General features: G+C 37.7%; 1 pseudogene; it reads left to right on the top strand.

Moving 5' to 3' along the window:
- The first annotated feature begins 35449 nt into the window (after positions 1 to 35449).
- Positions 35450 to 66021, top strand: LOC137217313 (tRNA pseudouridine(38/39) synthase pseudogene; annotated as a pseudogene).
- Positions 66022 to 72089: the final 6068 nt, after the last annotated feature.

Below are 72089 nucleotides of genomic sequence, written 5' to 3'. Positions count from 1 at the left end.
GGGATAAATTTGGTAGAAAGTACATTTTTCTTCTGGAAAATTAGAATAACATAAGTCTAGAAACTTTCAATATCTCATTTTCCTTGATTATTCAAATATCGCCTACAATAATTAGGCTAACTCATGTATATGTTCTTTCAGTCCCTTGAGATATGATTTGATTAGGCCAAGAGATGCCTTAAGAATAACTCTGTACCATCTTACAATCTTTTTAATCATCTTTAATTATTTTTCCAGAACAAGCAACACTTACCTCAATAGAGAATACAAAATTAAAATAGAAAGTGTTGTGTTTCTACTTCTAGTTGCCTTCCATGAGAACAGTACCATCAGCTCCAAGCAAAGGCGTCTTCCTTATTTGGCAAATGAGGTTGTCCCAGTAAATTGTAGAGAGCAAGATTAAAACAAAGGTCAATGCCTTGGGAATATCATTGTTTAAGAAATGGATGAAAAGTCCACAAATAGGATGTAGAAACAAATGAGAGGTAGCAGGGACTGAGAAAGCTGTTGACTTTTTGTCATCAGGGGTCAGAAAATTTTTTTTTCTGTACAGGGCCAGATGGTAAATACTTTACCCTTTGCAGGCCCATATGGTCTCTGCCACAACTATTCAACTTGGCCATTGTAGCCCAAACAAAGTCATGTACAATACCGGAAGAATGGGTATGGCTGTGGGAATAAAACTTCACATACAGGTTGAATTTGGCCCCTGGGCTATCGTTTGCTGACCTCTAAGGTAGACCGTGAATTTGTAGTGATATTAGAGAAAATCCTAGTTGTCTCTGAATGTCTCTTTTCACTTTCTTTAGTAGTAGAAACCCTGATTTTTATTTGGCCATGTAGATATCCAGAATAAATACTACATTTTAGACTACTTTGCACTTAGGTTTGGACATATTACTAAGTTTTTGCCAACAGGGTGTAAGTAGAAATGTGATGAGCAGCTTTCTAGACATGTTCTTAAACGGAGAAGGCACAACCTATTTGCCCAACCTTCTTCCTGCTGGCTGAACTGCAGACATAATGGCTAGAGCTTAAGTAGCCATCTTGAATCACAAGGTTGAATTTATGGGTTTAGATTAGGAATGATTACCTCTAGATTTCATTTATATGAGACAAAGATAAACTTGCTTAAGCCACCTTGTTGTTGTCTGGGTCACCTGAAGCTGAACCTAAACCAAACAAAATCAAGAACTATTCACTATAATTGCATTTTTCTCATAATGCTCAGTATAATGCATTATAAATAGAGAGGGTAAATAGTTGGCTTGTTCCAAGGTTTGGCATGTGTAAAGCAGGCACAGGGGGAGTGTAACAGCACAAGGGAGTTAAAGAGGATATCTTTGTGTGTGTATATGTATGTACATATATATGCATATTTACATATACATATATATATGTATGCTGCAAGTCAGAAAAATTTTCTTACATTGTGTTCTTCTTCACAATTTTAACCAACCTTCTTTTTTGCTTCTCAAGTCATTCATTTCTATTTTATCTTGATATTAGCTGACATTTTTCTTTTCTAGCTTCCTCTTTCTCTTGTGTATAAGGACCTATAGGACTAGTTTTTGTTCTATAGGCATCCCCCACAGAATGTCTTCCTGTTAAGGTTTTTCCATAGAATACTGTTTGGCTTTTAATACCCAAACTGCATGGACTGTACATATTTCTCAATTCAATGTTTCCCCCCCACCCCCGGCCACTACTTTTATCGGAAAATCTTGTATTTAGGTCACACAAACTCTTTACAATATTTTTAACATCTTTTGAATTGCATTCCAGACATAATTTGTAGAATGTCAGAGTCACATGTCAAAATCTTTAACACTACACCAAGTGTCAACAAAGGGGATGTGAGTCATGAAAGTTCTTTGTGCAAAGAGAGGCCATGTAACAGTATATACAGCAGCTATTTAAAACCGTTTTAATTGTTTGGTAATCAGCAAGTCAGGTTTTAAGCATTTCACACACCACATGATAACAGATATTTATGTTTTACCGTTTTTAATCACTTTGAAGGAAGTTGGTTAGGAGCTTGGGGTTGATATGAAATAGATTATATTGTTTTCCATTTGAAATGATGGAAAATAGTTCCTGGTTAGCGTTTTCAGGCCAAATTATTTTTAAGAATAGATTACTGGCATAAAGTAAGAGATGTCTGTACTTGAAACCTCTTCATATCACAATGGTCCCTTGAACTGGGATTTAGTCTAATCAGTGTTGGATCTCCTTATCCTTCCATTTGCAAACTCACCCATTATTTCCGGATTTTGTGGTTGAAGTTCCAGTAAATCTCTGTCTTGCTACTATAGATATAGTATTATTTCACCTGAAATTGTCTTTGTCTACACAATGTCCATAAAAACAGTTGAAATGTAGCGAGTTCAGTCAGGCTTCAGTGTGTTGTTGATTACTTGCTAAATAGCTGGTTGACTTTATTTACTTGCTTTTCACTGAAATGAGTATGTGTATAAAACCTAAAATATTGACAGTGCTGCCAGTGAAACCCATCTTTAATCTGAGGTGTGGTGTAATGCAGCCAATAACTTCTTGTGAACAAGACAGGAATGGAGGAGATGCTGCTAATATGTCTACTGTCAGAGCATATGAAACACCACAGTACTGCTACTCAAAGTTCTTGTTTGTGTGAATTACATGAGACAATGCTAGAAACGGACTCAACTCCCAGTGAAGAATAAAATGAGAAAAAAAAATCTTTCCATTCAATTCTTAGTTCTCTTTGTGTTGGATATCAGATATATAATAAACTATAATAAATCTACTAAGGAGAAAATGGCCCTCAAAGTACTATTTTTGTTTTAGCTAAAAAAAGTCTTTCACTTTCTTAGTTCCTTCACACTAGGATCAAATACAAAATGAAAATCCTGGTGTCTTAGGTGACTTTGAAGGCAAAAAGAAAATGCTGGTTCCTAAAAATAATTCAGAGAAATGCAAAAGCATAGAATCAGCAATTAATACATTATTTAAAGATGATCCTGTCTCACTATTATGAATATGAGACATAAGTTATCAGTTTTTGTGCAGAGACTCCTTGTATCACTAGTTTAGTTCTATAACTACTTGAACACTGTTTCCTTTAAAAAAATTACAATAATTTCTAAAGCCCAGGTCAGTGTGCAGGCTACTCCAAAACATACAAATTAAATCATTAGAGAAATTCTTATCTGAGAGTCAGGAAATAATTTCAAACTCCCACATGGAGAGCACAGTATACTTACTGTAGATTTCAATGGCATTCTCCTTTTTCCAGGTGAGATTAATAGAACTTAATTTCTGTCTTTAAAGGTGTTGCGGTTGTTGTTATTATTATTATTGAATATGAAGCTACAGCAATTCTTTTTTATCGTTATAACATTTATTCTTTCCCCAGGGAGTGGAAAAATGTCCATGAAGATTTACATATGCTTTTATTTCTATTTTTGTTCCTTTGAGAATCTGGCAGTCTCTAAGGGAATCTTTAGTAGAAAGCCAGAATGTTGTTTAAAATCTTACTATAAAAAAAGATCATTGTTATTGGGTTGGTATGTAAATATCTACATAATATCACATCTTATCTTTATGAGGGTTTTTCCTCAGACACTTTGTTTTATATTTTCTTAGGTTAGAAAAATGGTAGGCCAAATAATTCAAAATATTTTAGTCAGATTGGTGGACATCCTGAGCATAAACAACCAGTGTCATGAAGTACACCTATTAATAGCCCCAAGAAGAAGTCTAAGGAAGCCAGGTAAATTTCTGATCAAGGAGTCAGTGATGTTGATTTAAAAATGTCCCTTCTCTATTCCAACAGATTTTTGGCATTACTGTCTATTGACTTAATATGAAAGGTTAGAGTGGAGGTTAAGAAAGTCAAGAACCCAAGATGACTCCTAGAATACCTCAGGATATTACTTAAGGAAAAAAAAATCCATCAGAGCTTATTCTCTGGCTGTGCACACCCTCTCCATTGTTAACACCCTGACTGTGGTCTGTAGTCCATTTTGAATCAGTTTGTGTATATGGTGTGAGGTAGGGTTTGAGGTTTTTTTTTTTTTTTAATCTTTTGCTATACAGATACCCAGAGGATCGAGCACTACTTACTGAAAAGGCTTCCCTTTCTCCATTGAATTACCTTGGCAACTTTATTAAAATATTTGCATGTACATGGCTGGTTCTAGCTTTGTAACCTCTATTCTGATTCAGTGATTTTTTTTTTATTTTCCTCTCTCTCTGGACATCACTAACACATTGTCTTGGTTACTGCAGTTTGATAGTAAGTCTTCAAGCTGTATAAGTCCTCCAACTCTTCTTTTTCAAGAATTCTAGGTTATTTTACCTGAATTTCATTCTAACAAAATTTTAGAAGCAACTTGTCAATTTCTATAAAGCTTCTGGATTTTTGGGGGATGGTGGTGGTGTTGAATCTATAGATTAATTTGGGGAGAATTGATCTCTGATTATTTTGAGTTTCCAATGCATGGACACATTGTACCTTTTCCAATTACTTAACTCTTCTTTCTATCTGGTATCAGTTTCAAGGACGGTTAAAGTACTTTTTAGTGCAGGTCTGCTGGTGGTATTTTTTTCAGCTATTGCTTATCTGAAAGTGTCTTTAGTCTCAAACATTTTTGGATGATATTTTTTGCTATGTATACAATATGGATTAACACCGTTTTAGTGTTTTTTATTGAAATATAGTTGATTTACAGTATTGTGTTAGTTTCATGTACAGTATAGTCATTCAATCTCGATACTTTCGCAGATAATATTTCATTATAGTTCATTACAAGATAATGGGTATATTTCCTTGTGCTATACAGTAAATCCTTGTTGCTTACCTATTTTATAGATAGTAGTTTCTAATAATTACATACCTCTGATTTGTCCCTCTTCCCTTTGGTAACCACAAGTTTGTTTTCTATGTCCATGAGGCTGTTTCTGTTTTGTATATACTTCTGTAATTTTTAGATTCCACATATAAGTAATAGCATATAGTATTTGTCTTTGTCTGACTTATTTCTCTAAGCATAATATCCTCTAGGTCCATCCACATTGCTGCAAATGGCAGGATATCATTTTTTATGGCTGAGTAATATTTCATTGTATATATACCATATCTTAATCCAATCATCTGTTGATGGGCACTTAGGTTGCTTCCATGTCTTGGCTATTGTAAATAGTGCTGCTATGAACATTAGGGTACATGTAAAACTGTTACTATTTGCAGATGACATGATACTATATAGAGAGAACCCTAAAGTCTCCACCCCAAAACTATTAGAACTAATAAATGAATTCAGCAAGGTTGCAGAATACAAGATTAACATACAGAAACTTGTTGCATTTCTATACACTAATAAAGAAATATCAGAAAGAGAAAGTAAAAAATCCATTTAAAATTGTATCAAGAAAATAAAATGCCTAGGAATAAACTTAAACAAGGAGGGGAAAGAGCTATACTCTGAAAACTACAAAACGTTGAAGGAAATTGAAGATACTTCAAAGAAATGGAAAGATATCCCATGTTCTTGGATTGGAAAATTAGTATTGTTAAAAAGGGCTATACCACTCAAATCAATCTATAGATTTAATACAATCCCTATCAAAATACCCAGGACATTTTTTATAGAGCTAGAACAAATAATCCTAAAATTTATATGGAGACACAAAGACCTGAATTGCCAAAGCAATCCTGAGAAAAGAGAAAAAAGCTGGAGGTATGGCTCTTCCAGACTTCAGACACTATTACAAAGCTACAGCAATCAAAACAGTGTGATACTGGCACAAAAGCAGACACATAGAAAAATGGAACAGAATAGAGAGCCCAGAAATAAACCCGTGCACTTATGGTCAATTAATCTACAACAAAGGAGGCAAGAATGTACAAAGGAGAAAAGACAGTCTCTTCAAGTGGTGCTGGTAAACTGGACAGCAACATGTAAAAAAAAAAATTAGAACATTCTCTCACACCATATTAAAAAAAAAACAAAACAAAACTCAAAGTGGTTTAAAAACCTAAATGTAAGACCTGAAACCATAAAATTCCTAGAAGAGAACATAGGCACAACACTCTTTGACATAAATTGTAGCATGCTTTCTTCAATCTGTATCCTAAGGCAAAAGAAATAAAAGCAAAAATAGGACCTCTGGTGGGGGGGGTGAATTGGGAGATGGGGATTGACATATATGCACTATTGATACTATGTATAAAATAGGTAACTAGGGCTTCCCTGGTGGTGCAGTGGTTGAGAGTCCGCCTGCTGATGCAGGGGACACGGGTTCGTGCCTCGGTCTGGGAAGATCCCACATGGCGCAGAGCGGCTGGACCCGTGGGCCATGGCTGCTGAGCCTGCACGTCCGGAGCCTGTGCTCCACAATGGGAGAGGCCACAACAGTGAGAGGCCCATGTACCGCAGAAAAGAAAAAAAAAAAGGTAACTAATGAAAACCTACTGTATAGCACAGGGAACTCTATTCAATGCTCTGTGGTGACTTAAATGGGAAGAAAATCCAAAAAAGAGGGGATATATGTATATGTATAGCTGATTCACTTTGCTGTACAGTAGAAACTAACACAACATTGTAAAGCAACTATACTCCAATAAAAAAAATAAAAAAAAATTATTAATAACAATTAAATTAAAAAATTGAACCTAATTAAACTTAAGTTTTTGCACAACAAAGGAAACCACCAACAAAATGAAAAGACAACCTATGGAATGGGAGAGAATATTTGAAAATGATGCGACTGACAAGGTGTTAATATCCAAAATATACAAACAGTTCATACAACTCAATATCAAAAACAAAACAAAACAACCCAATAAAAAATGGGCAGAAGCCTTGAATAGACATTTTTCCAAAGAAGACAAACAGATGGCTAACAGGTACATGAAAAGATGTTCAACATCTCTAGTTATTAGAGAAATGCAAATTAAAACTACAATGAAATATCACCTCATACCTGTCAGGGTGCCTATCATCAAAAAGTCTACAAATAACAAATGTTGGTGAGGATGTAGAGAAAAGGGAACCCTTGTAGACTGTTGGTGGGATTGCAGATTGGTGCAGCCACTATGGAAAACAGTATGGAGGTTCCTCAAGAAACTAAAAATAGAACTACCATATGATCCAGCAATTCCACTCCTGGGCATATATCCAGAAAAAAAGAAACTACTAACTCAAAAATATAAATACCCTTTTACTTGTAGTATTTAGATATGTCCTTTCTTTTTCCTTTGATATCCTTTATTATGAATGATGATTGAGATGTAATTTATACTTTTGTTCCCTGAATGTCTTTTTTCCCTCTGATTGTCTTCAAGTTTTTGTCTTTTACTTTGGTTTTTATCAGTTTGACTGCAGTGTGCTTAGGTGTGGTTTTCTTTGTATTTATCTTGGTTAAATTTCAGCGAACGTCTTGCATCTGAAAGTAGTTTGATTTTTACCAAATTGTGAATTTTCAACCATTATTTCTTCCAGTAATTTTTCTCCCCTTTTTCTCTTCTTCTGAGTTTACAATGACATGTGTTACACTGCTTAATATTTTGTGTACAGTTCATAGACTGTCTTTCTTTGCTGTTGCTTTTCTTCAAATTTGACAAATTCTGTGGCTTTGTACTCAAGCTACTGACTGTCATTAATACACTTTTAAAACTTGCTCAATTATCTTTTTAATATTTCAGATATTGAACTTTTCCATTCTAGAATTTATATTTGGCAGTTTTTAAACTGAAGTATAGGTAATTTATAATATATTAGTTTGAGGTGTACAGCATAGTGACTCAATATTTTTGCAGATTATATTACATGTAAAGTAATTATAAAATATTGATTGTATTCCCTGTGCTGTACAATATATCCTTATGTCTTTTTTATACATAATATTTTGTACCTCTTAATCCCCTACTCCCATCTTGCTCTTCCCTCAGCTAGTAACCACTAGTTTCTCTATATCTGTGAGTCTGTTTCTCATTTGTTATATTTGTTCATTTGTTTCATTTTTTAGATTTTACATGTGAGTGATAACATACAGTATTTGTCTTTCTCTTTCTGACTTATTTCACTAAGCATAATACTCTTATACCTTTAAAATCTCAATCTGCATTGCATCTGTTTAGTAGAGGCTGCTATTGCCTCTCACATTGACAACTGCAAAGACTATCTGGTCTCCTTGATCTCGTTCTCTCCACTTTCCCATGCTGTATTCCTTGCATAGTGCGCAATAGCCTTTATCATACCCTAGCTTACAAACTTTCAATGGTTTGTTAGCGATCTTAAAATTTCATATGCCTTATCTTGGTTTACAAAGCCCTGGACAAATTGTGAGTCTCCAACTTTCCCCTGTACTCATGGTCTATCCACATTGGCTTTTTAAAGAAATACTTTAGCACAGTTCCAATTTTTGCTTCAGAACTATCTGAAGACTCAGACAGAAACACACTGTTGGTGTCATTGTTTCTTTTACTTTTTCTCTTGAAAAATGTCAAACTTGCAGTAAGGTTTTAAGTCTAGTACAAAGAACTCTCGTATATTAGTTGTCCAGAGACCTTATTCAACTTTTACCATCTGTCCCAATGGTATCATTTATAGGAAAAGGATTCTAAGATCATGAGTTTCATCCAGTTGTTATGGCTTTTTGGTTTCTTTAAATCTAGAACAGCTTATTTCTGAATCTTCCCTTGAGTTTGATCACCTTGATACTTTTAAGGAGTACAGGCCACTCATTTTGTAGTATGTCTCTCAGATTGGATTTTCCCACTGTTTTCTTATTCTTAGATTTAGGTTATGCATATTTGGCCAGGGTCTCTGTCATAAAGTTTCTTCTTATTGCAAATAAAGTGGCAAATATCTATTTGTCTTATTATTGGTGGTGTTAACTTTTATCATTTGATTAGTCACATCATTAAGATGGAGGATGCCAGTTTTCTCCACTGTAGAGTTAGCTTTCAGTATTTTATGGGTAGATACTTCCAGACCATATAAAATCTCACTTTTTATTAAAATTTTACCCAGTAATTTGAACATTTATTGCTATTTTATGCTTGAATTATTACTATAATTGTTGCCAGATGTTCATTTTGTAATCCCATTGTTCCTTTTACATTTACTAGTTGTTCACATTGTACTATAAGGAAGAGCTTTTTTCGTCTCCATTTCTGTATTCACTTACATTTTTTATCTGTGGACTCATGAATTCTATGGGTTATAATTCATTATTATCACTATTTATTATCACTATCACTATAGATCGTAGATTTAGCCCGTCTCTCTTTAAGCTGGCTTTTGACTTGCCTTTTTGAAATGCCCATATCTCCAATGGCAGCTGTCTGAGAATACCCAAGAGATGACCCCCTGGATTCTACATCTAGTTGGTCATAACCCCCAGTAGTATGCCAACTCATTCTACTCTGTACAAGCTGAGAGATTCTCCTCCCTACAGGTTTCCTACCATGTGAGAGTATATATGTGTTTCATTTTCCTATTCTTTGGGGGATATAACAGTGCTGTAAACATGCTCAAATGCACATCTAGAGCATGCTCAAACACTGTCCCATTTTGGTCTTCATTGCAACTGGAACACTTTTCACTCCATTCTTTTTTTTTAATATTAGTCATTCTCTGTATTTACATTTTATAATTTCTATATATCAACACTTTTATTAAAGTTTTATTACTTTACTCAACATACTACTTGGCATACAAAAAAAGAGTTTGAGAAGAGAGGAATTATGCTGTGTAATAAACAGTTCCGAGGACTAAAATTCTTCCTTGATTCTTTTCCGGTAAAAACTTTAATATGTGTATGTGTGTGTTTTAGAATCCAGTTAGTCACTGAATTACACATGAATAATTACTATTTGAATACAAGTTATATTAAAACATTAACTCCCTAATAAATGCACGATTGATGAGGCCTATTAGTTCTCCCACCCATGTTTTTTGGTCTGTTCCATTATCCAAAGAAGTTACTACTAACCACCAATTGCTATGGTACAGTAGTGATGTTATTGGTGCTTTCCTAGTAAAGAAATTTGTATTGATTCTTCCAGTGCAGAACAAACACTACATATGCTAGAAGACTGTCAAGGTGAAGGGTCTGTTTGTGACATTTGCTCCATTCTTGGCAAGATTATATTATACCCATCTGCCACCTGAGATTTGTCAAAGGATTCCTTGAACCCTACATTTAAAAATAGTCCTTGAGGGCTTCCCTGGTGGCACAGTGGTTGAGAATCTGCCTGCTAATGCAGGGGACACAGGTTCGAGCCCTGGTCTGGGAGGATCCCACATGCCGCGGAGCAACTAGGCCCGTGAGCCACAGCTACTGCGCCTGCGTGTCTGGGGCCTGTGCTCCGCAACAAGAGAGGCTGCGACAGTGAGAGGCCCGTGCACCGCGATGAAGAGTGGCCCCCGCTTGCCACACTAGAGAAAGCCCTCGCACAGAAACCAAGACCCAACACAGCAAAAAGAAATAAATTAATTAATAAACTCCTATCCCCAACATCTAGGAAAAAAATAGTCCTTGATATCATACTTATATTAGCAACTTCATTTATTTTATGACCTCAGCACAAATTTTAATTGTAACTTATGTGCTTGTTTATTTTCTATTTCCCTCACTATACTGTATATTTGGTAGAATTAATTACTGAATTGGCTGTGTATTCATTTCTGTATCTCTACCAACTAGCATAGTATCTAAACACATAGGAGGCTCTCAATAAATATCTATTAAATGAATAAAATTGTAAATTGAGGAAAATAACCCTCAGTTTAATGGGTTGCATAACTAGCAAGTTCATTTAATTTGTTTTATATTCCCATTTATCCTTGGTATCTACTCTGTTACATTACCTAGTAAAAACTCAGTTAAATATTATTTGACATAGCTTGCATGTCCTTAGAATTGCCACTATTTCAGTTTTAGAACCTCTGTAATAAGACTAAGGTAATCTATAAAGAACCACATTATGTCCATGTTAAAGACACCATATTCAAAACTCAAATGTTTTGTTTCTACAGCTGTATTAGTTTGTTAGGGCTGCCATAAGAAAATACCACAAATAGGTGGTTTAGATGCCAGAAATTTCTCACAGTTCTGCAGGCTGGAAATCCAAGACCAAGGTGTTGGCAGGTTTGCTTTCTCTTGAGGCCTCTCTCCTTGGTTTGTGGACAGCCACCTCCTCGTTGCATCCTCACATGGACTTTTCTCTGCGTGCACGCATCCCCAATATCTCTTCCTCTTCTCATATGGGCCCAAGTTACGTTGGATTACACCCCCACTCTTATGACCTCATTTAACCTTAATTATTTCTATAAAGGTCCTATCTCCAAATACAGCCGCATTGGGGATTAGGGCTTCAGCATATGAATTCTTTGGGACACAATTTAGTCCTTAACAGTGGCTGCTTTTGTTTTATGACGTTTTCAATATCATGCCTATGCAGAAAATCATATTGATTTTTCCCAGTTCTTTGGTCAGATGAACAAAAAAAACCTCCATAACACTCAGGTGGAGATGAAGGAACATTTAAATTGTTTTCAGTATTTTACATTTGGTTGGTGGTTCTTCCTGTTGCTGAGTGCAAGGAGAGTCTTCTACCACATCCTCAGTTTTTTCAAACATCCCTAAATATAATTAAGGATTTTTTTTCTGTTTAGTTTATTCATTAAAAAAATTCTGACAAAAGTTCACAGATAATGTTAGCTAGTATTATGACTTTTCTCCTAAGCTGGCCAGATTACTTAAAAAATTACTAAGCCGGGCTTCCCTGGTGGCGCAGTGGTTGAGAGTCCGCCTGCCGATGCAGGGGACACGGGTTCGTGCCATGGTCCGGGAAGATCCCACGTGCCATGGAGCAGCTGTGCCCGTGAGCCATGGCCGCTGAGCCTGCGCGTCCGGAGCCTGTGCTCTGCAACGGGAGAGGCCACAGCAGTGAGAGGCCCGCATACCGCAAAAAAAAAAAAAAAAAAATTACTAAGCCAGTAGGCTCAGCTATTTATTTGAATGACATGCATTAAGAAAATAATTATACACTTTGAGTCTTTGCAAGATGTTTTGGCAGGAAATACTTGAGTGACTACTAATGTGTACAGGATTTCCTTTTGTGTTGGTGAAAATGTTCTAAACTTAGGTTTTGGTAATGGTTGCACAACTTTGTGAATATAGTAAAAACCACTGAATTGCACTTTAAAGGGGTAAATTTGATGGTGTGAATTATCTCAGTAAATATGTTTAAAGGGCAATACCTAAATTAACCTATTTGTTATCATTGTCAACTAGTGACATTTATCTAATATACTGATTCAGATTAGACTTATCTCATTTTATGGAATTATTTTTCCATGTTTTAGATCTTAAGTTTCTCACTTATTCTATATCCAGTCCTCACCCCTTTGTGAACAGAATCTAAAAAGTTTTTAAAAAATTTCCATTTACTTTAATTGGGAAAATTAAAATACAGATCAGTTATCACATCAGAATTTGGAATGCTAGTCATAATTGAAAATCCAGAGGAAAAGAAAAGCTAACATATGAAGGAGTCTCCAACTTTTTGAAACTAAGAAAACTGATTTTCTTGGCTGAAAAGATATAGACCAAATCCCTAAAGTTCAACCATAACATCTAAAAACATCTTTTTCTGTCAGCTATCCCATGTCAGAAAATGTGCTATGAAAAAGAAGTAACTTTTTATAATAAGCATATCTTCTAGTACTATCCCTAAATCTATAAGGGATTTTAAATGAGTAACCATTGCTCACTGCTCATGTTTATAATTCAGTGTGTGCGTCTCGATCAGGCTTTTTCTATGACAAAAATAATGCTCTTAACTCATGGTGAGATTTAAGCACTAAAATTCAGAGAACAATGAGTTTCAAGTCTGTTTTCTAGAATTTCGTTCACTACTTTACTTGCTTTGTCCTGGTCAAGTAAAACATGTTCTGACATAAGTATTGCACTTTAATATCAAGCTGTGTTTAAATTTTTAGTTGTAAATGATCTTTGAAAGAAGCATTTTAAATAAAACTAATAGCAACTGATGTTTACCAATAGTCAAAGTTGCCTAAATTGTCTCTTTATAGTAATGGCGGAAAACCCTAAATCTGGAAGTTACAGCTCTGTCTTCCTCTTGAGCAAAGTAGTAAATGCAGCTCGTGTGTACTCTCTGAATCCAATAGGTTGATTTTTTTTAATGTTTAACAATTTTCTCAGTAACTTATTTATTCCAAAATATCTACATTTCCTTCTCTTGCCTCATGCAAACAGAGTCTATGATTTCCTATCCAAGTAAGGTTTGGCTATTTTGAATGAACTTTTTTTCACAAACTTGAATTGTAGTCTATTCCTCTTTGTTTTCTCTCTGAATGATACATAAGCTTGGGAAAATGTTGCTGGATTTCTCTGAGCATAAAATGCAGAGATTCCCAGAGTTCTCAGAGCTTGGTAACAATGCCTACTTCAGTCTGGCAGTGTGCCTGAGGGGCTAAGGGCCCAAGGCTGCCTTTGAAAGGAAAGACCTAGAGAAGCCAAGGAAGAAGAGAATCAGTCTATAGTTTAAATGGGGTTCCAGTTTGATCAGTTATGCTAGCCTACTGTGTCTACATGTGGTCACAGAATCTACTGAAAAGCTGATTAATCTAAAATAATAATCAGTTTTTGTCTGGCCAATCACATTAGCCATGAAATAGATCTCATTAAGTCACTATTAAAATGCATCTAATTCAGACCCACTGCAGGTTATCGTGAGGAAAATGGCATTTGAAAAAAAGGTTCTTCAAGCTGCTGTGTGAAGGATGGATGGGAGGGGAGAGTGAGGGAGTCTTCTTTTTCCATGGCTGGCCCCATCAGTGAATAGCCTTCTCAAGCTACTTTCTGCAGATGTACTGTTTCACATTCTTCTTTTTTCTACCACAACTAATTAATTATTAATGCAAGTAATAGCTTCACCTCTCAATTCAGCCCCTTAGAGAACCCAGCCTCATGGTCCTGAATATGCAGGGCTCCTTGGTAGGAAATCATATTAATGCCGATTTAGGGCTTGCAGCTTGGAGGATAAATCAGATCCTCTTTGGATTTGTTCACTCCACTTGGGCCAATAGCCTGCCTCCTCTCTTGACTGGTAACAATTCCCTGATTTGTGTTTAAAGTTTGCTACTCTACTCTAACATAAAGATATTTCTGAAAGTTCAGAAACAGGGTTTCCTTTTTGTTGCATCTGAAGTGCCATTTCCTTTAGCAAATCACAGAATGTTAGGACTGGAAGGAAATCTGAGAAATCACCTATTCCTGCACTGTACAGAAAAAATAAATCTTCAGAGAGAAGGATGGAAAGTTAGGTGCATCAAGATACGAAGGTCTTGTTTTGTTCATACTCAACAGTTTGTACTTTGTCCTGAAAGTAATCAAAGGTGATTGAGTGTTATAGTGTTTGTTTTGGCGGGGAGTAGGTCAGAGCTCAGAAAGATCATTCTGGCAGGAGTTTCAAGGGTATTTATTGGGAGAGGGTAAAACTAGAGGCTGAGGGGAGCAGTTAAGTGTCTGTTATACTATTCCTGGTGAAAAATAATGAAGGACTGAGCTAGGTCTGAGTGTCAGTATGAAGACCAGAACATAGATAAGAGCTATTGAAAAGAGAGAATTGGCAGGGTCTTGTGAATGATCGAATGTGGTGGGTGTGGGAGAAAGAGAAGCTGAATGTTATTGATTGATGGGCAAGCTGAGTAGTCATATGAGCCATTCAGTGTGATAAGGACTTACAGGCTGGAGACTTATGAACATGTTTGGCAATGTGGGTAATAATATTAACAGTAATGCTAGTAATGCTAATACCATTGGAAAATGTCTAATAGATGTGGAATTAACAGAGTTCATCAATAACAGATATGTTTGATTTATCCTCTGATCCTATAAATTATCAAATACGTTTGTCTTCTCTGTATGTTCTTCCAATGTGTTTTAAGAGACAGCAGTATTAGGGGCTTCCCTGATGGCGCAGTGGTTGAGAGTCTGCCTGCCAATGCAGGGGACACAGGTTCGAGCCCTGGTCTGGGAAGATTCCACATGCCGTGGAGCAACTAAGTACATGCGCCACAACTACCGAGTCTGTGCTCTAGAGCCTGTGAGCCACAACTGCTGAGCCTGCACTCTACAGCTTGTGAGCCACAACTACTGAGCCCACACACCACAACTACTGGAGCCCATACTCCACAACAAGAGAAGCCACCACAGTGAGAAGCCTGTGCACCACAATGAAGAGTAGCCCCTGCTCACCACAGCTAGAGAAAGCCCACGCAGCAACGAAGACCCAACGCGGCCAAAAAAAAAAAGAACAAACGAATGACTTTGAAAAAAAAAAAAAAAAGACACAGCAGTATTAGAAAGCTATTTAGTTCCATTTCTGCCATGACCTTTAGCAAGTCATTTCATCTCTCTGAACCTAAGTTCCTCATCTAGACATGGAGATAATAAAACAGGCTTACCTTAACTTAGTGTATGAATCATATAAAACTGATATGGGAAAGTATTTTGAAAACCTAAAAAGTTAGTACACATGCAAAAAACTTTTTTTTTTTTTTTTTTTTTGCGGTACGTGGGCCTCTCACTGTTGTGGCCTCTCCCGTTGCGGAGCGCAGGCTCCGGACGCGCAGGCTCAGTGGCCATGGCTCACGGGCCCAGGCGCTCTGCGCCATGTGGGATCTTCCCAGACCGGGGCACGAACACGTGTCCCCTGCATCGGCAGACGGACTCTCAACCACTGCGCCACCAGGGAAGCCCCAACAAACTATCTTTTAAGAAGAGAATTGAAGGTTATGTATATTCCTATTATAAAAATTTGACTTTAAGTGATCTCCCCCTTGTATACTCTTTGTGCATTGTGGAAATCCTCAAATATATTCAAAACTTTGGCAAAACATTGGCATTCTGTCAGCTGACTGTGAATGTTTCTAAGAAAGAGCATCCCTGCATTTTCATTGGAGGATTCAGTTATCATCTAGGAAACCACTGTGGGACTGCTTTGACATCCAGGAGTTTCCTTGAGTGATCTCTATGCCAGGGAAGGTATTTGTGCTGAGATAAAGAGGAGGGCATGAAATATGTAATTTTGTGGGGAAATTGCTTGCAACTATAAATTCTTTTGGTTCAAACTTATACTGTCAGGAACCCGAATGGTGGTAAGGCCTCTTCCCCTCACCCCCAAGTCAATAGGCTTGACTGGCATAATTAGGAACTACTCATAAATTTCTCAGAAAAATCTTTCTAGCTGTGATAGCTTTCATTTTGACCTGCAGTAGAATTAGAATAACATTTAGAAGATGCATCCAAATACTGTGTGTTATAGGTTTGCTATGTGTTGGCTTCTATTCCTGTGAACTGTAAGGTGATCACGTGCAAGAAAGACATAAAATCTTAGATTTATAAGAGGAATATCAGAGGCCAAGGCTTTAACAAATTGGTATATCTGTACAGAAAAATGAGTCCCTTGGAAGTCCTTTTAAATTAGAAGCCCTTTATTTTTACTTGAGTTATTTAAATAATGGTCCTAAAGCTAAGATAGAAAGTTCCCTCTGTGCAGAAAGCTTAATTGGAAACAGTGCTGGCCTCAGTGCCACAAACTTGATAAGGTCATACCTGGGATTCCTTCTACCTCTAAAATTCTGAGTCTTACATCTTCTCAGAATTCCTAAAATCCTCTTCTTTTTGATTTTTGTGAAGAATAGTACAACAAAGTAGACAATTCTCTATAATGAGGTGAGGCTCAGTCCTCGATAAAACTAAAAATTCTCCGTGTTGGCATGGAAGAGAGGAAATAAAACATTTAAAGGGAGCTCATTCTCTGCTACGGACAGGCATTTTCAATAACTACATATTTAGCCATTATTGCTTTCTATGTCTTCTGTCTAGTATTAGGACCAAATAGATAATTCATTTGTCTTCAGGTGGATATTCAGGTGCTATAGATACTTAAAAACCATCTGGGGAGGAAAGCTATGATCATGTAATAAAGATGCCCTGAGCAGTGTTATCATATGGTATTTTTGGCCAAAGGCATAAAGAAGTATAGTGATTGGGCTATAGTGACACAGTCTGTTTTTCTACATTGTATTTCTACTTGATTAAAGCATTTCTTTTCAATTTGTTATTTCCAGGTTTGTTTTGTTTTTGTTCACAAAGAAAGCATAATAATAAATAGACTAGCATCTCTGTCTTTCTAGCCTCTGTGGGACACGGCTTCATTAGCTAGATAAAAAATGTAAAGTAAAAAAAAAGAAGTAAAAAATATTAATCATCACATTCCTGCTGTGTCTTTCTCCATTACTATATTGTTCTGGTCAGTAGTTGGTGCTCCTGCCTATGTTCATTTTGCATACAGGTCTCTCATTTTGCCAGCTAATTGTGAAGAAATGTAGGTGAAAAATTTCCCACTAATTAACCTTTGCCATGTACAACATTGACCTCAGTCCTTCTGTGGCCTATAGTAGTACAGCCCAGGATGCTGGTTAGAAGTAGGAAAGGACAGTTAGAAAACAATGTGTATGATGTCCAATGACCCAGAAGAAGCAGTTATGCCAGTGTCAGCACTATGTGAATTACGTGTGGCTAACTGTCCAAACAGTCACACTGAAATTGATTCAATGTAGTGTGGATAATGAGAAAGGCACTGCCGTAGGCTCTTCAGGGGATACCAAGAGGTATAAAGCAAAATCTGGGTTCTCGTAGAGCTCGCAATCTAACAAAAATCAGACAGACAACTATAGGGCAGTGGTCCCCAACCTTTCTGGCACCAGGGACTGGTTTCATGGAAGACAATTTTTCCACGGAGGTGTGGGGGGAATGATTCAGACGGTAATGCGAGCGATGTGGAGCGGCAGATGAAGCTTCGCACTTTCCCACCTGCCACTCACCTTCTGCTGTGAGGCCCGGTTCCTAACAGGCCACAGACTGGTACTAACCTGTCCACAGCCCAGGGGTTGGGGACCCCTGGTCTAGGGAAAGGACATAGGGAAATTAGCTTTGACATGGGTCATATCATTGTTCTTCTGTGTGTATTTGACTGATGTCTCTTATGTCCCAACAAAAGTTTTCCCAAGGTAGAGGAATCCACTTCTAGTCAAGGGAATGTGTGCAGCTCCTACATTGTCCAGGCCTGCTCTCCAGTTTCATCAGTGATCCAAGTTACAATGAGACAACACAGTTACAAAGGCTTCAATAAAGAACAAATTTAGAGTTTTGAGACAAGTCTTAAGGGTTGCGAAGGATTTTGACAGGCACAGATAATGACAAAGGGAGAAGGAGATCAATGGGTAAGAATGAATAGCATTAAGAAATGGAGTGTCGCCAGATATTGAAGAATGAGGGAGGGTTCTGGGAATTGCAAGTGATCTAATTTGGCCGCAGCAGCAGGAGATGAGCTTTTGTAGTTAGGGAGTTAACATCATTCGTGAGAGCTTAAACAGGAATCCTGTCAGGAGTATAGAAGGTGGATTAAGGGTAAGGAGAGCCTAGAGGCATGGAGAGTGAGTGTAATAAGAGAAAAGAAATGCAAGCCTGTGCTGGTACAGGGGCTATGGGAATGGGGATGAGGGGCAGATGTTAAAGGCATGATGAAGGATCTGTGATGACTGGATCCAAGATGCCTTTGAAAGAGAATGTTGAAGACAGAGCTGATTTATTTTGGTGAATTTTTTCATGGCCATAATTTTTTTGTTGGCTTGTTTTGGTTAGTTCTCTTATTGATGTATTTTTCCATTGTCATGGAGATTGTTCTATACTTTTGGAGATTATATAGTGAGTTTATACATGTCTATTGTATACATCTAGCTTAATCATAAAATCTTTAAGATATATAAATGTGAAATGTCATTTATATGGACATAAGACTTTCCAGTTAAAAGTAATTCTTCTCTTCTCCAACTTTTCTTTTCACCTGACAGAAGGAATGATAGAGGATTTTATAAAGGTGCTATTACAAGGACATAAAAATTGGTGGGATGCTTTGTTCTTATCTTGGTAAATACTAAAATGACTCTGCTTTACATTTTCCAAAGATATGTATGTTATAGTTAATTAGCCTGATCTCATACTCGTTCAGAAGTCTTTAAAGCAGTCATCTAATATGAGATATAAAGGGTCCGGGCTCACAGCCATCTATCAACTCCTCAAGACCCAAGTAATGGATGTTATCAGAGAACACTTAGACAATGCCATCACTACAGAGTCTCTCTAAAACAAGCACTAAGAGAAATCCCTCAACTTGTACTCATCATCTATTCCTCTGTGTCCATATTTCTCATTTAGAGTAGATGCTCGCACCAGCTACCAAATACACAAGTCAGAATCAATGAAGAAATTCCATTCCCTTCACAATCAATGAGTCACCAATTTGTCAAACTTTCTTAATATCTCTGGAATATATCCATACTTTTCCATACCCAGTGTTCTTCCTTACTTCTGAATATCATTTTCTGTACAACCTTCACATCCATACTCATCTCGTCCTCCTCTTGTCCCTTCTCTGTATTATATTGATTTCATTTAAAATGCATGTTATTTAAAATAAAATGCTGATTATATAGGAAATAGCTGATTGTTTTTAAGAAATTAGAAAATACAGCAACCTTTCTCAAAGCATTCAGTGAAAGAATTAAGCCCAATAGGAAATGATTGGAATAACTTTTCTCAGTTTTCCAAGGACAGTACATAGTAACTACCATTCTGGAAGAATAAAAGAAATGTTTTAGAACAGGGCTAGGAAATTGCAGCCTGCAGGCCAAACCTGGCCTGCTGACTGTTTTTGTAAATAAAGTTTTATTAGAACAAGCTATGCCCATTAATTTTATGAGTCTTTATGCCATTGTCTGTGGCTGCTTTCACAATGGCAGAGTTGAGTAATCGTTGTGACAGAGACCATATGACCTGCAAGATCTACAATAATTACTATCTGGCCCTTTACTGAAAAAGGTGGCTCACTCCCACTTCAGAAAATTGAGGTTGAATACTGTTTAGTGAGCTGACTGAGAGGAGCTGTCACTCAGGAAAGCTTAAAGAGAATATAAAATCTCACATAATCATACAACCCAAATATAACCACTACTATCATTTTAATACACTTGCAGAAAAGCATTTTTATATGCTCACCTATATAATGCTAACATAGCATTAATAGCATTGAGATCACAGTATTAACCCAATTTTATCAAATTAACGGTATTGTATTTACCATATAACTTTGGGATCATAGTACTTATCAAATTTTATGTAACTATGTTATTAGATATTCTTCAATTATAATTGCTGGATCCTGTTCCATCATAGAATTTAGCAATTCTGTTAATGTTGGGTACTAAAGTGATTTCTATGTTTTTATAAACACATTGTGTTTTAAAAATTTATATAGGAGACTTTTATCAAATATTTTAAAACTTTGTCAAATGCAGTGTGGTATCCTAAATCGGATCCTGGAAAAAGGATATTAGTGGAAAAACTGATGACATATGAATGCAGTCTGTAATTTAGTTAATAGTGTTATACAAATGTTAATCTTTTAGTTTTGGAAAATATGATTATAGAAGAAGTTAACTTTAGGGGAACCTTGGTGAAGAGGATACAGGAACTCTGTGCTATCTATGAATCTTATCTGTAAACCTACAATTATCCTAAAATACAAAACTTGAAATTAAAAATCTTACTTGGTCAAAGCTGTCAACTTTGGGGGGAAATTTTAAGGAAGTATAGCTTACAGGAAAGTGCCCGAGTCATAAACGTGTAGCTTGATTAATTTTCAAAAATTTAACACATGCATGTAACCACCACCCAGATCAAGAACAACATTAACAGTATCACAAAAGCCCCCCAGTGCTCCCTCCTGGTCACTACCCTCGGCTAATGCTAACACTATCCTGATTTCTAACAGAAAATATCGATTTTGCCAGCTTTTGCAGTTTATAAAATGGAATCACGTAACATATTTTTGTGTCTGGAATCTTTTGATCAACACTGTGAGACTTGTCCATATCATTGTGTTATAGTTTGTTCGTTCTTATTGCTACATAGTATTCCATTGTATAAATATAGTGCAATTTATTCATATGTTGAACTATTAAAATGCATTTGAGTAAGTTGCAGTTTGGGGCTATTAAAAATACTGCTATGAATATCCATGTACAAATATCTTTTGGTTAACATATGTACATGTTTTGTAGGGTATCCATGTAGAACTAGTACTTCTGGGTCAGAGAGTATGCATTTGTTTGGCATCAGTGGCTATCTCTAATGAATAACGAAAAATAGCTTTCTAAAGTACTTGTACCATGTAATCATAATGGCATCAGAATTTTCTATGACAGTACTGTGATATAGAAGACAACTGAAAATGCCCTAATACTTCCAAGGTTAAGTACTTCTAACCTGGAATTGTCTACTTAGCCAAACACTCACACAAATGTGAAGGTAGATTTAATCCATTTTCAAATGTACACATCTCAAATAATTTCATTTCACAGACCCTTTGTCAGGAAATTTCTAGAAAGTGTGCTCCTCTGAAAGTAGAGATTAAACCAAGAATGAAGAATATATTAAAAAAATTAAAGAATATATCAGAGTTAACATGAGAGAGAATGGGTGGTGTTGAATGAGAATCCTATAATGAGAGCTGTGCATCAGGCCTCAGAAAAAGTAACTCAGAGTGGAGCAGGTGGATGTCATTCTCTTAACAACGTTATTGGAGTATAATTGCTTTACATTGTTGTGTTAGTTGCTGCTGTATAACAAAGTGAATCAGCTATACGTACACATATATCCCCATATACCCTCCCTTTTGCATCTCCTCACTCTCCCTATCCCACCCCTCTAGGTGGTCACAAAGCACCTAGCTGATCTCCCTGTGCTATGCAGCTGCTTCTCTCTAGCTAACTGTTTTACATTTGGTAGTGTATATATGTCAATACCACTCTCTCACTTCTTCCCAGCTTACCATTCCCACTCCACATGTACTCAAGTCCATTCTCTACATCTGCGTATTTATTCCTGTCCTGCCCCTAGATTCTTTAGAACCATTTTTTTTTTTACATTCCATATATAAGTGTTAGCGTATGGTATTTGTTTTTCTCTTTCTGACTTATTTCACTCTGTATAATAGACTCTAGGTCCATCCACCTCACTACAAATACCTTAATTTCGTTTTTTTTTTATGGCTGAGCAATATTCCATTCTATATATGTGCCACATCTTCTTTATCCATTCATCTGTCGATGGACACTTAAGTGGCTTCCATGTCCTGGCTATTGTAAACAGAGCTGGAATGAACATTGGGGGTACATGTCTGTTTTTGAACTATGGTGTTCTCAGGGTATATGCCCAGTAGTGGGATTGCTGGGTCGTATGGTAGTTCTATTTTTAGTTTTTTAAGGAACCTCCATCCTGTTCTCCATAGTGGCTGTATCAATTTACATACCCACCAACAGTGCAGGAGGGTTCCCTTTTCTCCACACCCTCTCCAGCATTTGTTGTTTGTAGATATTTTAATGATGGCCATTCTGATGGGTGTGAGGTGATACCTCATTGTAGTTTTGATTTGTATTTCTCTAAAGATTAGTGATGTTCAGCATCCTTTCATATGTCTGTTGGTAATCTGTATATCATCTTTGGAGAAATGTCTATTTAGCTCTTCTGCCCATTTTTGGATTGGGTTGTTTGTTCCTTTGATATTGAGCTCCATGGGCTGCTTGTATATTTTGGAGATTGTCAGTTGCTTTGTTTGCAAATATTTTCTCCCATTCTGAGGGTTGTTTTTCGTCTTGTTTATGGTTTCCTTTGCTGTGCAAAAGCTGTTAAGTTTCATTAGGTCCCGTTTTTTTTTTTAATTTCCCTTTCTCTAGGAGGTGGGTCAAAAAGGATCTTGCTGTGATTTATGTCATAGAGTGCTCTGCCTATGTTTTCCTCTAAGAGTTTTAGAGTGTCTGGCCTTACCTTTAGGTCTTTAATCCATTTTGAGTTCATTTTTCTGTATGGTGGTAGGGAGTATTCTAATTTCATTCTTTTATATGTAGCTGTCCAGTTTTCCCAGCACGACTTATTGAAGAGGCTGGCTTTTCTCGGTTGTATATTCTTCCCTCCTTTATCAAAGATAAGGTGACCATATGTGCATAGGTTTATCTCTGGGCTTTCTATCCTGTTCCATTGATCTATATTTCTGTTTTTGTGCCAGGATCATACTATCCTGATTACTGTAGCTTTGTAGTATAGTCTGAAGTCACGGAGCCTGATTCCTCCAGCTCCATTTTTCTTTCTCAAAATTGTTTTGGCTGTTTGTGGTCTTTTGTGTTTCCATACACACTGTGAAATTTTTTGTTCTAGTTCTGTGAAAAATGCTATTGGTAGTTTGATAGGGATTGCATTGAATCTGTAGATTGCTTTAGGTAGTATAGTCATTTTCACAATATTGATTCTTCCAATCTAGAACATGGTATCTCTCTCCGTCTGCTTGTATCATATTTAATTTCTTTCATCAGTGTCTTATAGTTTTCTGCATACAGGTATTTTGTCTCCTTAGTTAGGTTTATCCCTAGGTATTTTATTCTTTTTTTGCAGTGGTAAATGGGAGTGTTTCCTTAATTTCTCTTTCAGATTTTTCATCATTAGTGTATAGGAATGCAAGAGATCTCTGTGCATTAATTTTATATCCTGCTACTTTACCAAATTCATTGAGTAGCTCTGGTAGTTTTCTGCTAGCATCTTTAGGATTCTCTAAGTATAGTATCATGTCATCTGCAAACAGTGACAGTTTTACTTCTTTTCTAATTTAGATTCCTCTTATTTCTTTTTCGTCTCTGACTGCTGTGGCTAAAGCTTCCAAAACTATGTTGAATAAGAGTGGTGAGAGTGATCGACCTTGCCTTGTTCCTGATCTTAGTGGAAATGGTTTCAGTTTTTCAGCACTGAGAACGATGTTGGCTGTGGATTTGTCACATATGGCCTTTATTAGGTTGAGGTAGGTTCCCTCTATCCCCACTTTCTGGAGAGTTTTTATCATAAATGGGTGTTGAATTTTGTCAGAAGCTTTTTCGGCATCTGTTGACATTACCATGTGGTTTTTATCCTTCCGTTTGCTAATATGTGTTTCACATTGACCGATTCGCACATATTGAAGAATCTTTGCATTCCTGGGATAAACCCCAGTTGATCATGGTGTATGATCCTTTTAATGTGCTGCTGGATTCTGTTTGCTAGCATTTTGTTGAGGAGTTTTGTGTCTGTGTTCAAAAGTTATATTGGCCTGTTGTTTTCTTTTTTTGTGACATCTTTGTCTGGTTTTGGTATCAGGACGATGGTGGCCTTGTAGAATGAGTTTGGGAGTGTTTCTCTCTCTGCCATATTTTGGAAGAATTTAAGACTGATAGGTGTTAGCTCTTCTCTAAGTGTTTGATAGAATTCACCTGTGAAGCCATCGCATCCTGGGCTTTCGTTTGTTGGAAGTTTTAATCACAGTTTCAATTTCAGTACTTGTGATTGGTCTGTTTATATTTTCTGTCTTCCTGGTTCAGTCTCAGAAGGTTGTGCTTTTCTACGTATTTGTCCATTTCTTCCAGGTTGTCCATTTTTTTGGCATGTAGTTGCTTGTAGTGGTCTCTCATGATCCTTTGTATTTCTGCAGTACCAGGTGTTCTCTGTTTTCATTTCTAATTCTGTTGATTTGAGTCTTCTCCCTTTTTTTCTTCATGAGTCTGGCTAATGGTTTATCAATTTTGTTTATCTTCTCAAAGAACCAGTTTTAGTTTTGTTGACCTTTGCTACCATTTGCTTCATTGCTTTTTCATGTATTTCTGATCTGCTCTTTACGATATCTTTCCTTCTGCTTACTTTGGGGGGGGTTGTTCTTCTTTCTCTAATTGGTTTAGGTATAAGGCTAGGTTGTTTATGTGAGATGTTTCTTGTTTCTTGTAATAGGATTTTATTACTATAAACTTCCCTCTTAGAACTGCTTTTGCTGTATCCCACAGGTTTTGGGTCATCGTGTTTTCATTGTCATTTGTTTCTAGGTAGTTTTTGATTTCCTCTTTGATTTCTTCAGTGATCTCTTCGTTACTTAGTAGTGTATTGTTTAGCGCCCACGTGTTTGTATTTTTTACAGTTTTTTTTCCCTGTAATTGATATCTAGTCTCATAGTGTTGTGGTCAGAAAAGATACTTGACAAAATTTCAATTTTCTTAAATTTACCAAGGCTACATTTGGGACCCAAGATATGATCTATCATGGAGAATGTTCCATGAGCACTTGAGAAGAAAGTGTATTCTGCTGTTTTTGGCTGGAATGTCCTATAAATATAATGTTCTTAATTAACGTGTCATTTAATGCTTGTGTTTCGTTATTTATTTTCATTTTGGTTGATCTGTCCATTGGTGAAAGTGGGGTGTTAAAGTCCCCTACTATGATTGTGTTACTGTCAATTTCCTCTTTTATGGCTGTTAACATTTGCCTTATGTATTGAGGTGCTCCTATGTTGGGTGCAAAAATATTTACATTTGTTGTATCTCCTTGGATTGATCACTTGATCATTATGTAGTGTCTTTGTCTCTTGCCATGTGCTTTATTTTAAAACCTATTTTGTCTGATATGAGAATTGCTACTCCAGCTTTCTTTCGATTTCCATTTGCATGGAATATCTTTTTCCATCCCGTCGCTTTCAGTGTGTATGTGTCCCTAGGTCTGAAGTGGGTCTCTTGTAGACAGCATATATACTGGTCTTGTTTTTGTATCCATTCAGCCAGTATGTCTTTTGGTTGGAGCATTTAATCCATTACATTAAGGTAATTATCAATATTTCTGTTCCTATTACCATTTTAATTGTTTGGGTTTGTTATTGTAGGTCTTTTCCTTCTGTGTTTCCTGCCTAGAGAAGTTCCTTTAGCATTTGCTGTAAAGCTGGTTTGGTGGTGCTGAATTCCCTTAGCTTTTGCTTGTCTGTAAAGGTTTTAAATTCTCCATCAAATCTGAATGAGATCCTTGCTGGGTAGTGTAATCGTGGTTGTAAGTTTTTCCCTTTCATCACTTTAAATATGTCCTGCCATTCCCTTCTGGCTTGCAGGGTTTCTGCTGAAAGATCAGCTGTTAACCTTATGGGGATTCCCTTGTATGTTATTTGTTGCTTTTCCCTGGCTGCTTTTTTTTTTTCCCCCCTGGCTGCTTTTAATATTTTTCTTTGGATTTAATATTTGATAGTTTGATTAATATGTGTCTTGGCATGTTTCTCCTTGGATTTATCCTGTATGGGACTCTCTGTGCTTCCTGGACTTGATTGACTATTTCCTTTCCGACATTAGAGAAGTTTTCAACTATAATGTCTTCAAATATTTTCTCAGACCCTTTCTCTTTTTTCTCTTCTTCTGGGACCCCCTATAATTCGAATGTTGGTGCATTTAATGTTGTCCGAGAGGTCTCCGAGACTGTCCTCAATTATTTTCATTGTTTTTCCTTTATCCTGCTCTGCAGTAGGTATTTCCACTATTTTATCTTCCAGGTCACTTATCCGTTCTTCTGCGTCAGTTATTCTGCTATTGATTCCTTCTAGAGAATTTTTAATTTCATCTACTGTGTTGTTCCTCAGTGTTTGTTTGCTCTTTAGTTCTTCTGGGTCCTTATTAAACGTTTCTTATATTTTCTCCATCCTATTTCCAAGATTTTGGATCATCTTTACTCTCATTACTGTGAATTCTTTTTCAGGAGACTGCCTATTTCCTCTTCATTTGTTTGGTCTGGTGGGTTTTTACCTTGCTCCTTCATCTGCTGTGTGTTTCTCTGTGTTTTCATTTTGCTAAACTTACTGTGTTTGTGGGTCTGCTTTTCACAGACTGCAGGTTCGTAGCTCCCTTTGTTTTTGGTGTCTGCCCCCAGTGACTAAGGTTGGTTCAGTGGGTCATGTAGGCTTCCTGGTGGAGGGGGCTCATAGTGCCTGTTTTCTGCTGGATGAGGCTTGAATCTTGTCTTGCTGGTGGGCAGGACCGCATCTGCTATTGTGTTTTGGGGGTGTCTGTGACCTTATTATGATTTTAGGCAGCCTCTCTGCTAATGGGTGGGGTTGTGTTCCTGTCTTGCTAGTTGTTTGGCCTAGGGTGTCCAGCACCGTAGCTTGCTGGTCGGTGAGTGGAGCTGTGTCTTAGCGTTGAGATGGAGATCTCTGGGAGAGCTTTCGCCGTCTGATAGTACGTGGAGTGGAGCCGGGAGGTCTCTGGTGGACCAGTGTCCTGAACTCGGCTCTCCCACCTCAGAGGCACAGGCGTGACACCTGGCGGAAGCCCCTAGACCCTGCCAGCCACGCGGCTGAAGGACAGGAACACCATGCCCCGACTGGGGCGGCGGGGGGCGGGAGGCGGTGCGTCTGGGAGGGGCGGGGGATAGACAGCCAGGCGGAAATCTCAGTGGAAATCTAAAGGCTCACGAGATTGGCAAGGGTCTGGGGGCGTGGACTCGGAGCGCGCCTCAGCGCCCGGGTAGAGGAGGCAGCTGCGGCACGAGGGTCCTGAAGTCCCGCGGCGCTCCCTCCCTGGCGGCGAGTAACGGTCCTGAAGTCCCGAGACAGCCGAGCCTGGCCGGGCGCCATCCCTGGGCGTGTTCTCCGAGGAGTGCCCGTGGCTCCTGCAAAAGGGAGCGGGGAGCTCGGCGAGCGGCCTGTGTCTGCGGCTTCCACTCCACGCCCCAGCCTCCATGCAGCGAGCAGCCTGGCCTCCCGGCCTAGCCCAGGTAACTTTTCTGCTTCCTGAGTCCTTTTTAGCATGATCCAGTCATCTTTGATATTTAACTTCTGATATGACAGGATGTTCCAGAATCATATTGTAATTTTCTGCTCCAATCCTAGAGTCAGCTATATCTCCAAAAAGAGCTGGCAAAGATTATTTTTAATGGCTGCATCTTCTGGATGTACCAGTTCTTATTTAGCCAGTCCACTATTTGGAGGGAAAGAGTTTAGAAAGTTTCTGTAACTCTTCTGTAGTATAAATTAAATACTGAGATGTTTTATAGAAATAGTATATATAAGTGAGTGATGATGCCCTTATAATTCTTTTCTCTATTATTTAATATTTTTTAAAAGCCTAGTCAATTGACCCAGCTAGGGCGTGACGCATAAACTGGTTTGCGTCATTCACCTGTTAGAGATGTCTGCTTCTAGAGAGGGGCTTGCAAACAATGAATTAAAAGGTGGTAGCTTGCTGGGTAGAGTAATCTTGGTTGTAGGTTTCTCTCCTTCATCACTTTAAATATGTCCTGCCAGTCCCTTCTGGCTTGCAGAGTTTCTGCTGAAAGATCAGCTGTTAACCTTATGGGGATTCCCTTGTATGTTATTTGTTGCTTTTCCCTGGCTGCTTTTTTTTCCCCCTGGCTGCTTTTAATATTTTTCTTTGGATTTAATTTTTGATAGTTTGATTAATATGTGTCTTGGCATGTTTCTTCTCCTTGGATTTATCCTGTATGGGACTCTCTGTGCTTCCTGGACTTGATTGACTATTTCCTTTCTGACATTAGGGAAGTTTTCAACTATAATGTCTTCAAATATTTTCTCAGACCCTTTCTCTTTCTCCTCTTCTTCTGGGACCCCCTATAATTCGAATGTTGGTGCATTTAATGTTGTCCGAGAGGTCTCCGAGACTGTCCTCAATTATTTTCATTTTTTTTTCTTTATCCTGCTCTGCAGTAGGTATTTCCACTATTTTATCTTCCAGGTCACTTATCCGTTCTTCTGCGTCAGTTATTCTGCTATTGATTCCTTCTAGAGAATTTTTAATTTCATTTATTGTGTTGTTCATCGTTGTTTGTTTGCTCTTTAGTTCTTCTAGGTCCTTGTTAAATGTTTCTTGTATTTTCTCCATTCTATTTCCAAGATTTTGGCTCATCTTTACTATTATTACTCTGAATTCTTTTTCAGGTAGACGGCCTATTTCCTCTTCATTTGCTTGGTCTGGTGGGTTTTTACCTTGCACCTTCATCTGCTGCATATTTTTCTGTCTTCTCATTTTACTTAAGTTACTGTGTTTGGGTTCTCCTTTTTGCAGGCTGCAGGTTCATAGTTTCCACTGTTTTTGGTGTCTTCCCCCAGTGGGTAAGGTTGATTCAGTGGGTTGTGTAGGCTTCCTGGTGGAGGGAACTTATGCCTGTGTTCTGGTGGGTGAGGCTGGATCCTGTTTTTCTGGTGTGCAGGACTGAGTCCATTGGTGTGTTTTGATGTGTCTGTGAATTTATTATAATTTTAGGCAGCCTCTCTGCTAATGGGTGGGGTTGTGTTCCTGTCTTTCTAGCTGTTTGGCATGGGGTGTCCAGCACTGGAGCTTGCTGGTCATTGAGTGGAGCTGGGTCTTAGTGTTGAGACAGAGATCTCTGGGAGAGCTCTCGCCGTTTGATATTACATGGGGCCAGGAGGTCTCTGGTGGTCCAATGTCCTGAACTCGGCTCTCCCACCTCTAAGGCTCAGGCCTCATACCCAGCCAGAGCAGCAAGACCCTGTCAGGCACATGCCTCAGTTGAAAAGGGTGAAAAAAAAAAAGAAGGAAAAAAACTAATAAAGTTATTTAAATAAAAAAATTTAAAAACTATTAAATAAAAAAATTTTTTGAGAACAATCGAATGAATAAAGAATTTTACCAATAATAACAAGTGCTAAAAACTAAACTAAGATAAACATATAAATCAGAAAGTAGTCAGTGGCATACCAACAAACCCCAAGTCTACAGTTGCTCCCAAAGCCCACCGCCTCAGTTTGGGATGATTCGTTGTCTCTTCAGGTTTTCCACAGATGCAGGGTACATCAAATTGATTGTGGAGATTTAATCCGCTGCTTCTGAGGCTGCTGGGAGAGATTTCCGTTTCTCTTCTTTGTTCGCACAGCTCTTGGGATTCAGCTTTGGATTTGGCCCCACCTCTGCATGTAGGTCGTTTGAGGGCGTCTGTTCATCCCCCAGCCAGGACCGGGTTAAAGTACCAGCTGATTAGGGGCCTCTGTCTCCCTCAGACCGGGGGGTGGGAGGGGTACGGAATGTGGGGTGAGCTTTCAGCAGCAGAGGCCAGAGTGTCGTTGCAACAGCCTGAGGTTCACCGTGTGTTCTCCTGGGGAAGTTGTCCCTGCATCACAGGTCTTTCACCTCCTTGGTTAAGTTGATTCTTTGGTATTTAATTCATTTTGATGTAATTTTAAATGGGATTTTTTTTTTACTTTCTGATAACTCATTAGTGTATAGAAACAACAGATTTCTGTATATTAAATCTTGCATCCTACAATTTTACTGAATTCATTTATTCTAATAAGTTTTTGGTGGAGACTTTAGGATTTTCTACATATAGTATCATGTCATCTACAAATAGTGACAGTTTTCCTTCTCTCCTTGCAATTTCTTGTCTGATTGCTGTGGCTGGAGCTTCCTATGCTATGTTGAATAGAAGTGGCAAGAGGGCATCATTGCTTCCGAATTTAGAGGTAAGGCTTTCAGCTTTTCACTGTGGTATATGTTAGCTGTGGGTTTGTCATAAATGGCTTTTATTATGTTGAGAAGTTCCCTCTATACCCACTTTGATGAGTTTATCATGAATGGATGTTCTATTTCATCAAATGCTTTTTCTGTATCTGTTGAGATGATCATGTGATTTTTATGCTTCCTTTTGTTCATGTGGTATGTCACATTGACTTGCAAATTTGAACCATTCTTGGATCCCTAGAATAAATCACACTTGATCAAAGGTGACTGATCCTTTTTATATATTGATGAATTCGGGTACTAATATTTTTTATTTTTGCATCTTTATCCAGAGATATTCACCTTTAATTTACTTTCTTTTGTAGAGTCTTTGTCTGGTTTTGGTGTCAGGGTAATGGTGGCCTCGTAGAATGAATTTGGGAATGTTTCCTCCTCTTCAAATTTGTTTGGAATAGTTTGAGAAAGATAGGTACTAGCTTTTCTTTATATGTTTGGTAGAATTCCCCTGTAAAGCCATGTGTTCCTGAACTTTTGGTTGCTGGGTTTTTTGTTTTTTGGGTTTTTTTTTTACAAATTCAATTTCACTACTAGTGATTGGTGTGAGCTCTGATGGTCCAGACTCAGATAGTGGTCAGGACTGCTTCTGATGTGCAGCATGTATAAGCAGTGGTAATGGCTGCCCTGACCCTGCTCAGATGCCACTTTGGGTCTGAGCCACCTCTGTGTCTCAGACAAGCCATCGCCCAGTGTGGAGCTGCTTTGTGATGCAAGCTGGGCTGGAACACTCACATGGATCAGACTGTGGCACATGCTGGGATGGTCTAAACTGGCCTGCCACTTGAGCAGTTTTCAATCTGCCTGCCCTCTCCACCGTGCTTCAGGAGCAAGCATGCATACAGTCCTCAGGAGTGAAGTCCAGGCTTCCCACAGCCCTCCTGGTAATCCCACCAACCCTCCAGCCAGCCAAGGGGGCTTGTCTTCCCTATGTAAGACCCCATGGCTGGAGCTTCCAATAGGTGGCTTGAACTGCTCACTCCCCAGGGTGAGCCTCTGCCCATATAATCTCCCTTTTCCTCTGAGTCTTCTCCTAGGGGCACAGGTCCTGACCTGATCACTTCTCTTTCTTTTGTACCCGATTCCATGTGGATCTTTCTCACAGCCTTGCTTGTACAGGAGTCTGACAATTTCCTGTTAGTTTTCAGTGAAAATTATTCTACATATAGATGTATTTTTGATGTCTTTGTGGGAGGAGGTGAGTTCCATGCCCTCCTATTCCACCATCTTGATCTCCTCCCCAAAATGTAATTTATATACAAAAAAAGTATAGGTCTTACACGAAGTTTAATATCTTTTGTCAATTATATCTGCCTATATAACCAACACCCAAGACACGAAATAGAACATTTCAATTACTCCCAAAATTCCCTGGCCCCCCTTTCAGTTTGATTCACATCTCTACAGCCAGGCAACTACTTTCTGGTTTCTTGTACTTCACGTAAATAGAATCTTACAGTATGTATCTTGGATGTGTTTGGATTCTCTCAAAGTGACATTTCTGAGGTTTATCACCATTATTCCAGGTATCAATAGTTCACTGCTTTTTATTGAAGTAGCATTCCTTTGTGTGAATTTACCACAATATATCCATTCTCCTGCTGAAGACCTCCTTTTTTTTCTTTTGGATTATGAGTAATCCTATGCATATTTGTGTACAAGTTTTTATGTGAACATTTATTCATTTTGTTTTGGTAAATACTTAGGAGATGAATTTCTGCGTCATAGGTAGGTATATGTTAACACATTATTGACTGGGGAATTTTTGCAGAAACCAGCACCTGTGGCCGTAATATGTCTCCAGTCAAAAATGTGTTAACTTTATAAGAACTTGCCAGCTATTTTCCAAAACAGTTGTACCATTTTTCACTAACATAGTTAACTCGAGCAAGCTGCAGTTGCTCAGCATCCTTTCTGAGGTATTTTAAGTCTTTCCAGCTTTAGACATTCAAGTAGATGTACAAGAGTATCTCAGAGTAAAGTTCTGTTTCACTAGAGATAAATATTCAGCATCATTTCATGTGCTCATTGGCCATCTGTATATATTCTTTTGTGAAGGATTTGTTCATGTTTTTGCACTCTTTTTCTATTGAGGTTTTTGTCTTAATACTGACTTTTAAGAGTTATTTTTATATCCTTTACACAACTTCTAAACTATTAAATAAAAGTAAAAATCATTACACATAAATTAATCCCAAGTTAATAGGGCTTTACACAAAGCATATGCTTAAAACTAAAACAGTAGTTACCGGCCATACTGCCCCACCGCTCACAGAATTTTATCAACTCTTAGCTCTTTCTTGTATTATTTTCTTCATATATCTAAATAATATGCGTACACTGTTGTTTCTCACCAATTGTAAACATTTCCTATTTTTTGTCCTATTAGGAAAATTAAGGATTTTGTTTTCTTTCACCATAGTCACACACTAAATCTTTCTCTTCCTGTGATAAATATATCACATTTTTATCAAGACAATATTCAGCACTTATATTAGAACTATGTAAGTATTGTTTATGGCACACTCATAAGGTACACTGATTGCTTTTTGTTATAATTTTCTTTTAGAGTTTATAATTGCCTTATTTTTTTACTTTGTAATTTTCTATGAAACTATCCCCCCCAATTTTTAACTACACTATAAAAATTCTTCTCAATAAGGGTAAATATATCAGGTAATCAATTAAGTGAACTTTTTGGGGCAGACCATCTCTCCCCTAGAGAATGACATCCACCTGCTCCACTCTGAGTTACTTTTTCTGAAGCCTGATGCACAGCTCTCATTATAGGATTCTCATTCAACATCACCCATTCTCTCTCATGTTAACTCTGATATATTCTTTAAATTTTTTAATATATTCTTCATTCTTGGTTTAATCTCTACTTTCAGAGGAGCACACTTTCTAGAAATTTCCTGACAAAGGGTCTGTGAAATGAAATTATTTGAGATGTGTACATTTGAAAATGGATTAAATCTACCTTCACATTTGTGTGAGTGTTTGGCTAAGTAGACAATTCCAGGTTAGAAGTACTTAACCTTGGAAGTATTAGGGCATTTTCAGTTGTCTTCTGTATCACAGTACTGTCATAGAAAATTCTGATGCCATTATGATTACATGGTACAAGTACTTTAGAAAGCTATTTTTCATTATTCATTAGAGATAGCCACTGATGCCAAACAAATGCATACTCTCTGACCCAGAAGTACTAGTTCTACATGGATACCCTACAAAACATGTACATATGTTAACCAAAAGATATTTGTACATGGATATTCATAGCAGTATTTTTAATAGCCCCAAACTGCAACTTACTCAAATGCATTTTAATAGTTCAACATATGAATAAATTGCACTATATTTATACAATGGAATACTATGTAGCAATAAGAACGAACAAACTATAACACAATGATATGGACAAGTCTCACAGTGTTGATCAAAAGATTCCAGACACAAAAATATGTTACGTGATTCCATTTTATAAACTGCAAAAGCTGGCAAAATCGATATTTTCTGTTAGAAATCAGGATAGTGTTAGCATTAGCCGAGGGTAGTGACCAGGAGGGAGCACTGGGGGGCTTTTGTGATACTGTTAATGTTGTTCTTGATCTGGGTGGTGGTTACATGCATGTGTTAAATTTTTGAAAATTAATCAAGCTACACGTTTATGACTCGGGCACTTTCCTGTAAGCTATACTTCCTTAAAATTTCCCCCCAAAGTTGACAGCTTTGACCAAGTAAGATTTTTAATTTCAAGTTTTGTATTTTAGGATAATTGTAGGTTTACAGATAAGATTCATAGATAGCACAGAGTTCCTGTATCCTCTTCACCAAGGTTCCCCTAAAGTTAACTTCTTCTATAATCATATTTTCCAAAACTAAAAGATTAACATTTGTATAACACTATTAACTAAATTACAGACTGCATTCATATGTCATCAGTTTTTCCACTAATATCCTTTTTCCAGGATCCGATTTAGGATACCACACTGCATTTGACAAAGTTTTAAAATATTTGATAAAAGTCTCCTATATAAATTTTTAAAACACAATGTGTTTATAAAAACATAGAAATCACTTTAGTACCCAACATTAACAGAATTGCTAAATTCTATGATGGAACAGGATCCAGCAATTATAATTGAAGAATATCTAATAACATAGTTACATAAAATTTGATAAGTACTATGATCCCAAAGTTATATGGTAAATACAATACCGTTAATTTGATAAAATTGGGTTAATACTGTGATCTCAATGCTATTAATGCTATGTTAGCATTATATAGGTGAGCATATAAAAATGCTTTTCTGCAAGTGTATTAAAATGATAGTAGTGGTTATATTTGGGTTGTATGATTATGTGAGATTTTATATTCTCTTTAAGCTTTCCTGAGTGACAGCTCCTCTCAGTCAGCTCACTAAACAGTATTCAACCTCAATTTTCTGAAGTGGGAGTGAGCCACCTTTTTCAGTAAAGGGCCAGATAGTAATTATTGTAGATCTTGCAGGTCATATGGTCTCTGTCACAACGATTACTCAACTCTGCCATTGTGAAAGCAGCCACAGACAATGGCATAAAGACTCATAAAATTAATGGGCATAGCTTGTTCTAATAAAACTTTATTTACAAAAACAGTCAGCAGGCCAGGTTTGGCCTGCAGGCTGCAATTTCCTAGCCCTGTTCTAAAACATTTCTTTTATTCTTCCAGAATGGTAGTTACTATGTACTGTCCTTGGAAAACTGAGAAAAGTTATTCCAATCATTTCCTATTGGGCTTAATTCTTTCACTGAATGCTTTGAGAAAGGTTGCTGTATTTTCTAATTTCTTAAAAACAATCAGCTATTTCCTATATAATCAGCATTTTATTTTAAATAACATGCATTTTAAATGAAATCAATATAATACAGAGAAGGGACAAGAGGAGGACGAGATGAGTATGGATGTGAAGGTTGTACAGAAAATGATATTCAGAAGTAAGGAAGAACACTGGGTATGGAAAAGTATGGATATATTCCAGAGATATTAAGAAAGTTTGACAAATTGGTGACTCATTGATTGTGAAGGGAATGGAATTTCTTCATTGATTCTGACTTGTGTATTTGGTAGCTGGTGCGAGCATCTACTCTAAATGAGAAATATGGACACAGAGGAATAGATGATGAGTACAAGTTGAGGGATTTCTCTTAGTGCTTGTTTTAGAGAGACTCTGTAGTGATGGCATTGTCTAAGTGTTCTCTGATAACATCCATTACTTGGGTCTTGAGGAGTTGATAGATGGCTGTGAGCCCGGACCCTTTATATCTCATATTAGATGACTGCTTTAAAGACTTCTGAACGAGTATGAGATCAGGCTAATTAACTATAACATACATATCTTTGGAAAATGTAAAGCAGAGTCATTTTAGTATTTACCAAGATAAGAACAAAGCATCCCACCAATTTTTATGTCCTTGTAATAGCACCTTTATAAAATCCTCTATCATTCCTTCTGTCAGGTGAAAAGAAAAGTTGGAGAAGAGAAGAATTACTTTTAACTGGAAAGTCTTATGTCCATATAAATGACATTTCACATTTATATATCTTAAAGATTTTATGATTAAGCTAGATGTATACAATAGACATGTATAAACTCACTATATAATCTCCAAAAGTATAGAACAATCTCCATGACAATGGAAAAATACATCAATAAGAGAACTAACCAAAACAAGCCAACAAAAAAATTATGGCCATGAAAAAATTCACCAAAATAAATCAGCTCTGTCTTCAACATTCTCTTTCAAAGGCATCTTGGATCCAGTCATCACAGATCCTTCATCATGCCTTTAACATCTGCCCCTCATCCCCATTCCCATAGCCCCTGTACCAGCACAGGCTTGCATTTCTTTTCTCTTATTACACTCACTCTCCATGCTTCTAGGCTCTCCTTACCCTTAATCCACCTTCTATACTCCTGACAGGATTCCTGTTTAAGCTCTCACGAATGATGTTAACTCCCTAACTACAAAAGCTCATCTCCTGCTGCTGCGGCCAAATTAGATCACTTGCAATTCCCAGAACCCTCCCTCATTCTTCAATGTCTGGCGACACTCCATTTCTTAATGCTATTCATTCTTACCCATTGATCTCCTTCTCCCTTTGTCATTATCTGTGCCTGTCAAAATCCTTCGCAACCCTTAAGACTTGTCTCAAAACTCTAAATTTGTTCTTTATTGAAGCCTTTGTAACTGTGTTGTCTCATTGTAACTTGGATCACTGATGAAACTGGAGAGCAGGCCTGGACGATATAGGAGCTGCACACATTCCCTTGACTAGAAGTGGATTCCATGGAGCTCAATATCAAAGGAACAAACAACCCAATCCAAAAATGGGCAGAAGAGCTAAATAGACATTTCTCCAAAGATGATATACAGATTACCAACAGACACATGAAAGGATGCTGAACATCACTAATCTTTAGAGAAATACAAATCAAAACTACAATGAGGTATCACCTCACACCCATCAGAATGGCCATCATTAAAATATCTACAAACAACAAATGCTGGAGAGGGTGTGGAGAAAAGGGAGCCCTCTTACACTGTTGGTGGGTATGTAAATTGATACAGCCACTATGGAGAACAGGATGGAGGTTCCTTAAAAAGCTACAAATAGAACTACCATACGACCCAGCAATCCCATTACTGGGCATATACCCTGAGAACACCGTAGTTCAAAAAAAGTCATGTACCCCAGTGTTCATTGCAGCTCTGTTTACAATAGCCAGGACATGGAAGCCACTTAAGTGTCCATCGACAGATGAATGGATAAAGAAGATGTGGCACATATATAGAATGGAATATTGCTCAGCCATAAAAAGAAACGAAATTAAGGTATTTGTAGTGAGGTGGATGGACCTAGAGTCTATTATACAGAGTGAAGTAAGTCAGAAAGAGAAAAACAAATACCGTACGCTAACACTTATATATGGAATGTAAAAAAGAAAATGGTTCTGAAGAATCTAGGGGCAGGACAGGAATAAATACGCAGATGTAGAGAATGGACTTGAGTACATGTGGAGTGGGAATGGTAAGCTGGGACGAAGTGAGAGAGTGGTTTTGACATATATACACTACCAAATGTAAAATAGCTAGAGAGAAGCAGCTGCATAGCACAGGGAGATCAGCTAGGTGCTTTGTGACCACCTAGAGGGGTGGGATAGGGAGAGTGAGAAGGAGATGCAAAAGGGAGGGTATATGGGGATATATGTGTACGTATAGCTGATTCACTTTGTTATACAGCAGCAACTAACACAACAATGTAAAGCAATTATACTCCAATAACGTTGTTAAAAAAAAGAAATAATGCCAATTACAGCAACGTGAATGAACATAGAGATCATCATATTATGTGAAGTAAATAGGAGAGAGCGAGACAAATACTCTATTACAATGTGTATGTGGAATCTAAAAAATCAAATGAATGTATGTAACAAAACAAACAGACTCACAGATATAGAGAACAATTTAGTGGTTATCAGTGGGAATAGGGAGGGGGGAGAGGGGCAAGGTAGTTGTATGGGATTAAGAGAGACAAGCTGCTATGTATAAAATAAGCAACAAGGATATATTGTATAGCACAGGGAAATACAGTCATTATTTTGTAATATCTTTAAGCGAAGTATAACCTATAAAAATATTGAATCACTGTGTTGTACACTGAAACTGATATAATGTTATAAATCAACTATACCTCTAAAAATTACATTTCATTTTTTTAAAAAAATTACCATTTCTGTTTTTGTGCTACTATCACAAGTATCTTGGATTTTTACTACTGTTGAACATTTAGGTTATTTATATTTCTTTTTTTCTATTTGAAGCAATATTTGATGAAAAAGCTTTTTACTTAACTTTGAATGTTATTGTGAGGGCACAGTTCTATCTAGGAGAGAACTGCCTGTTTATTCATAATGCACATTTTAAAGAGTTTTGATTTTTTTTTTTTTTTTTTTGCTGTACGCGGGCCTCTCACTGTTGTGGTCTGTCCCGTTGCGGAGCACAGGCTCCGGACGCGCAGGCTCAGCGGCCATGGCTCACGGGCCCAGCTGCTCCGCGGCATGTGGGATCTTCCCGGACCGAGGCACGAACCCGTGTCCCCTGCATTGGCAGGTGGACTCTCAACCAGTGTGCCACCAGGGAAGCCCACACATTTTAAAGATTTTAAAAAACATGTTAGAAACTTACACTCCAGAAGATTTGAAGCCATTTTTTCTAACATATACGAGCATGCCAACAGTGATATTATTTTTTCTTATATTTGCTAAGTTCAAGAGGGCAACTGTTTTATTTTTCTATGGAATAATTATGGTCTTTATGTCAGCTGGATCTGAATTTGAATCTTAGCTCTGCTGCTTATTTACTCCGTGTCCGTGGGCAAGTTAGTTAAACACTCTAAGTTCAAGTTTCCCTATTTGTAAAATGGGACCAGTAGTGGTAGCTAACTCTTAAGGCTGCTTATGAGGATTGAATGAGATCACAGAAGTAAAAAGCTGAGTACAGGGCCAGGGGGCCAGTAACTACGTAAAGTAGCTGGGTAACATCATATGGAATAAATTCCTTGATATTCAATTTACTAAATGAGCAATTCCCTGCAAAGTAGAAGACAAGTAACTGAAACCTGACCTACATTGGTTCACTACAGGCTTTACATTGCCAGAAGGAGGAAGGCCCAAGTTCACAAAAAAGACTGTCTTTTGGGAAGAAAAGAGAGGCATAAGTGAAGTCAGGGGCAGGGGAGATATGGCGACAGAGTCGAGAGGGAAAGGCCACTGCATTTAGCCTGCTACTGCCAAATACAACAGCAAGAGGCAGGACCAGGAGAAGTTAGAACTTAATAATTTGGCAAATTTGTCTTCTGTTAGGCTGGATTTCAATGAATTGCCTTCCAGCAAATGAGCCTGCTCCCAGGACTCAATGACTGTATACTATTTGTGCTTAAATTTGCATTTAATGATGTGGAAATTTAAACTTCAACTACAATTTTTCTTGATCACATGTTTCTCAAATTGCAAATAAGTGTGCTTATTATAACATATGAAACAACATACTCCATCTGTATGGTCCCACCCCCAAACCCATGGTAACTGCTCTACTTTTCTCCATGTTCATATGGATATACACACATATACTTGTATACACACAACACTCATAGGCATATACACATTTTGTTTTTTATCATTCTATGCTTTAAACATGGGATCATATATTAATATGTTTCTTTCTGTCTTTGTTTTTCTTACTTAGCAAAACTTCACAAAATTCCACTGAGTCAACTTTTAAAAATTATGCATAGTAGTCCATGGTATTAGTGTATGCTAAATCATTTAGTTATTTCCCTCATTTAGAGAGTGGAAGGTCATTCCCAGCTTTGCAATCCCATGAGAAAAGCTGCAGTAAATGGCTTTGTGTATTTATTTAGGTGCTGGAACCTTTATTTCTGTGCAACAGGGTGATTAACATCTTTGTTATGTTTTTTCACTAGATACAAGTATGTATTCTTTTGCAATTTGCAAAACACCTAAAAAGATAGGCTTTTATTTTAAAATGTTACTCATCATCATGAGTGTGTTAGATGGGGCTCCTGAGAAACAGACTCCAGGAGGGAAATTTGCATTCGGGAGGTTGACTGGGGAGGATATACAGTAGGAAACAGCACCTGTGAGGGAGGAAGGGTGGGGGCGGGATTGAGCAGAGGGAAAAGGTGAGTCGTGATGCAGTTGTAACAGATTCCTCATCTGATCCGACAAGCAGGTCTGATGCTGAGATGGCCCTTCACAGTGGTCCAAAATTGAGGCTAGGGGCCAGGGCCTTTGTACTTTTGTACTGCTCCATCATTTGATGCTGACTGCCCTTGGGGAAGAGATACAGCCTTGAGTGAGGCAACTCTTTTAGACCAAGGGCAATGATCAGAGAGGATTGCAGCTGTGAGCCATCCGCAGCCAACACACCTGGAAGCTGGGGAAATAAGTTCCTTGGTCCTGAAGAGGTATCTAGGCAGTGCACCATGGTATTCCCCACAGCCAGTAATTAAAAGTTCAAATGAAAACAAATAATACTTAACATTCACTGAATGCTAGATGGAGGCCAATCAGTCAAAAATCAGTTGGCTGGAAGCCAGTGTTTTTAAATGACCAATTCACTAAATAACGGAGGATTGCTGGGTCAAAGAGTAGGTATCTTTTTATTTAAAAGATGATGCCTGGTTTCTCAAACAGGTGTATGACTTGCATTTCCATCCACAAGGTGAGAGACCCAGAACCAGTTTATCTTGCTTCGCTGCCAGCATTTCGGTTAACTGTTTAGTAGAGTCAGGTGTGAGGCAGCAGGGAATGGCCTAACCTCTGTTAGACTGAGCATGTTAGACTTGCTCAACTTAAAGATCTTGAAATTCAGTTCTTTAAAAACTACTATGTTGGCCAAATAAAACATCTGCAGGATTTGACACAAGAGCTGCTAGATTTGACCTCTGTGGTTTAAAAGGAATATATATCGTGGAACAGAAAACTGCATAGCCAAGTGAACGGAGACTTTCCTGTTCACTAACAAGGGAGAGAAAGACTGAGTCGTGCAATCTCCTGTGATGCTGGTTTTGATTTGGGGCAGGATTAGAGTTTGGAGAGTATTGAGATCTTATGAACAACCAGTATTTTATTTTTAAAAAAAAGGTTTTCCCGCAAATCTATGGAGCAGATATGTTATGATAGAACAGACACTTTCTGTTTAAATGCATTCAAATTATGCCTTTAGTAGCACTCTTCAATTAGAAAATTCTGTAGTAGAAGCACAGCTTTTCTGCCCCCCACCACTGTCTTTTTAAAATGGAAATTCACTTACCATACTTACTGAATGCTTACTATATGTTAAGTGCCATGCTAGGACTTGGAGTTCAGTAGTGAATTAGAGGCAAAGACCTTGTATATAGTGGGGGAGACAAAAAATCAAAACAAGAGAATAAAAAAGCAATTACAAGTTGGAATAATTGCTGTGAAGGAAACAAGCAAAATATTGAGAGACAACGTTGAAAAGTTAGCATGTCACATTCTGCTATGGAGGATGGGCAGAGCAAGTAATAATGCCAGGGGGAGAGAGAGAGAATGGCTTGGTCATAAGAACATAGGTTCTGGAGCCCATCTCGATTTTGTCATTGACTGGCTTCATGAACTTGGACAAGCCATTTAACAGCTTCCTGGCTTGATTTTCTTATTTTTAAAGTGGTGTTACCAGTGTATACCTCAGAGAGTTGCGAGAATTAAATGTTTCCAAATGTAAAGATCTTAGGATGCTGCCTGGCACATAGTAAGAGTTCAATAAGTTAGCTTTCCTTATTATAATTTAGAGTTGCTTGTATGAATTAACTCACCAACCAAGAATGAAATTGTAAAATGAAATGCAAAGCAAGGCAGCATTTGAAAGAGGTTGCATGTATTTATTGTACAGGGATGGTGCTTTCTGCTGTCCCATTTATCATTGTCGTCCTTGTACTTTTTGCTATAGAAATAACTAACTAAAATTTCTAGGACACACAATGCTGTTTCAAGCCTCTATGGTGTTCGCCGAGCCTGGAGTGCCTTTCTTGCCTCCGTTTTTCTTACCTCTAACCTTGTGAGTCTTCTTTTAAATTCAAGGTCAGCTATCACCTTTCGCAGGAAGCCATAGCTGCCTCTCTTTCCTCCCACATAGTCTATCATACCTTCTTCTGTATTGAGGCCTGCACATTGCAGAGAGTGGAATTCTGTGCTCTGACACTGATCTGTTTCCATGGCTTTCTCCCATAAGAAGCCATGGGCGTCTCAAGGACAGGGACTTTGTGTCACACCCATCTCCCTATCTTCACAATTTAACACAGTGACTAATGCATATAGGCTTTCAATAATTATTTGTTGAATGAATGAGTGGATAAATGAATATTTTCATTGGCATGTTTCATAACCGTTTTTGGTTAACTTTCAGCAATTACACAGATAAGTAGGTGAATTAGTACTGCAGTAAAGAGAGAAGAAGGCAATCAAATTGCCTATGAGAAATAGTAGTACCTAATGTTGATTGCTAGCTCTTTTACATACCATGTTTAATCTGCTTAACAACCCTATTACATAATTTTGATTATGATCCATGTTTTCAGAAATAGAAAATGAGGCTTGAAGAAGTTAAACTCTTGTCCCAGATCATAAGCTAATAAGTGCTGGAGCCAAATACCTCTCCCAAATTATTTCTTCCTTTATTACACTATTTGAGCTTTTGCTAGCTACAGTAACATTGTTTTAGAATCATGATATTTGAAATTTATTATGATAAATACAATGACAGAAATATTAAAGTTTTTACGGTAAAATAAATTTGAGAATACTATAGCTTCCCCTTGAGATGTACAATATACTTTAGCATGTTAAAAACTCTAAAAAGTCCTGTAATAAAGGACTTAACTACTTTCTTACACAGCTTCAATTGATGACATTTTTTTCAGGAGAACACTAAAAAGGGGTTCTGGTCACCAATTCCACTGTTGGGGATGTCCCCACACATCCAACAAGCAATTCTTTGACACCAGCAGGGTGTCCTACAATTTAACTTAATTCTGACACTACCCAAAAATAGCATCATATCCCACAAGTTAAGGGCTCGGTCCTACAAGGCTGACCTCCCTTTCAGATGCCAGTGGAAAGCATAGGTTATCACCTGTGTTTCTAACCAACTGGCTATAAATCAGAGGTTCCCTCTTCGGTTTCAATTATTTTGCTACAGTGGCTCACGGAACTCAGAAAGATTTTACTTACTTGATCACCAGTTGAGTATAAAAAGGTATAACTCAGGAACAGCCAGACAGAAGAGATGTGTAGGACAAGGCATGAGGAAGGGGCATGGGGCTTGCATGCCATCTCTAGATGCAACCTTCTCCCAGCACCTCCATATGTACACCATCATATAAGCTCTCTGAACCAGGTCTGTTTGGGTTTTTATGAAGGCGTCATCACCTAGGCGTGATTGATTAAATCATTGACCATTGGTAGTTGATTCAACCTCCAGCACACACACCCCCGGAAATCAGGGGGTGGACTTAAATTTCCACCCTCCATTCATGGTTGGTTCCCCTGGCACCCGGCCCCCATCCTCAGGTGCTTTCCAAAAGTCACCTCATTAACATAAGCCCAGTAGTGGGGGGAAGGAGCTGTTGTAAATAACAAGACACCCTTTTCACATTCATGGCTCTGATGCATTTGCAGGAGCTGAGAACAAGAGACCAGATATTATAACAAAAGGTGCTCCCATTGCTCTTATCGCTCAGGAAATTCCAAGGGTTTTGGGAGCTGTGAGCCAGGAACTGTAGATGAAGACCAATTATGTATGAGAAATATATGATCAAAAGATATATTGCTTATAATATTGCAAATACCAATTGATATTCAACAAAGCTAGGATTCTGAGGAATACACTTTGGAAAGTGCTCACTAATCTACAGGAATAAAGCATAGAGTTTAGTCTCAGAGGGTCCTGTATAAAATATGCTGAGTCTGTTTAGTTCCTAAACTCTTCTAGAGTCAAGAATGTTCCTGCTAAATGGAATCCTTTAAATAAGAATAACGCAGGAATAAGATCATGCTGTATGCAAAGAGGAGATGACACTTGATGTAAACCCAATTTTTGTGTTCAGTGCTATCTGCAGAACTTTATCTGCAAAGAGAAAAAAGATGCTTACCACATCATGTGATTGGTGACGGTGATAAGAGCTCACTGATGGGGCTTCCCTGGTGGCACAGTGGTTGAGAGTCCGCCTGCTGATGCAGGGGACACAGGTTCGTGCCCCGGTCTGGGAAGATCGCACATGTCGTGGAGCGGCTGGGCCCGTGAGCCATGGCCGCTGAGCCTGCGCGTCCGGAGCCTGTGCTCCGCAAGGGGAGAGGCCACAACAGTGAGAAGCCCGCGTACAGCAAAAACAAACAAACAAACAAATCTCATTGATGTTTTTAGTATTCATTAGTATCTTTTATTCTTTAAATTGGAATACTGGTCTATATCTCCACAAAGAACTACATAGTTTATCTTAGGCTGCATGTACATGGGACAAATGAGAGTTAAAAATCACTTAGAAAAATTCCATTAATGAAGAGAGTGAATCAGTGAAAATTTTGTAATTTGGAGACCTCTGAATTTCCTGATGAACTATTTTTTTTTTTTTTTTTTTGCGATATGCGGGCCTTTCACTGTTGTGGCCTCTCCCGTTGCAGAGCACAGGCTCCGGACGCGCAGGCTCAGCGGCCATGGCTCACGGGCCCAGCCGCTCCGCGGCATGTGGGATCTTCCCAGACTGGGGCACGAACCCGTGTCCCCTGCATCGGCAGGCGGACTCTCAACCACTGCGCCACCAGAGAAGCCCCTGATGAACTATCTTTTAATTGAATATTGCCACATGATTTCAGGGCCTGTGTTTAGTTTTGTAATTGTGTTGGCTCCAAGTACTACTACTTAGCCTTGAATTAGCGACGAAACGTTAGGTGTGGGTTTCATATCTAAGTGATGTATTTGCACCAATGAAGGTCAAATTATGCAATGACATGTTGTACAAAGTGAGTTGAAAATGGCTTGACAATAGAAAAATGATGGGAAGAATTGTGACATCATACCATCCTTGGTAACATAGGTATTACAAAGCTCAAAGACGCAAGCCATGACAGTCAGTATCATTATATGTGTTTTACAGAGTGCTTTTGTTTCCATAGATATTATGATTTTGTTGTCATTTAATTATAAATTTTACTTTGTTTTATAGTACTATGAGTTATTAAAACAAGTTTGTACTTAGCTTTGTTTATACACATTGAAGTAACATTATTATAAAAAAAAGTCAGCACTGAGAATCTGATCTAAAGTAATTGATTACTGTTTTCTAAATAGAAGGTGGTGAACGATGTGAATTCTGTAACTCAGTGGTCCTCAAGTGGGAGAATTTAGAAATGTGTGGAGGCATTATGATTGTCATAAAGACTGGGGGCTGCTACAATCAACTACTCTATGACTTAGAGGACAGTGGCTAAATGTCCTGCAAGTGCACAGAATAGACTTGAAAGACACAAAATTGTCATGTCAAAAATGTCAGTAGTGCTGTTGTTTAACTCTTACCCCCTTTTGGTCACTGTGTTGTTAGAGATAAATCTTAGCCCAGCTCTAGCAATTGCACTGGACCATATGGTCTGTAAACAGTAATTCGTATATCAGGACCCTCAACATGGAGGCCACCTAAGTGGCCCTGTCCACGTCACAAATCTAAAGCCACATCAGCCTGTGCTTACAGGAAACACCTGTCTAGGGAAACCTAACATACAACAATCACAAACTTCCAATTCAGTTTTAGCTAGTTCAACTCACCCTAGAAGACAGGACCAACTAGCCTTGTAAGGAAATCCCAACCTCCTAGCTAGTCATGCCCTGTTTCCATGTTGCCTTTTCTAACGCTCTGTGAAACTGGCTCTTGGCTCAAATCCCTCCCAAACAGTGCTCCACTGTTTGGGAGGCACTGTACTCCCCCAATCCATGGATTATTTTCCCTTGAATAAAGAACATCAAATCTGTTACTCATTTGCATTATTTTTGTCATTTGACAATATGCCAGTCTGCCTCCTTGCTTTAATATCCTCCCATTCCTTTTTCCTCTTCATTCACAATTATTTATGTATACCCACCTCATTACATAAAGGACCTGAGTGTGTTAGTGTACGTGTGTGTGCATGCACCTGGTTGACTAAGCAGTTGCCTAAATTAGACTGGAATTTTTTGGTTTATATCTCTATAACTATTATTTCATTCTTTTATACTATAGGTCTTTGTGTCTATATTTGTATATAAATGTCATAATATATTTTGTCTAATAGATTATAACATTTTTCGATCCTTCACAGCACATAGCCCAGGGTTCTTTTTTTTCCCATTTTATTTCCATATAGTATAAATGTCTTAATCTTTCTTTGCCTCAATTTTATCATCTATAAAATGGAAAAGGGCACATACCTCTTAGGTTTGTTGTAAGGATTAAATGAGAAATAAGTGAGTACATAGTTTAGGTCAGTGACTACCGCATAAGTGGTTAATAAGATTTAGCTATATAAAGCTGTATATATTTTTTTCCAGTGAATGCATTTGGATTTTGATAGTCCCGTTAAAAAAAAAAACCCTGACATTTTAAAGCACAACAGGAAAATAGAGCTATTGCTGCAATAGAAGAAAGGGAAGCCCAGAGAAGGGTGTCACCAGTGTCCAATATTAGACACTGACTAGTGAGTCCATTCATTTTCATGTGAATGTTTTCCCACTTTCCCACCCTTCCACCCTGGAGGTTGATAAAAGAGTTAAGGAGTGGGAAGATGGCAGAGCTAACCATCTTTGAAACTATTTTTTACATTTATTTAACATTTAAACAAGAGTTGGAGAAAGCAGGATAAGAGACCATTTATTTAGAAGTAAAACTGCATTTTATCAATATAGAAATAAACCACATTTGTTTTCTCAAAATCAAGGTAAAAATTTGTTTAAATAGTCACTATAATGTGAGGCGTAGCATGTCAATTGCAGGAACACATTTTTTAAAACATCTTTATTGGAGTATAATTGCTTTACAATGGTGTGTTAGTTTCTGCTTTATAATAAAGTGAATCAGCTATACAAATACATATACCCCCATATCCGAGAACACATTTTGGTTATCCAACTCAGTGGCAGCTTCGGCTAAGAAAATATTTTATGTAGATCTTTTAAAGGCATTTTTTCCCCTCCCTCAGAGGCATATTGAAATTTATCATTGAAGAATTATGTTATTCTTGATTTAATATGCTGCTTAGCTCATTAAGCCATACTTTAAATTTATAAAGGCTGATAGTACTTACACATCCAAGTAAGCAGAATGCTCACTTTCATGTTTTATAAATTACCTGTGGAAAACTGAGTTTCTCCTTGACCTTGCCTTTTTTTGATAGACCAATTGCATAGGCCCCTAACCAGGACATTTTCAGCCCTGAAATCCCTGACCTCCCTCCTCTTGCTGAATCTCTTTTGCTTTGGGAATGTTTAACCTACATCATGCTGCCCGGCTTATCTTTGTTTTAACACTGTCATTAAGAAATATCAACTCTTTAGATTAACTAGAACTCTTCAAAAAGATTTACTGTCACTTCTGTGGTTTGTCTCCTTTGATGGGAAGGCAGATAAGATAGAGGCAAGGAAGAAAAGTGAGATCCGTATACAAAACAATACCTTAGCTTTTTTTCTCATTTCCATTTTTCTCTGAGTTGTATTTACAGTTTGTATTTCTGGAAAGCCTTTTTCATTACATGCTGCATAAACATGAAGAATGTAGAGTGGTATCCATGCTGTTTATGGTTGGTTTGCTCTTTATGCTTATGTTTTCTTGCCCTTGGCAAGAAATAAAAAGTGATTTTGCAGTTTTCTTCACTGCCTTTTTATGAGTATAAAAAAGTACTTGTTCTTAATATTTTTCATAGATCTTTTAGTAGTGCAGTTGTCAAATAAAACCTCTCCTCTCTGGGTTGTTGATTTTATGGTCCCAACCAGAAGGTGGGTAATTTCAATCACTCGATAGTGTATTAGGATTAAAGCAAAAAGGATCTTGGCATGTTTTCCAGTGTGCATTTTACATGAAACAAAGCAGAATGGATGCAAGCCTTGATCAATTCCTGGTGTTTTCCTTGTCCACCAAAGCTTCTGTTAGAGCTCTTAAGGAGTTTTAAAAAAAATCTAGGCACAGAGGCTGTCATCTGCTATTGCCAAAGAACAGGCAGCCCAAAGCAAATGCCAAGAGTTTTATTGGGTTCTTTTTCTCAATTTGTTATTGCATCTGGTCTTGTTCATTGCACTACATGTCAGCTGATGCAGAGAGAGGTGACTGAAACATCTAGGTTCCAAATGGCAAAGTGGGAGGCTATCCGAAAGCATTTTATGTGTTTGTATTTGTTTCCTGAAGTTTAATGAACACAAAAGGCAGCAAGGGTTGACATAAAGCAGGCTGCAGTGTGGGCTGATGGGGAACGCTTACTGCTCTGTTTTATTAGTACCAAGTGGCAGGACCACCAGAAAGGTGATGTCCATCTTTCCAACAAGTTGAAATATAATTGAGTGCCTTCTGCTGCTATATATTTCCTTTGTACTATCTTGAATTCTGCTTGGGTCCTCATCTTTGTTTGTGCGATTAGAATTCATTGTCACTCACTGTTCTTCAAACTTTGCAGTTCAGTGGTTACCCTCCATCTCAGACTAGGGGATGCCCAATAAAGAAGGAGGATGAGTCGTCTCTACAGCATAAAGGGACAAGAATATGTCGGAGTTATGCTATAGACCATATAATTGCCCACGTATACCGGGGATGGGGTGGGGTTAGAAGTGATGTACAAAAACTGAAGCTCTGGGGAAAATGGACATAATGACCCTTTATCTGCCTGGATGAGGTGGACACCCAGTGTTTACATTCTTGATGATTCACATTGCGTGTTGTGGATTCCATGTGAAAATTCTCCAGGGACAATTGGCATGTGTTTCCAATGTTTAATTCAAATTTACTTACAAGATGGTTGGGGCAGATGTCATTATCTTTTTGTGGGCTCAACTCTAAGTGATTATTTTAAAAGATGCTCCAGGAAAATCAAAGCAGGAATTTGGGGCAGTAATCCTAAACTCAGATCCTTATCTAAATGTCCAGACTTTGGGTGTGAGCAGGGTTGTCATACTGTAAAATACCTAGGCAGCGACTCAGAATAGCTCTTTTCTCATCACAGTGATGGATATGTTAATTAACTTGATTGTGATAATCATCTCACAATATATAGGATATCAAATCATCACATTGTATACCTTAAATATATACAATATTTATGTATTATATTTTATATATTTATATAATTTATATATTATATAATTATGTCTCAATAAAACCAGAAAATAATTTCAGCTCATATTTAGTGATTTTTTAACCTTAAAGTGAAAAATAATGGTGAATTATGATGTTAACTGTAACCTCTCTATAATTTAATGACAAATTTTGCCGAATATTGTTTTATTTTTATTTTCTCCTAAAAATAATTAAACATCTTCTGTGCTTCAATATACACGGTACTTCATTTAATCCTATAAGCCAGTCACTTTTTAAATTTAGATTCAGAGATGTCAGATAACTTTAAATATTTTTCAGATTTCTGTCTTACATATTAATGTCTACATGAACATACGAATTCCTGGGTGCTGGGTTGAGTTCTCTGATCAATCAGCATTCTTCCCAGAAGTACCAGATACATCAAGAATAGTGAGCCATCAGAACAGAGATGGCCAAACCTGGGACCTGTTGGCATTAGGGTTCAGGGTCTCTTATCTATGTTTCATATCAGGTGTTTTTGCTTTTTCCTTTTTTAGATATTAGGGCTCAACATATATTTTGAAAAAAATATCGAACTAATAGTTGGTTAAGATTCATAATGCCTCTCATCTCCAGAAACATAGCAAGGGGGTGCTGAAACCTGTGCTTAGTAGTATTTGCATTTACCCCTGGCTAGGGTTTTAGGGCATAGTTTTAGGCCAAACCTTATTAATGTGCAGCCTAAGTCATTTCAGGTATGAAGATCAAATGCTCAAAAGAGCAAAGACCTAGGCAGGCACTGCAGGTTCATTTGGAATAAATTGCTTTGTACATCATTTTATTTGCACCATTTCAATCCTCATAGTTACGTTGTATAGAGCTGTCTAGTTTAGCCAAAATATTTCAAAACTCAGTATTGAAGAATGAGCTCATGAATCTGTGGTTTTTTTTGTATCCTGAGATTGGCTATGAAGAGCTTAGTACTTTTTAATCACTTCTTTCTTTGTGGGAACAAGTATCAATTTGGACTATAAACGGGATCCATACCTGATGACTTGGCAGATTTGCTGAAATGTTGTGCATATTTATCTGAGGGTCAGCATGGCAAGAACTCATCTTCCAGATGATATTTAAGAGATTTAAATTACTTATAAATTACAACATGCCTAATTCTAAAAGGATTAAGATAAATATGAAAATATTTCTTGATAATGGCAGTTAAAATGCAAAAAAATAAGAGTACGCACAAATACAAATTCATATACATGTGAGAACCTATTTTAAAAGAGGGCAGAGAGAATCAGGTTGGACTCTGGAATGAATAAAGTACAGAAACTGAGCAATCGATTTAGCAGCCCAAACAAGAAGCAGGACCCACTGGATAATGTTGTGTGATTTTCTGGTGAAAAGAAGCAAAGCTACCCAAACACCTGTTTTCTTGACACTGAATTCTAAGAAGGACATGTAGGGGGATCCTTATCTTCAGATTCAGTTTTTAAATAAATACAGCAACACTCTTCAAATGGATACATCTCAAATGGATTCTCCAGAAATGGTGAATGTCACATCAAATCAGATTTGAGTGGAGTCATCTCTGTGGACCACAAGGCAAACTTGTCCGGTGCAAATATGGCTGATGGAACAACATGAAACCAGTGCTTAGAGTACCTGGAGGAAGGAGTCCATGAGATCTTCTGGTACTTTCTCTCGTGCTATGAGCCAAGGGTTCAAATTTAAGTTTGTCTTGATTAATAAGGAAGGAAGGATGGGGGAGGGAACAAAAATCCATTAAGCCGTACAGGATAAGAGAAATGGAAACTCTGCATTTCTGTCCCAAGGGTCAGTATTTCTCTATAAAACTTGAGGCTCTAAGCCTTGAAAGGTCTGCTGGGGCCTAGGGTAGGCCACCCCAAAATGTGCCTCAAGGACATATTGATTATTTTGAATTAAAGTTATTTAATAAACAGCCAATGCAGGAGAGGCACTCTGACCTGCTTTATGTCTCCCTGAAATCAGGAAATAAATCTCTCATGAAAGGTGCTCTCCCTGCATCTGGAGGTAGAAGGACATCCTTATCACCAAAGATAGGGAATTGGGGCCAAGAAACCTATATATACAAACTACCCCAAGCCCAAACTCTGTTTAGAGTTTTCACTAATAAGGTACCCAAACCTAAGTTTCTTGGTCCTGTCAATTCCTCACAATTGTATTCTTTTCTTTTCTAAAAAGTATAAAAGCTGCCTACTTTGGCCACTTCTGAGGTTCCAAATGGGCCCTCCGTATGCATGAATTAAAATTTGTTTTGCCTTGCATCAATTTTACTGTTAGTCCAGCCACAAGAACTCAAGAGAGGGAAGGGGGAAATTTCCTCCCTGACAGATCCCAGAGATGGGTTTGACTGTAGTTTGAGGACGAAAAGCCCTTTTCCGGCAGAGCATGGGAAAAAGGGTGATTTGCAAAGCAACATTAAGGATTGAAGCTGAGATTAAGAACCAAACAGACAGTAGACTAGAAACATTAATCCAAAAGGACTGTGGAGAGAGTCATTAACTAGTGAAAGTTGACTAGATAAACACATGGTAGGTCAGGGGAGAACAATCAGGTGCAGAACAGAGTGTGCTAGGCATTCTCTGGAAATATTGCTAGGCAAATTTGCAAATTTACATGGAGTTCACTGGTATTTCCCATATATGGGCCACTGACTCAGAATCAGTTTGGTTCATATACCACACATTAAAAATACACAGTAGTTTAACTGTATATTTCCCCTTCTAGACTGTGAACTCCATGAGGAAAGAGACAGCTTGTCTTATTTACTGCTAAACATCCATTAGGAGGCACATGGCTTGACAATTAGAAGAAAACAAAAATGTTTGAAGGACAGAATTAACGTGCCTATGTTTTCTCATTTAATAATGGCTATAAGGGGGAGGTGGCATTATCCCTATGTTATGGTTGACGATGTAAGACTGAAAGTTGAGATAACTTACACATCCTACAGCTCTTTATCCACTTAATAAGTAGCAGTGCCATCATTTGAACGCAGGTCTGCTTTAAGTAAAAGCCCATTAAGCAACACTGTCTCCTTACCAAGCAAACATTTACAGACTAGGCACAGGGCACTGATTGCAATGTTAGATATTGGAGATACTGCAGAGAAAAGTAAGATGTGGTCCTCAGCTTCCCAAACAGAAAAGCAGAGGGTCATACAAAAGTAAAACAGAGCTTTTTTAAAGATCTAAAGATACGAAAAAATCACAATAGATGACAGCACAAACATTTAACCCTCATGAGAGAGGATCAGAAGTTTTTGATGAGATGCTTACAAGATAGACATTAGAAGAATTTAAGGAATCTGATAGCTCATGTGGACATGGGAGGTGTGGTAGGCAGAATTTTGGCCCCTGTGGCCTTCTCTCTCTCTTCTTTCTCAGTAATATGTTGAATTGCAGGCCAAAATGGACTTTGCAGATGTAATTAACATTCTTATCAGTGACTTTAAAATAGGGAATTTATCCTGGATCATCTGGCCAGGCCCAGTAATAAGTATATGAGCTCACTTTTTGATCTCCATTTTGTTTACTGCATTTTGTTTTTCTGATTATGTTAGCTATATTGGTGAGTAATGCATAAATATATTTCTTATTTGTCTTTACAAAGAATCAGCTTTCGTTTTGTTAATTCTCTCATATTTTGTTTTCTGTCTCATTTGCTTTGCCCTTAATTGTATTTTGAACCTTCTTTTCAGATTTGCTCTGTGATGTTTTTTTCAAGCTGAATTAGTTGAATGGTTTTTTAATTTTTTCCACATAGTCTAATAAAAATATTCAAAACTGTAAATTTCTCTGTAAGTTGTGCTTTAGATATATTCCACAGTTTTGACAGATACTACTTCTATTGTTCTTAAGGTCAAAGGATCTCATCATGTACATTAGAATTTATTAGTTAATGCGTGGTTTATTTGGTGTATTTTTCCTCAAGACACAGAAGATTTTTATCACGCCTTTATTATTATTCTAAGAATTTTTTTTGTTTTAGTTATGTATTGCTACATAAGACAACCATTTTTATTATGTTGAAGATTGCTGTGGGACATCAATTTAGACAAGTCACAGGAGGAATGGTTTGTCTTTGCTCCACAATATTTGAGGCCTCAGATTGGAAGACTCAATGACTGGGGCTGGGACGGTAGACTGTAGTGACTACACATGGGCTCTCTATTTGGCTTAGGCTTCTCACATCATGATAGCTGGGTTCCAAGAGGAAGTATCCAGAGAGCAAGTATTCTAAGGGACCTAGAGACTCAGAATCTGCTTGACTTTTTTATGACTCAGTCGAAAGGCACAGAGTGGCATCTGTGAGACTCTTTGCTGAAGCCATCCCAATCTAGCCCAGATTCAAGGAGAGGGGAAATAGCACTCACCTCTCAAATGAAGGAGTCCCTAATAATCTGTGGTCATGTTTAAAACCTGCCTCAGTCGTACCATGTTCAAAGAACTTGTTTCTGTGTACTGTTAAATCTTATGGTTTATATGTGCCTCATTTATTTCCCCATACGTTTATTTACAACAGTTTTCTATTTTTAAGTATATCTTTTAAAAAGCAGGATATCTTTGGTATTTTTTGTTTATTCAATATTAGAGACTCTTTTGATTGCCCCACATTAATATAGCAGGTACAGATCCATGTGTCCAGGTTTGAACACTCTTTGGGTTGTGCTTTTATTTATTTCATTGCTTTTTCCATATGTATTTTGTTTTATGAGGGCTCTGAGTGGTCTCAGACTAGTGCCAGGACAGTAACTAGACATCTAGGTTCGTAAGTGCAATTGAGAGGTGCCTCCCAGCTCCAAGTCTGACTTAGCCCACCTTGATCACATCGATATCTTGGGGCTCTCCAGGACAGTGTGAAGGAAATTAGTGGCTACAAAGAGAATCATCTACCCCAGCTTATCCCCCTGCCTTGGGTTCTTTACCCTCCAATTTCCATTAGTCATTTCCCCTCCATTCTTAGACCCAAACACTTTCTATATGTCTCTAAGGATTTCTCACACTTTTGTTTCAGGTGTGGAGTGTAGGATCGTGTTCTGTCAATATCTTGACTTCTTCGTTGCCTCTGGTTGGGTTTGGAGAGGAAACCCATGTTAGTTTGACATCTTGTCTCAAAGTTTTTGGTTTCGTAAAAGTATATTCATCTGATGTTTTAAAAACATACATAAATGCAATGGTGTATTATACATTTGCTCTTCAGCTTAGAAAATCTAGTCATTATAAATGAGGGGAACTCTCCCTTGTGCATAGCACTTCGTGGATTTTATAGCATCATCATCTTCATTATTTCAAGGCTCAGAACAACACTATGACATAGTTGTAGACGAATAAACTGAGAAGTTAAGTGACTTGCCTATAAATGTAGCTAATAAGAAACATTGATGAAGTTCAAATTCAGATCCTCTGACTCCACAAATTTCTTTCTACTATACCCTCTCAATACTAAGTTTAAGATCATTTCTCTGAGTCACAAAAACAGAGGCACAGATAGATTGCATGTTGAGTGAAGACATTTTTTAAAATAATTTTTAAAATATTTAATGTAAGTATAGCTATTATGCGTGACAGAAAAGACCAGCTTAAAATGATGGATTGACTAGGTTTAGAAAACCAATGACAAAATAGGCATCCATCTGGTGTGCACATTTATTTTTTAAATTGAGATTTTTTGTTCAACTTTATTTTTACACAATTTCAAATTTATGGAAAGTTGCAAGTATAGTACTAGGAATTTCCTTTATTCTTCACCAAATTCACCAATATTTCATCACATTTTCTTGCTTTCACTCATTCATTCATTTGTTTTCTTTCTCTCTCTCTCTCTGTGTAAATAATACATATAGTATGTAAATATATAGTATTTATTCCCCCAAAACCATTTAAGGGATAAGTCACACATATTATGAATCATTGACCTAAATCCCTAAATACCTTAGGATGTATTTCCCAGAACAATAAACCACAGTAATACCAAAATTGGGAGATTTAACTTTGATATAATAATATTCTCTAATTCAGGAATCTGCAAACCTTAGGTCTCAGGTCAAACATGGACAACTGCTGCTTGTTGTGAATAAACTTCTACTGGAACACAACCACATTTTGTCTATGACTGTTTCTGGGCTACAACAATACAATTGAAGAGTTACAACAGGTACCATGTGACCCACAAGTCTACAAATATTTAATATTTGATCCTTTACAGAAAAAATTTTCTGATCCTTCTAGAATCCATAGTCAAATTTGACCTTGTCTAAATAATAACCTTCGTAGTTGCATTTCCTCATTCACGACCCACCTAAGATCATTCATTGTATTTAGTTACGTTTCTTTAATCTCCTTCAGTCTACAACAGTTCCTCATCCTTTTCTTTGTACTTAATGACGTTGAAATTTTTGAAGAATAAAGACCACTTATTTTGTAGAATATCTCTTTATATTGGTTTATCTGATATTTCCTCACAATAGATTTAAGTTGTACATTTGTGACAGGAATAACACTGAAAAGATGCTGTGTTCTTCTTAGTGCACCTTATCAGTAGGTATATTAGCTGTCAATTTCTCTTTTGTTAGTGATATTCATCTTAATCACTTAAGTTGGTGTTTGCTAAGTTCTTCCAACATGAAGTTACTATTTTGCCATATTGACATATAATTTTTGGAGCATCAGCTGAGACTTTATAAATATCTCGTTCTGAACGAATTATCACTATGATGGTTAAAAAGTGATTTTTAAAAGTCCCATATGCATATTTTAATATCTTGGTAGGATGATGAAGCTCAGGCCTATGCCCACAAAGTGCAGGAGAAATGTTTAAGGCCAATACTCACTAGAAGCCAGGATTCACACACAATGCTGAGCCTTATCTTCAGTGCCTTTTTGAGTCTGAATAATGGATGTGGTATTGAAAACAGGGAACATTGTTTGGCTGACAGAATATTTATGGAGTAAAGTACTACAGGAGTGCTCAGGATAAGTTCTGAATAATATTCTTTCAGAAAATGCAGTATAGAGATTCAAATGTAAAACTATAAGATGAATAAGAAATTTCCATCAATTCAAAATGGTTCAATATAAGGCATAACTGTCTGCATGCCAGAAAGAAACAGGCCACAACATACAGGTTTGGGTGACAGTGATTTGTGGCAGCTGTCCACAGCCAAATATTTCACTTGTGTGAGGCTGTGAGAAACAAGTCCATTGGGCTGAGCTTAGACACAGTCTCCATGCCCTCGGTTAAGGGCAATCACTTAGACTGCCACTTTCAAAATGACTTTCTCAGGTAGTGGTAGCTGATATACCAAATGTATGAAACTTCTGATTTGACTCGAGATAAAGTCAAAACGAAGGTCATATCATCATCCTCAAAGTCAGACTTTGTTCAGGAAGTAATTAGAAGAAGGATGATTAGGGAAGCAGGAACAGAACATTTTCTTCCAAGTGTTATTGACTTAGCATTGATTGATGTTTCTGTTCTGTCAACTCTGATTTTAAAAAAAAGGATGAGTTGAAGGACTAATTTTGAGTATATTCATTTTCAATTTCCGTTCAGTATTGGCTTGGAATAGAGCAAATAGTGAAATGATAATGGTAAAGACAAAGAAGGGTAGCAAATGTTTTTCTAGATGGTACCAGAGGGATTTCCAAATACAGCACAAAGGAAGTAGTAGGAAAGAAATCTCACAACATATTTTATGTGATTGAAGTATCAATCTCTAGGTCTCCCCATTTAGACATTTACATAAAACGTTGCAAATAGTCTTGTAAATACTGGTTTTTAGGCAATCCTATGTGTAATTTTAAGAAATTTTATTTTTAGAGTATGTCAGGAAGCTATAATTTTGGGGTAGTAATGATAGAATAAGTTGGCTTCAGTTATAGTATCCTAAAAAGGCATCGAATAATCACACTCTCATTATAATGTACAAATACAAGCCCTCTAAGAGAACAAAGATTAAGTGAAAGAAAAGAAAAATTATACCAGTGTTGAACCTTACCATATCTTGTCATACACATATGAAGATAAGAGCTAATGTTTGCTGAGTTGTTACTCGCATTCAGCTGAATCCCACGTGTGAACTGATTTATGAATCTGTACATTCCATGGTAGGTTCTCTTCTGCTGCTCTTCACCACAAAAATCTTCGTTTAGCTTCTCTGCAAAGTTGTTGATGTTTTGAAGGATATATTACCTATATACATCTGGATCATTAGCTTCGTAATTCTCCAAGATGGAGATTTGTTAGGAAGTTAATTTTAAGTGGCAAAATGTCTAAATTATGTTAAGATTGGAAATATCTCTCCACTTCCAATCATTGAAAGTTTGCTTTTCACAATGCAATAATATATTCATTCAAAATATGTTTGAGAGCTTACTATGGAACAGAAATTTTTCTTAAAAGCTGGGGAATATATTGTATGTATTGAGGGTATTCAGGGAAGGTTTTAGGGTCACATAGTCTGAAGTGAGAAGTGGCGAGAAAGGAAGGTTTTAAAACTAATTCAACAACTGCTATTTGGTATTAAGATTTCCATGAAAAAGCTACTTATGATGACACTTTAAAAGAAATAGTCTTTCTGTGGAAAAATAGTTAGGTTTCCAAAATGTAGATATTAATAGTTTATGAAGACTCAAGGGTATTGTATATTGCTATTTATCTTGATTTGTACCAGGATGACATAAATAGGCACCAAGTCCCAGCCAGAATTTTCTGTGGGAAAAGGGAAACACAGGAAGTGCTATAGATTATTTTTTAAATTATGGTGATTTGAAGGACTGTATCTGCAGACAGATTGCCTGAATTCCAATCCTGGCTCTGCCATCCACTACTTGTGTGATCTTGGGTAAATATGAGAAAACGTAAAACCTCTCTGCAGTTTCCTACTCAATAAGGTTACTGGAGGATTAAATAAATGTATGTAAAATATCGGGTTGGCCAAACCCGAACAAACTTTTGGCCAACCCAATATTTATAAAAGTGGCACATAGTAAGTACTTAGGTACTAATATTACTATTAAATAAGCGAAAACTGTACATATGAGAAAATCCAGACTAAAGAATTTTCATCATTAAAGAAGAATGAATGAAAATAAGTGAAGATGCAATTCAAAAAGTTAAAAATACAAACAGAACATAAGGAACCATGAGAAATGAATTGTTAAATTTAGCAACATAAATTATTGGATTGAAAATATAGATTAAAATCAATCCAAGCCTTGGCACATGGTAAAGATAATCAAAATGGACAATTTGTTTATGAATCAGAGAAAACACAAGATATGCTATCAGAAATTTGGAAGGGAATGAAATTATTCATAATGGTGGTGATAACTGATAACAGAAAATAATCTTGTCAGTTGCTTCTGGAAAAAGTAGTTTCTTTGTTAGGAGACCAAAACCAAGTAAAAAGACCAAGTCATGTAGTTGAATCATGGTTGCCGTGTATTTCTCTGAGGGGATGGTGATGTGAGCAGCCGGCTGACACTTGGTGAAGAAGATGGCAAAGAGGGGCTTCCCTGGTGGCTCAGTGGTTGAGAGTCCGCCTGCCGATGCAGGGGACACGGGTTCGTGCCCCGGTCCAGGAAGATCCCACGTGCCGCGGAGCGGCTGGGCCCGTGAGCCATGGCCGCTGAGCCTGCGCGTCCGGAGCCTGTGCTCCGCAACGGGAGAGGCCACAACAGTGAGAGGCCTGCGTACAGCAAAAAAAAAAAAAAAAAAAAAAAGATGGCAAAGAGGTGAGGGAATAGGAAGCAAAGTTTAAGTGACAGTACTTGGAATAGAAACTTGAACTTGCCAAGCTTGGCAAGTTTTTGCTTCCTAACATATTCTTATGTATTTTCTCCCTGAATTCTGAAAAAAAACATATTACTTTTCAAAATGCCAGCCTGGCTCAGCTAGATTAAGGGAAAAAAAGGAATAGGGTTGCACCAGAGATTGAGGGGCAGAATCACTCTTCTGGGAAATGGATATGATGGCAGAGCCCTTGTGTACTGTTGGTAGGACTATAAATTAGTGCAGCCAATATGGAAAACAATATGAAGGTTTCTCAAAAAATTAACAATAGAATTACTATATGATCCAGCAATTCTATTTCAGGATATATACACAAAAGGGTCTGTAATCAGAGTCTTGAAGATACATTTGTATACCCATGCTCATAGCAGCAGTATTCACAATAGGCAAATGATGGAACCACCCAAGTATTTGTTGATAGATAAATGGTTAAAAATCTGGTCTATACATGCAATGGGATATTATTTAGCCTTAAAAAAAGGAAGGAAATTCTGACACATTCTTACAGCATGGGTGAACCTTGAGGGCATTATACTAAATGAATAAGTCAGTCACAAAAAGACAAATACTGTATGATTCCATTTATATGAGGTAGCTGGAGTTGCTAAATTCATAGACAGAAAGTTGAATGGAGGCAGGGGGATTGAGGAGTTGTTTAATGGGTATAGAGTTTCAGTTTTACAAGATGAAAACAGTTTTTTGAGATTGCTTGCATAAATGGATTTAATATTACTGAAATGCACACTTAAAATGGTTAAGATGACAAATTTTGTTATGTGTATTTTACCACAATTAAAAATAAAAAGCAGGAATGACTATATTAGTATCTGGTAAAGTAGACATCATAGCAAAGAGAGCTACTAAGGGCAAAGAGGAATATTACATTATTATAAAAGCATCAATCCACCACAAAGATATAACTGTCCTGAATATGTATCAACCAAACAGCAGAGTTTCCAAATACACAAAGCAAAAACTGACAGAACTGAAAGAAGACATTGACTAAGCCACAGTTATACTTGGACTTCAAACACCTAACACTCAGCAACTGATAGAACCACTAGGCAGAAAGTCAGCAAAGATTGAATAACTGAACAAAACAATGACCAACAGGATCTAATTTATATATAGAAGAGTCAACAACAACAGAGTACACACTTGTTTCAAGAGTCCTCAGAGCATATATTGATACCAAGATAATGTACATCCTGGGCCATAAAATGAGCCTCAACAAATTTAAGAGATTGAAATACTACAGAACATATTTTCTGAGCATAACGGAATCAAACTAGAAATATGTAAATATGAAAGACAACAGGAAAATCTCTAAACAATTGGAAATTAAACACACTTATAAATAATCCATGGGTCAAGGACAAAGTCGCAAGGAAAATTTTTTTAAAAAGACATTGAGCTGAATGAAAATGAAAAGACATATCAAAATATGTGGAATGCAGCTAACGTACCACTAAGAGAGCAATTTATAGCATTAAATGCTTACATTAGAAAGAAGGAAAGGTCTCAAATCAGAGACCTAAGTTCTTACTTAAAGAAGATAGGAAAAAAAGAAAATAAACCCAAAGCAAGGAAGTAAATAGCAGAAATCAACAAAATTGAAAGGAAGAATAAAATAGTTTTTCCCCATTGATTTTCTCTATTCAAAACAATCAATGAAATTGACAAAACTTTGGAAAGACTGACAGAGAAAATTAGAGAAAACAACGACAAATATCAGGGATGAAACAGGGACTGTCATCACAGATCCTGCAGTCAGTTAAATGGATAATAAGTGGATACTCTTGTTAACTCATAAATGTGAAAAATTACAAGAAATGAATCAATTCTTTGAAATACCACAAATTACCACCCCCCCAAAAGGTTATATAGGCAATGTAATTAGTCCTATAACCAATAAAGAGATTGAATTTGTAGTTTAAGTTCTGAAAAAGAAATACCCATGTCCACATGATTTCACTGGAAAATTCTACCAAACAGTTAGAGATTATACATTGACATTTACTCTTTATCACAAAATCAAAGAGGGTGAGGACATTTCACATCTCATTTTATGAAGCCAGGATTACCCTGATATCAAAACTACCAAGAGAGTACAAGAAGAAAGTGGAAAGAGTCACCATACCTGGTATTAAGGTTTACTATGCAGTCACAATAATGAAGACAGCATGGTGTTTGCTGAGGGATGACACATATATCAGTGGAACAGAATAAAGAACCCAGAAATAGACTCAAACCAATATTCCTAACTATTTTAGACAAAAATGAAAAAGCAATTCAAGGAGTAAGAGTACCCTTTTTAACAAATTGTCCTGGAGCAATCGGACATCCATAGTTTAAAAACAAAACAAAATAACAAAAAAAAAAACCTTGGCCCAAATCTCATACCTTATACAGAAATGAAAAAATATCACACACTGAAATGTAAAACTATATAATCTTAGAGAAGATGTTTGGTACCTGAGACCAGGTGAAAAGTCCTTAGACACCAAAAGCATGATCCATAAAAGGAAAAAATTGATAAACTGGACCTCATGAAAATTATGACTTTTGCTTTGTGAAACATGCTATAATGATGATGAAGCATAAGCTACAGACTGGGAAAAAATATAAATCACATTACCTGACAAAGGACTTGTATCTGAAACATATAAAGAGCTCTTGACATTCAACAGTGAAAAAATTTAAAAATCCAATTAGAAAATGGGCTATAGCAGTGGCCCACGATAAGCAGATGGGTTGGACCTATATGGCTCCTTTATTCCTGAGGTTATCATTTCATTGCTAAAAATGACGTAAACAGAAACCAGACCGAAAAACTCCTAATAAGAGTACAAGAACTGAAGAAGGAGATGCAATGGCTTAAAAAGGAAGAGGCCAACAACAAGAATTCAAATATTAGAGAAAATTCTTCAGGAACTGGAAGTGCTAAGTGTGCTCTTTTTTTTTTTTTTTTTTTTTTTTTAAATTTCAGTGCTCATGACCAAAGACATGCAGCCCTAACATTAGTCTGTCTGGTCTGGACTAGGGATACCAAGGCTTTGCCAGTCAGGAGAACACAATACAACTGAACAGAAACTGAGGCTTAACCAAGACTAGGAGAAAACAGGCAGACCTCCAACCCTCACTGATGTGGGTGAACAAAGACATTAAATGACTTTGGACAGGTGATTTCTCTTGACCTTTGTTTTTACTTTCCAAGGGGCAGGGATTCAGAGGATTTTAATTTGAAAGGGGTCAACGATGCTGCTAAAGAGATTCATTATGCCCACATTTCCAATCAGGTGCTCCCTCCAGACTTCTCTCTACTGGCCTGGGCCCCTGTAGAACCCAGCTTCAGTGCTAGGTTCAGCTATCATGAGCAGACTTACTGCCATTTTCCCTTTGTGCTGATTTAGATATTGTAACCATGAATTATACAGCTCAGAAATATGACGACACATAAGATTTTAGGGACTTGTGTAAAATACATGTAGCCAACAGAGTGATTAATTTTCAGTGGACTACTCTCTCTGCTCAAGTACAGCTAGGAGTCCAGAGCCTGGGTGAGGGGAAAGGACAAGAACCTTTCTAGTTATGTCAATGTGAAGTGAGTGGCCAGGTGTTCCTTTATCGTCAAGTCTGCTGTACGATGGCTGTCTTTTTCTGATTGCCAAAGGAATGGAGAAGCCAGAGATTATTGATAAATCTGCTGAACATAGAGAAATATCCCCAGAAACCTCACTATGGTATGGCTGTAGAATTTTCTCTTGTCTTATATGACTTTAAGTTTGAAAATATCAACTGGATCTAGGATTGGGAGGTTCAGGAGTTCAGTGCTACCCACCACTGACAGCTATAGGCTAAATACACTGTTAAAACTTACATGTTGTATAGTATACTAGAAGGACTGGACTCTGTTGCCATACCCTGTGGGAAAGGACCAAAAATGGATGGAGTGATAGAATAAAGAAAAGTTAATAACTCTGTCATAAGGCAGACCATTGCATTTGTAGTAGGAGTGGAAATGTACATTATAAGCCCCTAATAGATCATCCTAAATGTCAAGTATAGGAATCCTGATCCAGCATCTTGTAAGTAGGGGATGCATCGAGCATCCACGTTTATTTCATGAAGAGTAAACAAAAGCCTAAAGGGACTGTAATGACACACAGAGGAAGAAAATATTATATATAGAAGACAACAAAGAGGCTCTGTGTTTATACAGAAACTAAAACATCATTTAACCACAGAAAAACTCACCAGGGTCTAGGAGGCAACAACCAGCTAGTGGTAGGTGGGTGTAGAAAGGAAATAATATACATGCTATATATATAATTGCAAGAAGTCCTAGAAATTCAGATGATCAGCTCTTAACAAAAGCCCATAAGGTCATAGTAAGGAAGGTCTTGCTGCTTAAATAAGAAACAATTTGTTCTTTTATCCCTATCATAAAAGATTGAGATTTTTAATAAGCAGTCGTAAAATGGAGATGTATTTCTGTGCACCTGGAAACCTGTGCCTTGTGTTCAAATTCATGAAAGCCTGATTTTGTCAGTGTTAAAAAAAATAGGCTATAGACATGAATAGAAATCTTAGTGAAGAGGATATACAGATGGCAAATGAGCACATAAAAAGATGTTCAACATTTACCATCAGGGAATTGCAAATGAAAAGTTCAATGAGATATCACTATACATGAACCAGAATCACTTAAAACAATTTTTTAAATGATAACACCAAATGCTGGTGAGAGTGCAAAAGACCTGGTGGGACTGTAAACTAGTATAGCCACTCTGGAGAGAAGTATGGAACTTTTTTACAAAACTGAATATGCCATTACCATATGACCCAGCAATTGTACTCGTGGGCATTTATCTCAGAGAAATGAAAACTTTAAGTTCATAGAAAAACTTATACAGGAACGATCATATCAGCCTTATTCGTAATAGTCAAAAAATAAAAACAACGAAAATGTCCTTCAATAAATGAATGGTTAAACTGTGGTACATCCATACCATAGAATACTACTCACCAATAAAGAAAGCAAAAAAAAAAATTGATACACACAAACACGTGAATATATGTCAAGGGATTTATGCTGAATGTAAAAAGCCAATCACAAAAGGTTATATGTTGAATGATTCTATTTATTTAACATTCTAATGGCAGCATTATAGACATGAAGAACAAACTACTGATTCCAGGGGTCATGGAGAGAGGGAGATAGTTGTGATTATAAATGAGTAGCATGACAGATCCTTGTGATGGAAACTTTCTGTATCTTGACTGTAGTGGTGATAATCACAGGAAATTACACAGGTGCTAAAATTGCATAGAACCATACACACACGCACACAGACTTGTGCATGTAAAACTGGAAAAATTGAATATGGTAAACGGATCAAAACAATTTCAGTTTCCTGATTGTGATATTGTCCTATAGATATGCAACATGTTACCACTGAGAGAAACTAGGTTAAGGGTATAAGGTATCTTACTATTTCTTATGACTGCACATGACTTGACAATGATCTTAATTTTTAAATAAAATTAAAGCAAGTTTGTGGCATCATTTAAATGCTACTAAACTCTCAACAAAATAACAATCATAATATTAAAAAGAAATGTAATATTGATGTACACAAGAACATTGACTCTCTATGCTGAGTAACGGAAGCTGGATAAAAATGAGTACATACTGATTCCATTTATATAAAATGCCAGAACATGTAATCTATGGAGACAGCAAGCAAATCAGTGGTTATCTGAGGATGGGGGTGCAGAGAGGGACAAGAGGAAGCAATTGTCAGGGGATAAGGGGAGACTTATGGGGGTGATGGGTATTTTCACACTTATAATTGTGGTAATGGTTTAACAAGTATACACATATGACCAAACTCATTCAGCGGTCACTTTAAGCATGTGCAATTTATTATATGTCAATTATACTTCAATAAAACCACTTAAAAGGATCGTCCCTTCAGAGAAAAAACAACAACAACTTTGGAAGGAATAGAGATAAAAGATGTTTGGAGGGGAGATGATGTTGTTTTAGAATTCTTTGTAGACAGTTGCCTGTACTGAGAGCAGACAGCTCTTACTTCCCTGCCCTTGGGAAGCCACTGCTCCACCTTAAGTTTCTTTAGAAAGTGGGCTGATCAGTGTTGAGTTTGTGGCTTCCATCCACCATTATTTTAGTCCTCAGGGTGCTTTCAATAACTTTTAGTAGGGTGAGATTTTTGGCCCTCTGGAGGACCTTTGGTCGCTGGCATCGTAGGGTGAGATGTAGCAAACACTTGTATGACGTAGGTGGCCTGGAAGTGATTTGTCTATTTCTTGGGATGATACTGCCACCTACACACCTCAAACCACATAGGTTCTGGCAATGTACACTTTGTCGTGCCCCTCGTCCAGCCCCCTACCCCAAAGACAGAAACGCCAAGCCCCTTTCCACCTTGCCTGTGGGTTCAAGTGTTAAGTAGGAAATTTATCTTCAGCACTCAGTCCTGACCCATTCCTTATCCCCACTGTCTGGTTAACTGTGATTCTGCCAGTGTCCCCCGCAACCTTGCAGGACTCAATGTCCCTCCCTCCTCACACACCTGCCTCTTCTCTTCCTTCCCTGCTCCCACCATGAGAGAACTCGCAGAAACACACAGAAATTTTCACAAGTTGATTTTTATTTAATTAGCATCCGTGTACCCTGATGCTATAAAATTCCGTGTCTACACAGTTGGCCATTTCTCAGACCTCAGACTTGGCAGATATTTCTGAGGTCTCTGGCCTCCCCCTGAGCTTTACTGGCTCACCAGCTCTTCGCTTGGAGGGGTGTTGCTGCACAGCATTTGGTTCTGTGCGGCCTCTTGGTTCTGCTCGGCCTCTTGGTTCTGCTCTGCATTATTCTGATGTTGATTTAGTGTCTCATCCAGCCTGTGAGAACAGCTGGAGAGTGTTTGTCTTGTAGCTTTCTTCTGCTGTTTTGTGGGGTTGACAGCTTTCTTAGAGGCTTTTTTATTCAGACTCCTTTGACGGGGTTTCCTCACGGTCCTGGCTGTCTTCAGCACCTGGAAGGACAACAGAGTGAGGTCAAAAGGACATTGGATTAGGGAGAAGAAGATGGGCTATTGATGGAAAGGGAGACTTCATGAGAAGGGGTCAGGGCTGGGGAGGGGGTTTGTGCCAGGCAGGGAGAGGGTAGGATTCTTGGGGGAGAGGGAATCCATGAAGAAAACAGCTTGGGTAGGGTCATCTTACGTGGCCACCATGTCTAGGTCTGAGGTTATAGGGAGCCTCATCCACCCTTCTCCGTTTGGCTCTCGAGGGTTTTCGATCCATGTCTGTATCAGGCTCTCGTAGTCTTCAGCACACCTCAGCTGTATTGAAGCCTACCAGTGGTCTACTCCGGACCTACTGACCATGCTGTATATACAGCTCCCCAGGACGATGAAGGGTCCGTACCCTTAGCCAATGGTGGCTAAGGAGGGACTTGGCCATCACAAAGCAGCCCTTGTGACACGTCTGTTGATGTAGCTCAGACATTTCAAAGAACCATTCCTGACACCTGGGGCGGGGTGGGGGGGGGATGATGATGAAGCGGGGTGGGGGGGGGATGATGATGAGGCCAGGATGGCTCGGTTAGAGAGAAGAGTCTTCCCAAGCCGAACTGCCACCCCTCCTCATATCCCTATGTTCAGTTGTGGTGGTGCACATGGTAGAGAACAAACCTTTCCTCCAAGCTATTCTCCAAGGCCACCCCTACTCAGTGGTTTATTCTGAGATCTCCCACCCTTAGTTACCAGCTAGTGTTTTGGATATCTTACTAAAAATCCCTCCAAAAGCTGTATGGCTGAATTTAAATATTGGTGGAGATATGAATCATCTTACAAACTAACAGAAAGACAGCTCCCATGAATAAACATCTCCCTACCTAGAGCATCTGGCATTAAAGCCTGCTGATATTGATTAAATTATCTTCTGCCCGCTCTGCAACTTAAAGGCAGGGATTAGAATTAACTGCCCACTCATGAAGGTTGCTTTTATTTTTTCTTTTATTGTATTCTTGGACTCTGGCCATATTGTCATCATTGAGCTTGACAAGGTTCTTTCTCCTACAGTTTTTCTATTTTTCTTTCATCCTAGAGTCCAACACTCATTTCCTTCCCACAATTAGGCACCTACTCGGATGTGTTTGAATCATGCCCTCGTATATGTTTGTACTCTTGCGAAACATATAGCCTTATGAAATGTGTGTGTGTGTGAATATGGTGCATTGTGCCATAGACCTCGTTCTGTTTCTTACCTTATGCTTTTAAGTTCAACTTATGTATCTATATGTATCTCTAGCTAATTGTTTCTAATGCTGCATCATATTCCATTAGAACGAATATCCCAAGTATAACTTGTCCATTCCTTCCTCTTTTGAGGGACATCTATGTTGGCTCTCCACTCCACTGCCAGAAACATTGCTATGAGGAGCATTCTCATTCATGTCTCCCTATGGACTTCTGCATATATTTTTCTGTAATATACGCTCAGGAATAGAATTTCTAGGTCATAGATATCCTTAGTCCGTTTGAGCTGCCAGAACAGAATACCATAGACTGGTGGCTTAAGCAACAAACATTTACTCCTCACAGTTCTGGTGGCTGAAAGGCCAAGATTAGGATGCCAGCATGGTTGGGTTCTGGTGAGGGCCCTCTTCCTGCTTATGTCCTCACATGGCCTAGCTCAGTGTGTACACACAAAGAGAGAGACAGCTATCTCTTGTGTCTTCCTCTTTTTCTAAGGGCATTAATCCCATCATAAGGCCCCCATCCTCATGACCTAATCCAACTTTAATTTTCTCCCAAAAGCCTCACCTCCAAATACCATCACATCTAGAGGGCTAGGGTTTCAGCATATGGATTTTGGAGGGACACAAACATTGTCTATAAGCAATATTTTTTTCTAAATACTGCCAGGTTGCTCTCCAGAGTGACAGTACCAGTCTGTTTTCCCAATAGAATTCTATTGTTACTTGTTTCCCTGCATACTCATCAATACACAGTGTGGAAGCAGCTTCTGATATGACTCCCAATAATCCCAGCCTCCTGATGTTCACATGCTTGTGTAATCCACTCTCCTTGAGTGTGGGCTGTACCTAGTGTCCTGCTTCTAATGAGTTGAATCAATAGAAGCCAGCAAAAGTCATAGGATGTGATTAACATGATTAAGTTTCCTCTTGCTAGAACTTTGTTGCTGACGGTCTCTCTTGCCCCCTTGTTTTCTCATTCTGATGAAAGCATATTGTGTGGTGCTCAGTGAAGAGACTCGCATATCAAGGAACAGCTCCTGAGGACCTGAGCTTTTTAGTGCAACGACCCACAAGGAGCTGCGTGCTACCAACACCCAATTAGGGAAGCAGATCCTTCCCAACTGAGACTTGAGATGAGGTAGCCTTAGAAGATATGCAGAGCCAGAGGACTAGCTAAGCTGCACCCATATTCTTGATCCATAGAAACTCTGAGATAATAGATTCAAGCCACTAAGTTTTGGGGTAAGTTTTTACACAGCAAGTGATAACAAAGACACTTAGTATTACCCGACTTTTAATTTTAAAAAACTCTGATTGGTAAATAGTGTAATCTCCTTTCACTTCTGTGATTACTAGTGATTCAGCTATTTAGATTTTCTATTCTTTAAATTGTTGCTTGGTTAATAATGTTTCTCATTCTATTGGATTTCTTCTCTTTTTCATGTTGGTTTTACCATTCCTCTGTATTTTATGGATACTAATTCTTTGTTAGTGAACTTTGATATGCTTTGGGTAATGTTCAATACTTGTGTTATCCTCCACATAGAGTTCCTGCACCATGTGGTATGTGGTGATATCTTTATCATATACCTTTTGTTTTGAAGGGGTATTATTTCATTGATCATGGCCTCTAGTACTAGGTTGAATGTAGAGACAATATCAGACATGGATATCCTGAAATTTATGTGCCTAATGTGTTATAGTAATTAGGAGAAGGTTTTCTGGGTTGTATTTTGTTTTATTTGCTACAGAGACTACATCATGTTAAAGAAGTTTCCTGCTATTCTTAGGTTTTGGAAAGCACTTTGTAAAAAACCATGTGTCTTTACCAAATGCTTTTGATCTCCCCATTGAGATGATTATTTAAATTAAATGTTTTCCTTATCTTCTTAGGGTGGGGGATCACACAGATGTATTTTCCTATCTTAAATCAGTCTTCTCTTCCTAAGACAAATCTTACTTGATTATGATGCATTATCCTATTATCATATATTATTTTCCAGTTTTGTATCTATGTTCATAAGGGAGATAGCCTTTAAATTTCACTGTATGATCCGTTCTATCTCAGCTATGAAACCAAGGTTTACACGAGCCTTATAAGACGGCTTGGTAAGGTTTCTCTCATTTTTTATCTTCTGAAACAGCTTGTGTGAGAGGTGGAATTATCTGTTCCTTGAACATTTTGTACAATATATCTCTAAAGCTATATAGATCTAGGGCTTTCCTGTATGTGGAGCAGTGGACAAGGGTGAGTCTCATGACTGTTTTATTTCTGTAATAGTTACAGGCATTTGGATTTGTGAGATGGGCTAATTAATAATACCCATTTCTTCCCTTTCCGAGTTTGGAACCTATTGGTAGATACGTATGCATCAGAGAGACATAGATAAAGCTGACTGCAAGTTGTGACTTTAGATCTCTAGCCAAGCAGACTTGCTAATAATTCACCCCTGAATTTGCTCCACTCCTTACTACGTGGCAGATCAGAATTCATCATTCAGCTGGTAGGTTGATCCTGTGAAAAGTGAGTGGATCCGAAGGGGCTGGGTGAAGCATGCCCCACTGCTGCTTACAATTTTACCAAAGAAATCCCTGTCTCTTCCTGGCGAGAAGTGAGTGAGGCTAAATGTGTTTAAAAGTTAGACCAGAGAGAATTCCCTGGTGGTCCAGTGGTTAGGACTCCATGCTTCCACTGCAGGGGGCACGGGTTCAGTCCCTGGTTGGGGAACTAAGATCCTGCATGCCACACAGCGCTGCCAAAAATAAAGTAAAATAAAATAAAAAGTTATACTAGAACAAGTGAGGGTCTCCCAAACAATTGGCCTTTTCAGGTTTTTCTCTGCAAAATTTAGCCATTTATATTATTTCCCCCAGCAGTATGCTCATTCTTCTTGGGCTTCAAGCTTATTGGCATACACTAATTCATAATATTATTTCGTTACTTTTTAAATTGCTATAGTATTTTTACTTTTCTCATTCATATTTTGCTTTAGTCTTGGCTCTTTTTTTCCCCTGATGTCTCCCATGGTTTATGTTGTAAATCTTTTAAAGTAATCATTTCTTGATTTTATAATTATTCTTTATTTTTCGTCTGTATTTCCTCATTTGTTTATTTATATCTATTTCCTCCTTTATGGTTTCTTTCACATTTAGTCTGTTGTCCTTCATTCTAGCTTGTTAAATTGAACACAAAGCTTATTTGTCTTCAGTATACTTTTTTGAATTCTGATAAACGTATTCAGAGCAGCAATTTTCTCACAGAGTTCTGTGTTAGCTACAAGTCACAAATCTTCTCCTGCTAATTCATGTTAGGAGTATCTCATTTTTATTATTTCTCCTTTCATCCAAGGATTATTAGGTAGTATGATTTTAGTTTCTAAGCATGTTAGGTGTTTAAGCTATCCTTTAAAAGACCTAATTTTATTATAGTCAAACAACACAGTCTGTAGGATATTAACTCATGAAAGTTTTCTGAGACTTTCTTTGTAAACTTGTACATGGTAAACTTTTGAGACTGTTCCTTGAGTGCTTGAAAATCATGTGTATCCTCTACTTGTGGAGGGTAAGTTTTCTCTATACCAGTTTGTGCTTATTAATTCTATTATTCAGATCCTCTATCTTTGCTTTTTCTCTCCTTCTCCTTTGGTTTCTTGTTGCCTGGCATAATGATTTCCATCTCTTCCCCTTCACCCACCATAATTCTGATGAGGACCACACTTGGTCAGCAGTCAGTACCTCCTCCGCTGACTAATCTAGTTGGACAGTTGCCTGAGCCTAAAAACTTTTCCAGGTGTCCATCTGATGGCCCTAGGCTGAACCTTCACTGCGAAGTCCCGGAACATCTGCAAGAATTAGAAAAATGTACAGGTCTCTGGACCCCTAGTGAGTGGAGGGGAAATCCCCCTACATTTGTGCTTGTGGGGAGTAGAACTGAAACATTTGAGACTTCCCCCAGCTCGGAAATTTTTAATCACAGTTGATTCTGATCTTTCACACCTTTACTTTTATTATTATAATGTGAGATTTTAGTGAACAGAAAGTGGGAGGCTTTGCTCTCTATTCAGGCAGTGGACATGTAACAACGGCTCAGTAAATGCTTGGATGAGTGAGTGAATGATCACATGAATAAACAAATAGGCACCCGTGAGAATACTGCTACTGGGAAGCACTAAATGTCAACTTTCACATCATCATCTATGATTATTGTGTTGAATAATCCTCATCTTGTTTAAATAAGCATTTCATTAAGACTAATACATATTTATACATGCCAGTAAGCCATTGGTGTTTCTTTCCTCTGATGTCCTTATTCATGTCCCTTTCCTTGGGCCTCTTTGTCCTTAATTACTCTATCTGTATAAAGTAATTACTCTTTAATTGTGTGAAGGTCATACTGTATTATGTAAAATTACCTTTTGTTTGTCAAATGGATCTGTCTAAAATGGTACCCAGATTCCCATTTGTCTTTTGAGAAATGTGTTCATCATCTTTCTGGCATATAGACATCCTTAATTTTTTTCTAGTAAGCTGTATTTTTTTCTTTATGGCT

The sequence above is a fragment of the Pseudorca crassidens genome, chromosome X (genome assembly GCF_039906515.1).
Source record: "Pseudorca crassidens isolate mPseCra1 chromosome X, mPseCra1.hap1, whole genome shotgun sequence".
In the NCBI taxonomy this organism is placed as follows: domain Eukaryota; kingdom Metazoa; phylum Chordata; class Mammalia; order Artiodactyla; family Delphinidae; genus Pseudorca; species Pseudorca crassidens.
Note: the sequence above shows the minus strand (reverse complement) of the source record. Positions and strands in the feature narration are given on the sequence as shown.